This window comes from Durio zibethinus, chromosome 4 (assembly GCF_047325235.1).
Source record: "Durio zibethinus cultivar Kanyao isolate XHJ-2024 chromosome 4, ASM4732523v1, whole genome shotgun sequence".
In the NCBI taxonomy this organism is placed as follows: Eukaryota; Viridiplantae; Streptophyta; class Magnoliopsida; order Malvales; family Malvaceae; genus Durio; species Durio zibethinus.
Window position 1 is genome coordinate 34,253,240 of NC_143165.1, and position 60,948 is coordinate 34,314,187.

The following is a 60,948-nucleotide window of genomic DNA, read 5'->3' on the forward strand; positions in this document are numbered from 1 at the left end:
AAAGATAAAACAAAAAAAAAAAATTTTTTAGTTAAATTTTACTTTTAAAAATTGTTGTCAATTAATTTTATTTTTTTTTTGTTTTTATTTAAGGTAAAACCAAAACATGAGACATGGCAACAACATCAAGGAGTAGGGAGCGAATTGTGGGAGTGAAAGTTAAGAAAACCAGTGAAAACAAAGAAGAAAAAAATAAATTGTGCTGAAAGTTCACATTTATTATAAAGGATGTGCTATTAGAATTTTGAATTATTTGAAACGTTTTGAAGGTTAAGAAATTTTTTTTTCAAATTTAATATTTGGTATTTTTTAAAGCATATGCATGTTTTATTTTTAAATCAATCAATAATAATTAAATAAATACTACAATTACAATTATAAAATAGTTAATTCTCTAATCAATTATTTGATACATTTATATTTGATTAAATATAATATCCAGTAATTGATGTATTTCATGTGTAAATATTCAAAACAAATATAATTAAGAAAACTAAATTGATTATATTTATGTTTTTATTATTAACATTAAATCACTCTAAATTCAATTCGTATTAAAAGTATTAAAATTTTTAAAATTTTTTAATTTGACAAATTAAATCAATCAATATATAATTAATAAATTAATAAATATTACAATTACAATTATAAAATAGTTGATTCTCTAATTAATTCAATTATTTGAAACGTTTTGAAGGACCAATGAAAACAAAGAAGAAAAAAAAATAAATTGTGTTGAAAGTTCACATAAAGGATGTGCTATTAGGATTTTCAATTATTTGAAACGTTTTGAAGGTTAGGGAAATTTATTATCAAATTTAATATTTGGTTTTTTTAAAAACATATGCATGATTATTTTTACTAATTTGGTTGGGGATTAAAGAAGTTAAAACGGACATGAATGGTGGCAGAGTGAGAATAAAGGGATAAAAGTCTTATCTGTTGAATGTTTTGGAGAAAGTTAAGAGAAGAAATCTCATATAAATATATAAAAACCAAAGCTTTTGGTAAAAATGAAAAAAATTTTATGTGGATGATTTAAAATATTGACATGTGAACAGTCTTAAAAATCATAACATGAAATCTAATAAATGCATTTTATTTTATTTAATATATTTTTAATTTAAAAATAATTCAAAAAACTAAATCAATTATATTTATATTTTTATTATTAACCTTAAATCACTTTCAACACAATTAATATTAAAAGTATTAAAATTTTAAAAATTTATTAATTTGATAAACTAAATCAATCAATATATAATTAAATAAATACTACAATTACAAATATAAAATAGTTGATTCTCTAATCAATTATTTAATAAATTTATACTTGATTAAATATAGCATCCAGTAATTGATATTTAAATATATAAACCAAATATAATTCAAAAAATTAAATTAATTAAATTTATGTTTTTTATTATTGATTTTAAATCACTCTTAATTCAATTCATATTAAAAGTATTAAAATTTTTAAAATTTCTTAATTTAATAAATTAAATCAATCAATATACAATTAATAAATTCAAAAATTCAAAAATTACAATTATAAAATAGTTAATTCTCTAATTAATTATTTGATAAATTTATATTTGATTAAATACAGTATCCATTTGAGTAATTGATATATTTCATGATGTATTTCATGTGTAAATATATAAAGTAAATATATCAAATTAATTCTCCATAATTAAATTAATGGAATAAAATATTTTATTAATTTATATTTAATTGATACATTTATATTTCATTAAATATGATTTCCTTTGATAAAATATTAATGGACGTTGATTTTATTTGTTTTCATTTGGAACATTTTATAATTTTATTATTTGATATTAATGTATATTGATTTAATTAAAATTTAATTTATTTTTTATCATTATTAAATATAATAAATTTAATTTACTTTATTGTTCTAAATTAAAGGATCTCTAAATGTTAATGGCTGAATAAAATATTTCAATATCAATTAATTTATCATTGTTAGACTATTATTCACTCATAATTTTTATTTTTTGATTAAATTTTACTTTTAAAATTTTATGTCAATTAAAGTAATTTTTTTTTTTTTATTTAAGGGTAAAACCAAAACATGTGACATGAGCAACAGCATCAGGGAGTAAGGGAGCAAATTGAGGAAGTGAGAGTTGAGAAAACCAGTGAAAACAAAGAAAAATAAATTGTGCTAAAAGTTCACATATATTGTGAAAGATACGCTATCAAGATTTTCAATTATTTGAAACGTTTTGAAGGTTAGGAAAATTTATTATCAAATTTAATATTTGGTTTCTTTAAAACATATGCACGTTTATTTTTGCTAATTTGGTTAGGGATTGAAGAAGTTAAAACTGATATGAATGGTAATAGTGTGAGAATAAAGGGGTAAAAGGGTAAAAGGTTGATCTATTAAATGCCTTGGAGAAAGTTAAAAAAAGAAATCTTATATAATATTATAAAGCCAAAGGTTTTGGCAAAAATTGAAAAAATCTTACGTGGACGATTTAAAATATTGATATGTAAACGGTTTTAAAAATTGTTATGTGACATCTAATAAATATATTTTGTATTATTTAATAAATTTTTAACTTAAAAATAATTCAAAAAATTAAATTAATTATATTTTTATTTTTATTATTAATCTTTAATCATTCTCAATTCAATTTATATTAAAACTATTAAAATTTTTAAAATTTTTTAATTTGAAAAATTAAATCAATCAATATATAATTATTAAATTAATAAATACTATAATTATAATTATAAAATAATTAATTTTCTAATTAATTATTTGCTACATTTATATTTGATTAAATATAATATTCATTCGAGTAATTGATGTATTTTATGATGTATTTCATGTGTAAATATATAAAGCAAATATATCAAATTAATTCTTCATAATTAAATTAATGGAATAAAATATTTTAGTAATTTATATTTGATTGTTACATTTATATTTTATTCAATATGATTTCATTTGATAAAATATTAATGCACTGATTTTATTTGTTTTTATTTGTAATATTTTATAATTTTATTATTTAATATTAATGCACATTGATTTAATTAAATTTTGAATTATTTTATTGCCATTATTAAATACAATAAATTTATTTTATTTTATTATTTTAAATTAAAGAATCTTTAAATGTTAATGGCAGAATAAAATATTTTAATATCAATTAACTTGTCATTATTAGATCTTTATTCACTCACAATTTTTATTTTTGGATAAAACTAAAAGAAAAATATTTATTTTTGGATTAAATTTTACTTTTAAAATTGTATGTCAGTATTTTTTTTTTTTTGTTTAAGGGTAAAACCAAAACGTTGGACATGGGCAACAGCATCAGAGAGTAGGGGAGCAAATTGTGGGATTGAAAGTTGAGAAAACGAGTGAAAACAAATAAGAAAAAGAAAATTAAATTGTGCTAAAAGTTCACATATATTGTGCTATCAGAATTTTCAATTATTTGAAACGTTTTGAAAGTTAGGGAAATTTATTATCAAACTTAATATTTGTTTTTTTTTTTAAGTATACGCTTGTTTATTTTTGTTAATTTGGTTAAAAATTGAATAATTTAAAACGGATACGAATGGTGACAGGGTGAGAATAAAGGGGCAAAATGTTGATCTATTGAATGTTTTAGAGAAAGTTAAGAAAAGAAATCTTATATAAATATATAAAAGTCAAAGTTTACGGTAAAAATGAAAAAAATTCTATGTGAACGACTTAAAATGTTGACATGTGAATGGTTTTAAAAATCATCACATGACATTTAATAAATATTTTTATTTTATTTTATACTTTTTTAATTTAAAAATAATTCAAAAAACTAAATTGATTATATTTATATTTTTATTATTAACTTTAAATCGCTTTCAATTAAATTCATATTAAAAGTATTAAAATTTTAAAATTTTATTAATTTGACAAATTAAATCAATCAATATATAATTAAATAAATACTACAATTACAATTATAAAATAGTTTTTTTTCTAATCAATTATTTGATACATTTATATTTGATTAAATATAGTATCTAGTAATTGATGTATTTCATGTGTAAATATATAAAGCAAATATAATTAAAAAACTAAATTGATTATATTTGTGTTTTTATTATTAATTTTAAATCACTCTCAATTCAATTCATATTAAAAGTATTAAAATTTTTAAAGTTTCTTAATTTGAAAAATGAATTAAATCAATATATAATTAATAAATTAATATATACTATAATTACAATTATAAAATAATTAATTCTCTAATTAATTATTTGATACGTTTATATTTTATTAAATATAGTATCCATTTTAAGTAATTGATGTATTTCATGACGTATTTTATGTGTAAATATATAAAGCAAATATATCAAATTAATTTTTCATAATTAAATTAATGGAATAAAATATTTTATTAATTTACATTTGATTGATATATTTATATTTCATTAAATATAATTTCATTTGCTTTTAATTTGATAAAATATTAATGGACGTTGATTTTATTTGTTTTCATTTGTAACATTTTATAATTTCATTATTTGATATTACTGCACGTTGATTTAATTAAAATATATTTTATTTTATTATCATTATTAAATATAATAAATTTATTTTATTTTATTATTCTAAATTAAGAGATTTCTAAATGTTAAAGACAAAATAAAATATTTTAATATCAATCAATTTGCAATTGTTAGATCATTATTCATTTATAATTTTTATTATTTCAATATTAACTTTAATTATTTAAAATTATCTTATTAATTGACTATATTTATATTTTTATTATTGATTTTAAATCACTCTCAATTCAATTCATATTAAAAGTATTAAAATTTTAAAAATCTCTTTATTTGACAAATTAAATCAATCAATATATAATTAATAATTTAATAAATACTATAATTACAATTACAAAATAATTAATTCACTAATCAATTATTTGATATATTTATATTTGATTAAATATAATACCCATTTGAGTAATTAATATATTTCGTGTGTAAATATAGAAAGCAAATATATCAAATTTATTCTCAATAACTGAATTAATGAAATAAAATATTTTAGTAATTTATATTTGATTGATAGATTTATATTTCATTAAAAATAATTTCATTTGATTTCATTTGGTAAAATATTAATACACATTTGATTTCATTTGTAACATTTTATAATTTTAAAATTTAGATATTAATGCACATTGATTTAATTAAAATTTAATTTGTTTTATTATCATTATTAAATATAATAAATTTAATTTGTTTTATTGTTCTGAATTAAGATATCTCTAAATATTAATAGTACAATAAAATATTTCAATATCAATCAATTTGTTATTGTTAGACCATTATTCACTTATAATTTTTATTATTTCAATTTTAATTTTTATAATTTAAAATTATCTTATTAATTAACCTACAATACACCTTTTGTATAAGTAATTATGGGTTAAGCATATTGTATCTTTAAACATTTTTTACTAATTTTATATTTTTTTATCACTACTCAACTTTATTTCAATTTTATCTCTAAATTTCTCTCTAATTTTCTCTTTGCTTCGTTTCTTGGTCTATGCTACTCAAATGTTATTTTCTTTTTATACTTATATTTTATATTTCTTTAACTATGATATTAGCTTTCTTTTTCTTTTTCTTTTTGTTGATGATTAATTTAAAGATGATTGGGTATATACAAAAAAAGTCTTCCACCAGTAAAGTCATTATGATGAAAGTTTATACCATTTTTAGTTGATACTATATGTCATGTTGGTGTAACAAGAAACTATTTGAAATTGATGAGAAATTTCAATGTTATTCCTGTAATATTTATGTCCCTAATCCAACTCCAAGGTAATTAGTAGTTATATTTTTTATATTTGATACATTAAAAAATTACTATTCTATTATGATAATAAAAGTATTTTAAATTATTATATTATATTTATAATTGTAAAAATTTGTATTTTTTATAGGTACAAATTGAATATTAAAGCATATGATAATTATAGAAAGACAATGTTCATACGGTTCAATACAAAAGATAATAATTTAATTAATAGAGATATTGATGATCTTTATGAAATATCTGTTAAGGTATTGAGTTAAAATTTATTTGACTATTATTTAATATTCAAATTAATTGAATGATATATTTATACTTATGATTTAAAAAAATGAAGATTATAAAATCTAAAAGATATTTAAAGATTTTAGAGGTAAATTTTGTGTTTGAAACAAGATCAATTGGGTATAATCTCGAGATAAGTAGTACAAAACTTATAGTGAATAAGGTGTATGATTTTGATCATAAGCTTGAATGTAAAAATTATTGGAAGAGATTTGTATTAGCTTATTAAAATGATTATATTGATTATAAAATTATATAGTCCAGATTATAACTCAACTGTTGTCAAATTACAGATTACTATTTTATCTACCTCTTCAGCTCTATCTGTGAAATCTATTGGCTTATCAAGTAAAATGACACATGTTTCAAGATAGCAAAAAATATTGGAGAATCAATTGTTGCATCTTCGTTTTAATAACAACTTATGGAAGAATCTCCGATGAAAAAATTTTATATACGAGATTGATTTTAAGGATGAAATTTTTAATTTCTTGAAACTGAAAACATTATTGTCTTTTGTTTAGAGATTATTTGGATTTAATAAATTATAGTTTGAGTTTTCTTTATAACTTATGATAATTGTATAGTATATTTAATATGTAATTAATTATTTTATTATATTAAAATATATAAATTTAAATAAAAATAATTATATAAGGTATAAGTTATTCATAAATTTCATAACTTATATTATCATTTTAACATTTTTATATTTATTATAATTTATTGATATATAAATATATTTTTATGTATAGCACGAATTTAAAATTAGTAAAGTATAAATGCTAAACTTATTTTTCCCAAACCTAAACCTAAAGCTAATGATAAAAATGAGTTACAAAAGAAACAAGAGGTGGGTTACATCAATCTCACTTTTGATATATATAAATATATATAAATATATATAAATATATATATATATATATATATTATGAAGTTGTTCATTTGAAAAATAGTTGGATTGTATATAAATTAGGTAAATATGATAATTTATGTATATGTATTATATTTATTTTACATCAAACATTGTAAAATATAAAAACTAATGTGTTACAATTTGAGTTGATATCATAAACATAAATTATTTTTTTTTTATTTTTACTAAATTTATATATAATTTTTGTTAAAATTTTAAATTATATCATTTTTATTTTTTGTATTGTGTCATTGTGTTATATCTCCAATTATCCGTCATGTCTACTTATATAGCAAACCCTATCATGTATTGTTTTTAATTTTGAGTTTATGCCTTTTAAGATACATAGAAAGTATATGAACTCATGTTTTTTCAAATACATATATACTGAGAATTTTATTTGAGCATTTATTCGTTAATTGATTTTTTTTTATTGTTCAAAATTTGAGTCTCATCCTTTAATATTAATGTATAAAAAAATATATTGGGAATACATTTTTCATATATTGTGCATTTTTTTATGTGATTATTAATTTTTATTTTTATTTATACAGATTTCAATTAAAGTAGTTGTACTTAAAATGTACATGCATTGTGAAGATTGTGCAAATGATATTAAAAAAAGTATAGAGAGAATGAAAGGTAAACTCTCCTTTTTCTTTGGGTTTACATTTTTAATTAAATTCCCTTCATTTTGTGAAAAAAAAAAAAAAGGATTACTGATAATTACAAAAGACTATTAACTGTATGTAATTATTTTTTGTTTATTAGGAATTTTAAATGTTGAACCGGATATGAAGAAGGCGACCGTTACTAATAGAGGAAATTTAGACCCACCAAAACTTGTTGAAACCATAACCAAACAATTGGGAAACTATGCAGAAATTGTGGCAGAGGGATCAAAAGATACAGGAAATGGAAATAGAAAGGGCAACAAAAAGGGGAAAGAAGAAATCATTTTTCATTATTCTCCACAACATTCCCCACAACATATTTATCCTACTCAAATTTTTAGTGACGAAAAATTTTCTCGTGCTCGTTGATGTAAACAACCTTGGTGAATCTTATAATAAATGAACTTGTATGTGAACATATATATATATATATATATATCTTAATTTTATAATTTATATTCAAATCAATTTTTATGTTGATGAAAAATGTGACTTATATTATTGACTTTAACTTGTTAGATCTATGATTAATTGGTATTTTTAGGATTATTATGTGATTTAATTATTGAATTATATTATTTTTATGATTTGAAATTTATTAAAAAATTTATAATTAATTATTCAAAATTTATTTTTGTCAAATATTTTATCTACATGTTAATTCTATTAATGGTAAGTTGATGTGATAAAAAACAATCAATAACATCATGATATAGTTATATAATATATTTTTATCGACTAATATTTATCATATAAGCATTTTTTTATTAATAATATCGGTAAATGGGGTAAAACACTTGATAAAAATAAAATTGAAATATGCAATGGCAAAATTTTTTTAAAAATATTAAATCATTAAAAATAATATAATTGTAAAATCATATTACATATTAATTTTTCTATAAATGTGAACAACGAATAGGTTTCTTTAATATATATTAAAAAAAAGTTGTTTGCGATCTAATAAACAACAATTACTTTTTTTAAATTGAATATTATTCTAATTTATTTTGATTAAATAAAGATAACTTTAATCGTTATTATACTAGTAAATGTAATTAAATTTAAAAATAAGTTATAGAAAAACTTAAACTTAAAATTATTAAGTATTTTTTTGAACTTCTTTTTTATTAAATTATTGTTTAAAATTTAATTTTCCATGACATCACAAAGTATTATGATCAAAATTGATTAAATTTAATTATTTTCCTTTTTTTGTCAGTTACACATAGAAATCAATGTTGGCTTGTAATAAATAACGAATATCGCACGAATTAATCGTCACTATTTCCAACCAAAAAAAAAGAAAACGAAATTCTCCTCCCTTACCCTTTGCACCGGAAAATTCCAGGCCCACCCACCACCACTTCTCCCAACCCCATAACTACTAACTAAGATCTCTCTACATTTGAAAAAAAAAAAATCATTTCAATTCCGACAAAGCTGTACAAATATAGATTTATACAATCAGTGTTTCCTCTCTTTCTCTCCGATGTTTCTTGGATATTGGATTCTGATTTTGAAAGTTTGGATCTTAAAAGCGACGTCGTCGCAAGCGGGATCGCGGACGGTACTTCGAGAGATTGGTAAAAACAACGGCGGCGGTAGTGATCCGAAGAACTGCGTCGTCGAATTGAACGTCACGAATTTTGATGGAGTTCTCAAGGACAGTCCTGCCACTTAGGCCATAGTCGAATTCTGCGCTCACTGGTTAGTACTCTTTTAGTAAGTATGCACTCTTAGTTGCGCAACAGTTTTAAACCTTGAGCTTTATGCACAAAAAATATTCACAATTTTCATAGTTTTGTTGTAACACTGTTGACCGTGGAAGAAAAAGTTCTTTTTTTTTTTAATTTGTGAATTTCTTACTTGATGAAAACTTTAATCTGCCGGAAATTAATCTGTGATCAAATGTGGTTGCCGCGGTGAGGATTGGAACTTCTAATTTAAGTTAATAAACAAATATACCTAGCTTTAAGTGTAGGGATGGATATATAGAACCTTTATCAGTTTCCTTGGTATATAATTGGATGCATTGGTATTATATTCTATAATTGCTGGAATTTAAGAATTAGAGGGATAACTTTTTAGGAAATTGAATTTCTTTTTTAGTTCACTGTCCAAAATTGTCCAAAATTGATCTTTTTTATTTATTTGCATAACAAACTTCCGTGATATTATTACTTGTAATGGCAATTTTCCTCCCCTAAACTACGTGCGTATTCGGAATTAGACACTTTCTGATAAACATAGATATGAGGTTATGGCCAATTCATCCAACCGTTGGCAAAACTTGAGAAAAATTGAACACCACTTTGTTAATAGGTAGCTGTTTCTGAACTGTACATAATGAAATGTAATTCAAAATAGATCAAAAAATAAGCCTTTGAAGCCACAGACAAAAATACTTGATTAACTCTTTTTCAGTGTGACATTTTGTTGTTTCCAAATGGCCTGTCGCATACTCTTCATGTCTAACTTTTTGGAGTTGCCATATCAAAGCCAATTGTTCTTCATGGATTCTTTTACCAGACCTGTTGGAGTTGGTTAGTTGCAATGTAGGAAAAGAGTTAGCAAACCAATTAATTATCACTGTTGTTCACATTTTACAGCCAGAATGATGTATTTTGTTGATTTACTAACCAACATATCCTGTTACTATCAATATAATTCGTTGCCTTGTTTGCTTAATTATATGTAGTTTATAATTGCAAAAGCTTTTCATTTTTAATAAGAATGGCATCTTTCTGCTCATGAGCAAGTGTGCTTGCATGCAGTGCACTTACCTGTTTCCATAAAACTATCATGCTACCTAGTTTAAGTGTTATATAGCTAGCAGCTGAGTTCCATGCTTCATGCCAGTTATGATGTTATATGACATTCCTCTCTTCTGTGTGATTATTACTGTTCAGGTGCCCTGCTTGCAGAAATTACAAGGTATTGTATGGTATATTTTGCACTTACCATTTTTCAAATCTTCACCTTCTCATGATTTTTGCGGCTTCACCTACAATTTGCAGCCCCATTATTAAAAAGTTGCTAGGCTTTTCAATGGACCTGATGCCATGCATCCTGGTATCATATTGATGACTAGTGTAGACTGTGCATTAAAGGTATTTATTTTGTCTTCTAGATACTTGCAAAGTGCAGCCTCATGGAAATAGTGCTGTAAAAATACATGTTTCTTCGATAGCATATATTTGCTTCACTAGCACAATTCTGGGATTTAAGTTGCAGTTGAAAAGTTTGTGTACATGCGGAATTTTAACAATCAAGTTGTAATTTCTTATGTTTAATAGCTAGAACAATCATTTTGAACTTTGAATAGCATCTGTCATGGGATTGATGGACAATTACATTTGATAGTGATTATTCAATGGTTGTATTTAGGTATTGCTCCATTCAAGCATTTCTTAACACTGCCAAACCAAAAGGTGTCTATTAATACTTCTTTAGTTATTTGAGAATATATATCAAAATTAATTTGCGTGAGCTTAAAGATCAGTTCAGTGCTTTTTCCCCCTCTTTTGTAGATTGAGCATATTTTGTTGGATAATGAACTTAGTAAGCTGTCAATATCTAAATCAAAATCTTTACCATCCCTTCCCACCCTCCTCAGGGGCATAAGTTTTCTTTGCCCAGTTTTAATGGTACCTTAGGTATTCTTCCTTAGAAAGGAAGTTAAGTATACCTAAGTTGATAAAAGGGCCTAATAATTGTAAAAAGGAAAAAAAGAAGAAAAAAAAATACAATAATCTCCAAAATTCAAATTGTTTGTCAGGTTTGAGACATTGAATCCCAATTTATTCTCGTCGCATAACTAATCACTAGCCTTGTCCACAAGGTCTCTAGAAATTTCAAATTGGTGCCTTTTCCACAAGTTATCTAGAAGTTTCAAATTGGTGTGAACCAAAGGTTCTCTAGACATGGAGTGGGTTTGTTGAATGTTCCTGAAATTTCCAAGAAATGAAAATTGTTAGAAACTGAAACTTCTTTTAAAATGATTTGTGGATTGTTATTTGTTAGGAAAATCTTATATATTTCAAACCCAATTTTCTGTGTTATTTTTGTTGATAAGAAGCATGTAGAATTAGAAATTTGGGAGCAAGCGAATCTAATATTGTCCGGGTCAGATTCTGGAAGTTAAAATGTATGTAATGGAGACAATAATTGCTTTATGATGTCATTGATGGGATCATGGGGGCAATAATAAAGAGAACATTTATATATTAGCACTTTAATGTTTTCTGTCATTTTGGCCTTCTCCAGTTGCAGTGTAAAGTTTTTACTATGAAAATTAATAAAGTTAGCACTGTTAATATCATTATCTATCTCATTATTCTTGTGAGTTTTGTAGAGTTGGAATATAGCCATGTAATGTGGCTGTTCTTTTTAGTCCATGTATTAGATTTACTATTTAGCCTTGTTCTGTTAACCAACCTCTATATAAAGTATTGCATTCCTTTTGGAGCACCTCTTTCTGGCTCTTGTTTACAGTTGTTGAAAAATCTGTTTTTTTAATTATACTTTGGTTCTTTGACTTCTTTGCCAGCTCAGATAAACACCAAACTTTGTGATAAGTTTTCTGTTAGTCACTGTCCTGTGCTGTTTTGTGGTCCTCCTACAAAGTTTTCTGCTGGCTGGGAACCCAATCAAGCAAAAAGTAAAATACGTGTAATTGATGACGGACAGACAGCAGAATGCTTGCTTAATTGGATCAATAAGCAAATAGGAAGGTATGAGGTATCTTCATCCACCGCTTATTTGAAGTACAATATCTTTATAATCCGAACTAGTGATATCTTGAAATTATAGAATTGTAAAATAAATTCAATTATGGGGGCCTTACTATCCATTATTGTGAAAGAGGACATGTTTTTTGCAAAAATTGTTCCCGTTTACTTATACATTTGGGAATTGCTCAATAATCTGTTTGGTAAAAAAATGTTATTTATATAATAATCTTATAATTATTGACACCAAATGCAGGAAGATGTTTTGATAGTTAATAGAATATAAGATTAATTTTAAAATTCATGATTGCATGTGGGAGGCATCATATTGACGTAACATATAGGAGAATGATTTATTCTTCGGATTCAATTGAAGCTTATGCTTAAGTCCATAGAACTATGTCGGCATATTATTACAAATCCTTGAGACAGGCTGTGATTGAATAGTTTAATGCATTGCCAGAAGTTTATTGTGTGCCAAAGTGTGTATGAGTAGGAAGGGCAACAAGTTAAGTTTCTATGGTGTTTGGTTTTGTAACACATTGCTTGACTCAAATCTGTAACTGATTTCCGAAAAATTAAGAATTATAATTTATGGGAAAAAATGCAAAATGACAGTTGAAGGTTTTACCGTCGCACCTGATGGTATCAATCATTATGTTAGTCCCTACAAAACCTGGGTGGGGACAGGATTTGAACTTTGGACCTTTTGAAGGTAGGGTATGGCAACCATTGGCAGTGAGTTGGTTCTGGAGTGTAAAGAAATTTGCTTCTGTTCTCTCAATGTACTTATAAAAAATTGGTGCTTGATTGATCTTCTACTGATAAGTTAACGCCAAAGATTTGCACTTATCTATGAAATTTTGACCGTCAGCTCTGGTCATTTGATTTCTACTGCTTGTACCCCCGTTCAGCTCATATGGCTTGGATGATGAAAATTTTGAAAACGGGCATCTTGCATCCCATATATCAGATCCTGGACAGGTATTTTGTGCATTTCCAATTTTCTTCTTGAATAATGCATGTTTGAGGTTTTCAATTTGCTTGGCATTTTAACTTCTTTGTTGTTTGGCTTCTGAAAGATTGCTCGAGCCATATATGATGTGGAGGAGGCGACCACAACTGCCTTTGACATTATTTTAGAGCACAAAGGTGGGGATCCTGTATCTTGTGTAGATTTTCCTCTCTATCTCACGTGTGTGTGTGTGTATGTATACAAGGCTGGGAATGTTTTTTTATTTCAAAAGTTGCTAAATATGATGTCCGGCAGATGATTGAATCAGAAACTCGAGCTTCACTCATAAAATTCCTTCAGCTTTTAGTGGCTCAGCATCCTTCTAGGAGTTAAAGATCCAAATTTTCAGTATGTTCATTGGCTTGGCTTTTTATGGTGTTTCCTTAGTTGTGTCATTAGTATATTTGTATTAGGTGTCGAAAGGGAAGTGCAGAAGCTCATTCTAATAAAGCGTAAGGCCGTAATGTGTTGGATAATGTTCTGGCGTATTAGAAGCTCATGAACATTTGAATTGTTGTGTGTGTAATATAATTTGTGTTTCTTTTACAGTTAAAATTCAATGGAAATGTCATACTGTTGACTGTGAAACCAAAAAAAAAATTGCCACCATAAGTAAAAGGCTCAGTGTGCTTGTACGCTTTTATTATGCATAATAATTCATATATTATTGTTAGAGATCTTCTGAATATCATCCTTCTTAATTTAATTATTCACTTTTAATCTTGTAGTAAATATCATATATTTCAATAAACGAACCATATAATAAGAAAAAAAAAAAACAAATAAAAAAATAGAAGAAATGAAAATTTAAATAAATATATATACGTATACGCACACATATATAAATGGTAATGTCTATAGTATGTATGTCAATGTATATATATATTTCAATTAATAAAACATATAATAAAAAAATCAAATAAAAATATAAAAGAAATGAAAATCCAAATAAATATATATATATATACACATATTTAAATGACAATGCGTATAGCATGCATATAAATATATCTTATAGAAATATATAAAATCTACTATATTTTCAATTGATAAATATGAAGAAAAATACATATGTATATATGTAATATATATATGTACGTATATACATCTTATAAAATATATAGAACCTAACACTGTTCCAATTAATAAATATTAAAAAAAAAAGAACTAAATTTGGTCATAAAAAATGAAAAGAAGATGAGGGAGGATCTTATACATACATAACCCCTATCTGTATGCTTAGGAAAATGTTTCACAATTTAAAGTATTTAGTTGATGTATAAATGCCAATAGAAAAAAATCTAATTTCATCTTCAAAGACAAAAAATTCAAAGAATAAAAGGAAAAAATTGCACGGATGGTGATGAATTTATAGATGACACGTAAACAAATGTATTGGAGGTTTATGAAGAGTTACTTCCAACAAACAAAGAATAATTAAAAATCTAAAGTGTTTCTACCAAAATTTAACACTCTAAATCAATTATCAAAACATCTTGATGCCTAAAACACTCCTTTTTCTATTAATAAGGTGTTCAAAATTTTTAATATTTATTACAATAATTTAAATAAAAAGTAAAAATCGGAAATAATGAGATTAATTTATAGATTACAATAAAAATTGCTATTTAATAATTTAATAAAATTCTTTAACAACATATATTAGGTAAGAATATTAGAGTGTACTAATTTTAAGATATGAAAATATGTTTATGAATAATTAATTTTTTATTTTATTTATATTATTGATGAAATTAATTATAATTTATTCGTTTAATGTAAGACTAATAGATATTTAAAAGGGAAAAATATAATTAATTTAGTTTAAGTAATTATTTTTTAAGTAATAAAATTATTTTAAATAAATGAAATATACTTATTATAATACATATGTCGATCTTTTAAATTTATTTACATGTCTAAAATATTATCCATATAATTTTTTTTGTCAATAAATTTGATTTTTATATATTTATATAAGATATAAGATTGTAATTAAATTTTAAAAAATAAGTTCTAGAAAAACTTAAACTTAAAATTATCAAATATTTTTTGAACTTCATTTTTATTAAATTATTTTTAATTTAATTTTACACGACATCACAAAATACTATGATCAAAATTGATTAAATTTAATTATTTTCCTTTTTTTTTTTCCGGTTACACACAGAAATTAATCTTGGCTTGTAATAAACAACGATTATCGCACACGGCATTAATCGTCACTATTTAAAAAAAAAAAATTGTAATTTTCACTCTTACCCTATGCACCGGAAATTTCCAGACCCACCCACCACCACTTCTCCTGACCCCCTAACTCCTAACTAAGATCTCCATACATTTTTTTTTTTTTCAGTTCAATTCCTTGAAGCTGTACAAATATATATTTATACAATCAGTTTTTCCTCTTTTCCTTTCCGATGTCTCTTGTATATTGGATTCTGATTTTGAACGTTTGGATCTTAAAAGCGACGTCGTTGCAAGCGGGATCGCGGACGGTACTTCGAGTAATTGGTAATAACAACGGCGGCGGTAGTGATCCGAAGGACTATGCCCTCGAATTGAACGTCACGAATTTTGATGGAGTTCTCAAGGAAACTCCCGCCACTTACGCCATAGTCGAATTCTTCGCTCACTGGTTAGTACTCTTTTAATAAGTATCCGCTCTTGGATGCGGAACTGTTTTTAAATCTTGAGCTTCACAAGTTTCATAGTTTTGTTGTTAACACTGTTGATCATGGAAGAAAAAGTTCCTTTTTTTTTTTTAATTTGTGAATTTCTTACTTGATGAAAACTTTAATCTGCCGGAAATTAATTGTAATCAAATTTGGTTGCCGTGGTGTGGATCGGAATTTCTAATTTAAGTTAATAAACAAATATACCTAACTCTAAGTGTAGGATGGACATATTGAACCTTTATGAGTTTCCTTGGCATATAATTGAATGCATAAGTATTATATTCTGTAATTGCTGTAATTAAGAATTAGAGGGATAACTCTTTAGGAAATTGAATTTCTTTTTTAGTTCACTGTCCAAAATTGATCCTTTTATTTATTTGCATAACAAACTTCCTTGATATTATTTACTTGTAATGGTAATTTCCCCCCCCTAAACTACCTGCGTATTAGAAATTAGACACTTTCTGATAAACATTGATATGATGGTATGGCCAAGCCATCCAACTATTGGCAAAGCTTGAGAAAAATTGAACACCACCTTGTTGACAGGTAGCTGTTTCTGAAGCTGTAACTGATGAAATGGAATGCAAAATAGATCCGCAAAAATGCCTTTGAAACTACAGACAAAAATACTTGATTAACTCTTTTTCAGTGTGACATTTTGTTGTTTCCAAATGGCCTGTAGCATATTCTCCGTGTCTAACCTTTTGGAGTTGCCATATCAAAGCCAATTGTTCTTCATGGATTCTTTTACCAGACTCTTGGAGTTGGTTAGTTGCAATGTAGGAAAAGAGTTAGCAAACCAATTAATTATTGCTATTGTTCACATTTTACAGCCAGAATGATGTATGGTGTTGATTTACTAACCAACATATCCTGTTACCATCAATATAATTCGTTGCCTCATTTGCTTAATTATATGTAGTTTATAATTGCAAAAGCTTTTTCTTTTTCATAAGAATGGCATCTTTCTGTGCATGAGCATATGTGCTTGTATGCAGTGCGCTTGCCTGTTTCCGTAAAACTACCTTGCTACCTAGGTTGTGTTACGTAGCTAGTAGCTGATTTCCATGGTTCATGCCAGTTATGATGTTATATGACATTCCGCTCTTCCTTGTGATTATTACTTTTCAGGTGCCCTGCTTGCAGAAATTACAAGGTATTGTATGGTATATTTTGCATTTACCATTTTTCATATCTTCACTTTCTTATGATTTTTGCTGCTTTGCCTACAATTTGCAGCCCCATTATGAAAAAGTTGCTAGGCTTTTTAATGGACCTGATTCCGTGCATCCTGGTATCATATTGATGGCTAGAGTAGACTGTGCATCAAAGGTATTTATTTTGTCTTCTAGAGACTTGCAAAGTGCAGCCTCATGGAAATAGTGCTGTAAAAATACCTGTTTCTTCAATAGCATATATTTGCCTCACTAGAATAATTCTGGGATTTAAGATGCAGTTGAAAAGCTTGTGTACATGCAGAATTTTAACTATCAAGTTGTAAATTTTTTTGTTTAATGGGTAGAACAAGCATTTTGAACTTTAAATAGCATCTGTCATGGGACTGATGGACAATTACATTTGATAGTGATTATTCAGTGGTTGTATTTTGTTATTGCTCCATTCAAGCATTTCTTAACACTGCCAAACATCGAAAGGTATCTATTAATACTTCTTTAGTTATTTGAGAATATATATCAAAATTAATTTGTGTGAGCTTAAAAATAAGTTCAGTGCTCTTTTCCCCCTCATTTGTAGATTGAGCATATTCTGTTGGATAATGAACTTAGTAAGCTGTCAATATCTAAATCAAAATCTTTACTATCCCTTCCTCACCCTCCTTAGTGGCATAAGTTTTCTTTGCCCAGTTTTAATGGTACCTTTGGCGTTCTTCCTTAGAAGTGAAGTTAAGCATACTCAAGTTGATATAGGGGCCTCATAATTGTAAAGAGGAAAAAAAGAAGAAGAAATTCCATAAACTCCGAAATTCAAATTGTTTGTCAGGCTCTTTTAGTTTGAGACATTGAGTCCCGATTTATTCTCATTGCATAACTAATCACTAACCTTGTCCACAAGGTATCTAGAAGTTTCATATTGGTGTGAACTGAAGGTTCTCTGTACATGGAGTGGTTTGTCGAATGTTCCTGAAAATTTCCAAGAAATGAAAATCGTTGGAAATTGAGACTTCTTTTAAAATGATTTGTGGATTGTTATTTGTTAGGAAGATCTTATATATTTCAAACACAATTTTCTGTGTTATTTTTGTTGATAAGAAGCACAGAGAATTAGAAATTCGGGACCAAGTGAATCTAATATTGTGCAGATCAGATCCTGGAAGTACATAATTGAGACAATAATTGCTTAGATGTTACCTCTTTAATGTTTTCTGTCATTCTGGCCTTCTCCAGTTGCTGTGTAAAGTTTTAAATATGAAAATTAAGTAAAAGCAGCATTGTTAATATCATTATCTATTTAATTATTTTTGTTTTGTGAGTGATTTTTCAGAGTTGGAATATAGCCATGTAATGTGGCTATTCATTTTAGTCCATGCATTAGATTTACTACTTATTTAGCCTTGTTCTGTTAACTAACCTCCATATAAAATATTGCATTCCTTTTTGGCGCACCTCCTTCTGGCTCTTGTTTAAGGTTGTTGAAAAATCTGTTTTGTTAATTTTACTTTGGTTCTTTGACTTCTTTGGCAGCACAGATAAACACCAAACTTTGTGATAAGTTTTCTGTCGGTCACTATCCTATGCTGTTTTGGGGTCCTCCTACAAAGTTTTCTGCTGGCTGGGAGCCCAAGCAAGCAAAAAGTAAATTACGTGTAATTGATGATGGACGGACAGCTGAACGCTTGCTTAATTGGATCAATAAGCAAATAGGAAGGTATGAGGTATCTTCATCCACCACTTATTTGATATACAACATCTTTATAATCCGAACTAGTGATCATTTGAAATTATTGAGTTGTAAAATAAATTCAATTATGAGGGCTTTACTATCCATTATTGTGAAAGAGACTATGTTTTTTACAAAAAAATTTCCCATTTACTTATACATTTGGGAATTGCTCAATAATCTGTCTGGTAAAAGAATGTTATTTATATAATAATATAATTTTTGACACCAAATGCAGGAAGACGTTTTGATAGTTAATAGAATATAAGATTAATTATAAAATTCGTGGTTGCATGTGGCATGCATCAAACTGACGTAACATATAGGAGAATGATTTATTCTTCAGATTCAATTGAAGCTTATGCTAAGTCTGTAGAACTATGTTGGCATATTATTACAAATCCTTGAGACAAACTATGATTGAATAGTTTAATGCGTTGCCAGAAATTTATTGTGTGCCAAAGTGTGTATGAGTAGGAAGGGCAGCAAGTTCAGTTTCTATGGTGTTTGGTTTTGTAACACAGACATTGACTCAAATCTATACCTGATTTCTGAAAAATTCAGAATTATAATTTATGGGAAAAAATGCAAAGTGACAGTTGAAGGTTTCACTGTCACACCTGATGGCATCAATCATTATGCTAGTCTTACAAAACCGGGGTGGGGACTGGATTGGAACTTTGAACCTTTTGAAGGTAGGGTATGGCAACCATTGGCGGTGGGGGAGGTTCTGGAGTGTAAAGAAATCTGCTTCTGTTCTCACAATGTACTTATAAAAAATGGGTGCTTGATTGATCTTCTAATAATAAGTTAATGCCGAAGATTTGCACTTATCTATGAAATTTTGACCACCAGCTCTAGTCATTTGATTTCTACTGCTTGTACACCCTTTCAGTTCATATGGCTTGGATGATGAAAAATTTGAAAATGAGCATCTTCCATCCAATATATCAGATCCTGGACAGGTATTTTCATGCATTTCCAATTTTCTTCTTGAATAATGCATGTTTTAGGTTTTCAATTTGCTTGGCATTTTAACTTCTTTGTTATTTGGCTTTTGAAAGATTGCTCGAGCCATATATGATGTGGAGGAGGCAACCACAACTGCCTTTGACATCATTTTAGAACACAAGGTGGGGATTCTCTATCTTGTGTAGATTTTCCTCTTTTTTTCACGTGTGTATGTATACATATACGAGGCTGGGAATTTTTTTATCTTCAAAAGTTGCTAAATATGATGTCCTGCAGATGATTAAATCAGAAACTCGAGCTTCACTCATAAAATTCCTTCAGCTTTTAGTGGCTCATCATCCTTCCAGGAGGTAAAGATCCAACTTTTCAGTATGTACCTTGGCTTGGCTTTGTATGGTGTTTCCTTAATTGTATTGTTACTATATTTGTATTAGGTGTCGAAAGGGAAGTGCAGAAGTACTCGTGAACTTCGATGACTTGTGCCCATTAGATATGTGGTCATCTGATGGACATGATGCTGCCACCAATACCATGAAAGGGGTGCTACATAATTTCCAGATTTGTGGAAAGGAAGTTCCTCGTGGATATTGGGTAGGTACTAAATGGAAATTTTGGTTTGTTATAATAGTTTCTTTCTGTGCATATATTTGAAAATGGTAATATTATGCAGTACCATGTAGGCAGAGTTAAATGCCTTTTATTTGCTTTACATGAATTTTTTGATGGCTGACTTGGAGCTAGTTAACTTGCTTGCTGTGACCTGGAATCCCTAATATTAAGCTAGATGATTGTTAGTTACCAATAAGTGGTTGCTACACCCATTTCATGTGATTCATTGCCTCCCCATTTATCTACTCAAAAAGAGCATATTATGAATGATTTCTCAGCTGGGAGATTGTCAATTGATTGCTTCCTTTTTGTTTTTGTCCAAGATAAAATATATTCTTTTGATAATATTATTTGGAGTTTCTCTTTTTAATAGTTGCTTTTTGCCATTTGGATGTTCTATTTTGCAGATGTTTTGTCGTGGCAGCAAGAACGATACCAGGGGCTTTAGGTAATGATTTAAAAATCCTTAATTTTTATCTCATGCTTTTTTTAAAGAAAATTTTCAACCTTTCCAATCGGTGGTTCCTCAAAATCTCTTTGGGCATTGCTTTTGGTATAAAAAAGATGTTTTACGTCTCTGTGAACCCATCAAGCAGTATCTTTCTTCCCATAGGGTCTGTGCATAGGAGATAGCAGAGTAGGGTTTTATAATCTTGGGTGTTGATCGGTGAACAATCAACAAATATTTTTAAATCCTTCATTGATCAATTACATTGTCGTAGTTCCTTCTAGAGGGGAAAAAAAAAAAAACCTCATCGTATACCGTAAGGAAATTATATTCCTACAAAAATATAGTTGTGGGTGTTGGTCCAGAGATAGGAGGATCTATGGGATTAAAGAGAGAAAGGAAGAAACAAAGAAGAAAGAGAGGAGTAGGTTGTCAGTGATCCAATTCACTCGTTGAAGCTCATGAACAAGCTCGGTTTAAACTAATTTATGTTAAGCTTTTTTTTTTGTTTAGCCATAGAATAACAACAAATTAAGATACTTTGCAATGGGGCATGAGGTTGTTTATGCAAAACTGAATTTAGGGTGTGGGATGTAGTGAGTAAAAATATAAATGTTAAATTTGAATATGGGGTGTTTTTAGAAATGGAGTGTCAAAAGTGTTTTCTGAGGTTTATTTAGATTTCCCTAAAAAATTAATTAAATAACTCATAAAATCAAAATTTAATACCACAATACACTTAGTCTTCGAATTATGCTTTACTTTCAAAAATGGCTAAATATCATGCATTTGGGGACAGCTTTTATAAGATAACCTTGTCATGAAAATTGTTTTACTCTGTCAAACTAGCCCTCTCTCATAGTTACTTTTTCCAATAATTTGATAACTAAGAATATTTCTTTTTCAACAATTATAAGCCTTGCATACAAGTCAATTATAATAGAGCGTCCTTCAGTTGTAATTGATCTGCAAGGTGCCAATAGTTATTCATATTTGTTTGCAGTTGTGGATTGTGGGTTTTGATGCATTCACTCTCTGTGAGGATTGAGGATGGAGAGAGCCAGTTTGCATTTACATCTATATGTGATTTTATTCACAACTTCTTTATCTGCGAGGAGTGCCGTCAACATTTTTATGAGATGTGTTCAAGGTAAATTTGACTCCAAAGCAAGTTATTTACTTAAATATGTAAGTTCATTTCATCTAACTGCAAATATCTAATTTACAGTGTTACTAGTCCTTTCAAGAAAGCCCGTGACTTTGCCCTTTGGTTGTGGAGTGCGCATAATGAAGTTAACGAGAGATTAATGAAGGAAGAAGCATCTCTAAAAACTGGAGATCCCAAGTTCCCAAAGATGATTTGGCCTCCAAAGCAGCTTTGTCCTTCATGTTATCGCTCCCAAGTTCCCAAAGATAAAGGAAGCAGTCAGATCGATTGGGACCGGGATGAAGTGTTCAAGTTTTTAGTCAGTTATTATGGAAATGAACTTGTATCTTTGTACAAAGAAAAGAGTCTTCTTGCTGATGATGGGACCAATGGAACTCTGGATGATTTGGTGGCCTCAACAAACGCAGTTGTGGTGCCTGTGGGGGCTGCACTGGCTATTGGTCTTGCTAGCTGTGCATTCGGAGCACTTGCTTGCTACTGGCGTTCTCAGCAGAAGAATCGGAAGTATTACCACCAACTATACTCTTTAAAGAACACATGATACTTACGCGGATATGAGTACTTTCAAATAGGATTAAAAAGCGTTGGAGTGAAAAGGGATGAAAAAAGGGTGGGAGGAAAGATGTGGAGAGAGAGGTTTTGATAATTAGGATGTATGTTTCTTATTTGACTTCCTTCCACCATTTATCAGGCGAAGGAGAAGATGGAATTAAGATTACTAAAACAACAAAAAATCACACACAACCTTTAAGATGCCCAGTCGGATGACCTCAAGCTCCAAGTAGAACTCCAGAGTACAGCCCTATACCAACTTGAGCTCCTATTCTAATCAGTTGTCTATGAAGCTCATCATGAAATTTAGTTTTGGTTTCGATAGATTTAGCATAAGGTTGATTTTGAGAAAGAAATGTCTTACATCTATGTTCATAACTTCCATTCGCATGTGGCATGCTGCATTGAATACTTTGAATGACTTTTGTGAATTGTCTGATTCAACTGTCGATCAACTCCTTCAATCGACCTGATTTTGTTCTTGGGATGATAAATAGTAAAGAATGAAAAGCTTTTTTTTTTTTTTTGTGTAAAGTAAAGAACTATACGAAGTCGAATGTGGGGATATTGTATAAACCCCTTTATTAAAGATTGGCCTTAATATATTTGCGCATTCCATATTAGCAAATAACACAAATAACAGAGAAAATAAAATTTGCTTGAAAAAAAAAGAAGTAAATAACAAATTTATAATTCTTTGATCAACGGGTAGAAATAGATAAATGAAAAGCCATAGCTCGCATAAGCCGTTAGATCTAAAAAGCGGTCCTTCACCGACGGGGCGCGCTAACAAAAAACCGACCCGGTTCTCATTCCCACGAATCAAGCGCGTAATGAGCGGCGATCACATCATCCCTGTTTCACACCGCTACTCAGTTCGCTGCTTTTCATGATTGATGATTTGCGGGTTCCACCCACCGCGGCGTACTCTAACCTGGACTTATTTATCGTGGGGATGGATGACTAACTTGTCACCAGGTGGGCTCCCCCCTGCTTTACTCTAATCACGTGCCACATTTATCTCACGCTCTCTGCAGTTATAGTAAATTCTCTACACACGGAATCTACACGCATATGCTGGAGTCACTTTCTACACCGTTGGATCTCACCAGTATCCCATTGAAATGATGGAGGATCCCAATGTTCAAAGGAATTGATTGATTTAGTGTAACAGATTCGTAGGAAAATGATGGTACAGTGCACCTAAACACAGAACATCATTCGACAAAGATTGTGTTTAAAACATTAAGGGTTTATTTTAATCAATCAAAATTAATTAAAAAAAAGGATATGTATTTTGTATTTCTAATTTTCTATTCCCATTGCTCAACACAAGTACCCAAATTTAAGAGTAAATAATAATATATTCATGATTATTGTATAATTTGAAATTAATAAAATAAAAATTAAATTTAAAAAATATGAACGAAAATAAAATAACTTGATAGTGTATCCGCTTATAAAAGGAACGGCATTTTAAGCAACGAGAAAAATGAGGATTTTCAGTTACAGCATTAGGGGAAATTAGAAAAATATAAAGAGCTGAGTCTGCATAAAGTAAAAGTACTAAAGGACAAAACAGTGGGTGGAAAGTAAAGCAGAAAATAAAAGAAGGAAAGACCATTTGCAGATTTGCTATTGGTTTTATATTTTTATTCTTTGCTTAATCCACTAAAATGGATATTTGCCTCATTCTTTCATTGTTTATAAAAATACTATAAGCTAAGCTCGGCAACTGCTCAGCTTAAATGTTTAAAGCAAAGGTACTAAGGTTGGTTTATTAATACCACTCCCACCCGCCTTTTCGGTCTCCTTCTTCCAATCCCATGTGACTCTGTCTCTCTTTTCTCTCTTTGTCTCCAATCAATCCCCCCTTAAAAATCTTTCTTTCTTTTCTTTTACTTCTTTGATTATATTACTGCATCAAATCATGAAGCAGACACGTTAATAGTTTCTTCTGTTGCTTTTCACTCCACTGCTGACTTTGGTTCTAGTTTTGTGATCCTGGGGTGTCCCTAGGATTTGGCTTTTTGGATTTGCCAAATCTTTGAGGATAGAATGAGTTTCGTGTGAAGTTTTCCTTGAAACTGCAAATGAAGAAGATCATTTTGTTTAGATGCTTCATTTTCTTGCTCATTGTAGGCTTTGGTTGTTTGAGCTCAGTTCCAGCTTTGCCTCAAAATGGATCAATCAGAGATCATGTCAAGTTTATTATTGGTTGGTGTTATAATTCTGTTTTGGTTTCTAGCATAATGTGACGTAACTGTTTAAGTTTTCATTGCTTTTATACTTTTTTCCCCTTTTATCTGGGTCTCTTGTCTTATGTGGTGGTAATGTGATCTGATATTCTTTTTTACGTTTGGTTGCCGAGGAAAAAAGAACAGAACAGGGAAGAAAAAGGGAATTTTGAGTACTGGGATTATGTCTTTTTTGGGTTTCGAGAAAGATACGATTTTTTTTCTTTTGCTAAACTATAAGCCAATTTGAAGTACTGGTCTGAGTTCAGTGCTGGTTACGAAAAATCTAATCTTTATTTTCTCTTTTGCTTTTTCTCAACGCCTCCTGTGATCTTAACCTATGTAATTAAGCCAAAGTAAAGGCTTTTGTTGCTATTAACTATCTCAAATTGTTTCATATGTAGTGTCTGTTTGTTGTGTGTGCAGGAGGGGTGAATTTAGGTCCATGGAAGAATGAAATATCTGAGTTGGCACAAGCACCGGCACCTACAAGTGATGAGCCTCCAAGCACGCTGGTGTTGGCAGCAAAAAGGACTAATAGGCCGGACATTCTTCGCCATTTCAAGCATTATCTCGGTGGGTGGGATATTACCAACCGGCATTATTGGGTGGTAAAGTCTTCGCTCTGTCTTGCATTCTTGTTAGTCTTTTGATTGATCTGTTGAATCTGATTGCTTTAGAGATGGTTCATTCTAGGTATTATTGGACAGTAAATATCATATTTGAGTTTATAAAGACTATATGTTTATGCTGAGATTAGAATCTATGTCAAATGAGATTAGACCGTAAACATATGTAGAAATAGTGACAGGGAAACTGATAATGGTTGGAACAGTTATTGTTGTTGGGAAGAAAGTGTCATATATTCAAGAAAGAAAAGAAGGAAGAAAAATGCTAGAAAAATTAATGTTCTCCATGATCCTGACTCTTCTGGTATTTGTCTGACAAGAGTCAGAAGCTTTTTTATTGATCTTTTAGAAGAAGAAATATAGTGTGGTTGTTCATTTTTCAATGAACTGGGGTAGGAGGATTATGGCTATTAGAAAGTAAATATCGCAGAACAATTAGAAAATTTTCTTAGAGGAACAATGTTCACTGGCAAACAACAGCTTTGTTATATATGCCCCACTCGCTAAGCCTTAAAAGCTGCAATTTGCATGCGAATTCTAAAGATAATTTGTGTCTGCAGTCTGTTGGATTTACAGGTGCTGCTGGATTCATTTTTGCTGTCCTGTGGTTTGTTTCTTTTGGCTTGGTTCTTGCGGTATATCATTGCTGTGGGTGGAGAATAAACATCAAAGGAAAAAGATCGGATCAATCCCAAACGATTTGTCTTATAATGCTCATATTGTTCACAAGTGCCGCAGCGTAATAATCCAAACTTAGGAGCTTTTCCATCTTATTTACTTAGTATTATTCTCTTTTGCAAAATTTTATTGCACACTTATATATGCATCTTCTAATGGAATATATGAATTTTTCTATGCACATTTTCTTTCTCCAAACTAATCCATTGACTTCTTTTGTACTAGCTTTTTTAACTGCAAATCTTTTACGAACAGGACTGGATGTATTCTTCTTTCTATTGGGCAAGATGAATTTCATGATGAAGTGTTGCATACTTTGAAATATGTTGTAAACCAGTCAGACTACACTGTGCAAATCCTAAAAAATGTTACACAGTATCTATCTCTAGCAAAAACCATCAACGTGGCCCAGGTGTTCCTTCCTTCTGATGTCATGACTGACATCGACAAGTTGAACATAGATCTAAACAGAGCTGCAGATACACTTACAGAGAAGACCAATGAAAATGCTGTCAAAATAAGAAGAGTCTTCAATGCTGTGTATGGTCCCCTGAACCACTTAATATTATCTCATTACTTTAGAATTAGCAGGCAAATCAAAATATTAATACTTAGACGTCCAATTTCAAATATATTTTCAGGCGATTAGCACTTATCACGGTGGCAGTGGTGATGTTAATTTTGGCTCTGCTTGGTCTTTGTAAGTATCACTAGAAGATATTGCTGACTCATATCTAATATGTTTCTTTATCATTTACCTATCTGACATTTGTGCCTTATTTTTGTGCAGTATTGTCGATTCTAGGGCACCAACATGCCATTCACATGTAAGTTCTTTTGGTGCCTATGTAGTCTTAGAAAAATGTTCTCAATATTCCATCTATACTTTTACATTACAAATTATAAATGAAAAAGGTAATAACTAAATTTTGTTTTACGATTTTCTGTATATTGGAAAATTATTAAAATTGGTTCTCCAACTTTTTACTACATTGGAATCCTTTGTTTTCCAATTTTTCAAATTTAGTTATTTACCTTATCTTATTGATCTCATTTAGAGTGTAAATGGAAATGGAAAATGGAAATCATGTTCTGAAACTAAACAGCTGCTTGGTCTTTGGTTGGTGATTTCTCTTCTGTCAATTATACTACAACTTTAAATCCCTTTCTGACACTTAACAACAAATTGTTGCAGATTCATAGTCAGTGGATGGTTACTAGTAGCTGTTACATTCATTCTTTATGGAGTTTTTGTAATCATGAACAAGTAAGATGTTAGATCTTAAAGTGGAGAGATTTCTAAAATTTTCCTACATATTTGGTTGCTTATAAAAACCTAAAATCCAGTATGGCATCCATCATACCATTTGCATGTCTATAGAATGCTAGCGTTTAATGCAAGATGCATCAACACCTTTGCATTCAATACTTCAAAGTTGCTTGCTGAAACAATATTTGAAATTGTATCAATTTTGATGCCTGTAGTTTGTTTGAACAAATTGAATGCCCATGGGGATGTCATTGTCTGACGGATGTTTGATCGTTTTTGTGTGTTTCAGTGCAATTTCTGACACTTGTTTGGCAATGGAAGAATGGGTGGAAAATCCCCATGCTGAGACTGCTCTTAGCAACATCCTTCCTTGTGTTGATCAGAGAACAACAAACCATACGCTCACTCAGAGTAAACAAGTCATCTATAGTATAGTAAATGTTGTCAATAGATATATTTACTCCGTTGCCAACTCAGATCCTTCCCCAGATGACAATCGTTATTATAATCAGTCTGGGCCTCCAATGCCTCCTCTATGCTACCCATTTGACTCTCAGCTACAAGATCGCCAGTGTGGGTCTTATGAGGTGTCTATGGTAAATGCTTCTCTGGTATGTCTATCAAAGATAATTTGGGTTTTTTTTTTTCAGAATTTATTTCCCATAAACATTTCTAGATAAACTTTCATCCTTCCAAAGTGAATAAACAGTCCTTGAATATCTAATAGCTATTTTTGCATGTGCTGTACTGCTTGATCTACCTTCAAGCCTTAGTTGATATATCCATTTTCAGCCCTCTAAATATCTATGATTTATGCATTCAATATTGTGTTGTCATCAGCTTTGGTCAAGGTTATAATCTAAATGAATTTCATTGCTCTTTATTTTTGTTCTTAAAGATGTTCTGATAGAAATGAGTTTTAACCCTCCCCCCCCCCCCCCCCCCCCCCCACACACACACACACCATAATTATGGTTTCAGAAAGAAGTGAATTATGGGTTTGGTGTGTTTGTGTTAGTAGCCACATACCTAAGACCATGCAGTGTCCGAGAATAGTACGATTTTATTTGTTGTGACAACTAAACTTCTTGGGATATTGGGAAAACATAAAAATAGTAAAATCATTTAGGGCTAAAGCATGAACTTGCAATCAGGCATTTGACGAAAGATGAAAAATTCAACTAAAACAACTCAATAAGGGTTAAGGCATAATCTTTCAGGTAGCATTTACAAATGAAGTATCACTTTTCTGCCCTTAGTGATGATGATAAACACTTCATTGCAAATCATGTACTAAAAATTAGAAGGCTTTTCTATTCTTGTGCATGAAAAATTCGACTCAACTCAATTAAATTTTAAAATTTTCAGGTTTGGCAGAACTACACATGCATGGTATCAGCATCTGGGCTATGCACCACCACAGGAAGGATAACGCCTGACCGATTCACACAGCTGGTGGCAGCAGTTAATGAGAGCTATGCTCTCGAGCACTATACACCACCCTTACTTTGCCTGCAAAATTGTGATTTTGTCAGGGATACGTTCCAAAACATCACCTCAAATTACTGCCATCCATTGGAGCTTTACCTTAAGATGGTAAATGCAGGGTTGGGCTTAGTCTCAGTAGGAGTCTTGCTCTGTTTAGTTCTCTGGATACTCTATGCAAACCGCCCCCGAAGGGAGGAAGTGTTTGTGAAGCTATCCTTGCCAATAAAATGTTTGAGTTGCAAGAACAATTTCAGCACAAACAGCAACAATAATACAACACCGTCAAACATGACAAATGGAGTCTAAGTTATAGCAAGAAATTAGGTTTCAGTCTTTCACTTTCCATTGTATCGCAATTCGCATGCCAGGAAAAGAAAAAAAAAAAAAAAAAACCAAGGTGGGGCAAAGCTCCATTTTGAGTTGGGAGGGTCATATATCATTTCTGTCAATTGTCTTGTTATATGTTTATGGTAAATGCTGTTTACATTGGATGTGCTACTTGTATGCCATCATTTGTCTTGGTTCTTAAGAAAAGCTGGAAAAAAAATTACAGAAGTTGTCACTCATAATGCAGAGTGCAGTAAATAAAAATGAACTGGTAATTGGTGGAAGGAATCAACCATCGATCCCATTCCATGAAATCTTATTCTGTACTGATTTACAATGTTTTGAGTCTATGAGATGTAATATCCAATTCAAACCATTTTCCTCAGTTCCAAGTATTTTGGTAAGACAAGAATTTGCTGCAATAAACAACCAATGCATCAACTCCAAGAACAACATAAAAGGAAGCCATTGATATCAAAAGAAAAAGGTTCAATTTCCTGCAACAGAAATCTCAATAGCTTGACATATCCCTTGAATTACATCAAATTAACCGTCCATATAGCTTCTAAATTAGGCATCTCAAGTACCAATCCTTTTTCTAATTAAGAAACTCAAAAAATAGACCAAGAAATACATGTGTGTATATATATATATATATATATGTATGTATGTATGTATGTATATATATTTCTCGATCGTCAACTAGAAAAGTCAGTTCCAGAAATATCCCGCAATAAGTCGTTGAGAAAAACAAAAGAAAACCATTGATAGCACAAAAATTCACCATGATCCAGTTCAATATCTGATGGAGGTTCAAGCAATCTCCGGGGCCTCTTTGACACTACAAGCACTTCTCCATGAACAACAATTGATTCACAGCAACACCAATCTGGAGAAGTAACGGCCACTTGATTGATCATCATGTTATTCGCAGATTAAGTGACATTGATCTTAAACCCTCCCAAGTTCATCCCCAGAACCGCACCATCATTGAAAGCAACCAAATCATGCCAGAAGAAGATGGAAGGATACTCACTGAAATTCCCAATGTAACCCTTCATTTTCATAGCATCATCAAGAGGAGCAAAGAGAGTCAAAGCTGCGGTTGGGGCCTTAAACCCCAGTAGCTGCAAATTGAGAAATGAGGCCATAACAGAGTATCCTCTTGACCTTAAAACCAAACTAGCCTCATTAAATGAATAAACATCACCATTCATTGATGGGGCATAGCTAGGATTAGGCGTTGAAACCTGGAAACTCGGGTCGAAAAACTCTTGGATTCCAAAGATAATCAAAGACCCATCATCGAATATAGAGGAGTCGTCGATCCTGACACGGTTAAGAGAAACGACATCATCGGGAGGAGATGAGGTGAGGATGATGGAGTGGTTGGGGAGGAGATTGGGGATGGTGGAGACCGTGAGGGTTTCAAGGAATTGGAGCAGAGAAAGTGGGGGCTGTCTCGAGAGTGGAAGCCACGGAAAGGAAGTCGGAGTCGGAGAGGATTTCGGCGGCGTGGAGGAAGGTTTGGGAGGGGAGAGGGGAGGAAAGTGAAAAGAGAGAAAGGAGGATGAGAAATCTTGATGCCATTTTGGAGTGTGAATTTGTCGATTGCAGAGGGTGAGTAGGGGAAAGGTTGTTAATTTTGGCGGGAAGGCTTTAGACACGTGGAAGAATGTGATTGGGAATGAGAAATTCGTTAACCCGAGTTGTTAACTGTTATGCGGATTGTCGAAAATGCACTTCCCTTATTTTGTCGGCTATTATATATATATATATATATTAGTATAAATTAATATTTTTAAAAAAATTATATTTAATATTTTAAAATTTATAATATATATAAAATATTATATTTGATTAATTTTGTTATTAAAAAATAAATATTTAAAAAAAAATTATATATTTTTACTTTGCATTATTTTATTTACAATAATATTTATACACTTAAAATTTATATCAAATAAAAATAAATTACACATTTTCCTTAAAAGAACAAAAATATGTATTATCAAATGATGAATTAAATAATAACAAAAATATAAGCATACTTACACTTTTATAATCTTATTCAAATTACTATACAATATATGAAAAATATTAAGAAATGTGAGAAAAATTAAAAAAATATTAATTTTCATAAAAACAATACCTTGAAAAAAGAAATATACAAACAATAAAAAATAAATTACTATAATAATAGAATTTCAAAAAGTTGCAATCAAAAAATAAAAAAATGATATAACACATTACATTTATTACATTTATAATCTTTAATTTATATAATAACTCTTGGATGACAGTTAGGATTAAATAAATATTTTTTAAATTAATTTTTTAAAATTAAAAAGATATAATAAGTGATAAAAATTAAATCAAATTTTTTATCCATTTTTTAAATAAAAAATTGATAATCTTATATAAATATATAAAAGTAAAAAATTTTAATAAAAAATAAAATTTTCTAATGTGGATGGTCTAATATTTTAACATGTGGACAATCTTTAGCTACCGCCATGTGTCCTGCATTTATTCTCATCATGTATATAAATTTATTTGATTTCATATAAATTTATTTTAATATATTAATTATATTTATTTATTTAATTTTAATTGACTTACTTTTTATTTCTAATAAAATATTCGAAATTATAGATATAGTATTTAAAAAAAAACATGTTGAAACTTAAATGAATCCATTATAATTGATTTCCATAAATTTATGCCATTTTTTTTTTTTTTTTGCATTAAGGTAAAGACTCCCTATTTCCAATTATATGAAAAAAAAACTATTATACATAGGATATCTTGATGTAATCTAGCTTAGAAGGCCATTCTCTAATTACATTAGCTTTAAAATCAAGGTAAACCTATCAAACTCTTCCACAATTACAATTCGGTTTTTTTTTTAATAATTTATATTTCAAATTATGAGTGTTTGGTTAGTTTCAATTTGTACCATTATCATGAAAGAAAACTGATTTTTTACAATTTTTACCTTTATTTTTTGTTTTTTTTTTGGTAAATTCTCAAGTCTCAAACATGAAATTTTAATTTAATTATTTAAAATTGCAATAGTTATTTTTTTCAAACCTAGTTTCTCTCACCAACTCTGCAAATGGTTTGTTTGTATTTTTATTTTTTTTTTGCTTAAAAGTGTAAATATCACCAGTACTATTATCATGATACCGTTGCCATTTGTTTAAAATGTTCTCTTATGAAAATATATATTTGTAATATGATAGACATACACTGCTTTATTTAGTTAATATACTTATTTTGTTTTTATTTTAAGAGCTTTTTTTATTAGTTAATTTTATTTCGGTTTTAATTTTTAGACAAATTATTTTCAATATTTTTATTTAAAAATATTTAGCTTTTTCATTTCTTTTTTTTTATCATAGGTTATTACTAGAATTTAAATGGATGATATAAATTGCAAGAGTATGGGTGAAGAAATTATGAAAGATGATAATCAAAGAAAGATCTTCAATGACACTATATACAACATGGATGATATAAACCACAACAGTACCAGTGAAGAAATCACAAGGATTGATGATCCAAAAAAGATTGTCAACAACACTACATCTAATGTGCCCAAGAAGATTGAAAAGAAACCAACACTTCAAAAGAGGAAATTTAAAGTTATTAGGGATTTTTCATTTTTCTGTGGAATAAATACTCTGAAATTTTCAAAAGAATCAAGTTTGGCATAATACAAAATTTTCTATCTTTGATATTCACTTTTCAACATTTTAAGCTTTGACCATCACTTACTTACTACACTTTAACTTTTAATTTCATGGTTTGATTTATTTAATTTCACATTCCATATTAATTTTTACTTTTATTTCTTATTATACTCTTCAATATGATATAACAAATCAAAAATTTGTGATTGTTAATGTGTTACTTGAATGAAAAATCAATGCTTATAGAACCACATCATGGCAGATACAATGTTAATCCAAAAATTTTCAATGTTACTCATAAAAATTGCAATTTATAATTTTCAATTTGCATATATATGAACAAATCAAGTAGTCAACTATACATGTTTTAATTTTTACCAAAAAATATGAATTAATTATATATAATTTTAAAATAAGAATCGTTTATGTTAGACAATTATGATAGTCAATAGTTCATAGCAAAAAGTTGCTTTGAATATTATTTTTTAAAATTAATGAAAGGTCATTCATCTATGGGTATAAGTGAACAAAGCTTTTGACAAACCATTCGTAAATATGTTTGTTTATGTTTGTTTATTAAGCTTAACAAATAATCTTGAATACTATTTGTGCATTCATTTATTAAACGAATCGAATATGAACAACTGTTTATTTGTTTCTTTATGTTCACGAACAAACTCGTTTACAATTCGCTTAAAACTAGTTTGTTTGTTGTTCGCCTGCTGTTCATTTGCTATTTGTTTATAATAATACTAATAAATTAAATTTTTATTCCTTTATCCTAATCATATTTTAAGGTTCGTTTATGTTCATTTAATGTTTGTTTGGTTATAATTTGTTTATTGTTTATGAATTATTCATTTATATATGTTCGTAAATATGTTCGTTTAATATTTACGAATGAACTCGTTTAACTTAATTGAACGAACACGAACAACTTATTATTTAAACGAACGAACATGAACAAATAAAGTAAATTTCTTAACAAACACAAACACTTTTAAAAATAAATAAACAAATACAAACATACATTCATTCATTCATTCATGTTTGGTTCATTTACAGCTCTACATTCATCACATTGTATTCTTTATTTATCTACATTCATCACATTGTATTCTTTATTTATGTATTAAAAAATGTTATTGATAAGGTTATAATAACATATGAGTATGATTTAAGGTGAGTAATAATAAAATAGATTTTGATTGCAAATTGGTTACAAGACACGTGACAAATAGTTAAAACTATGTACATGTCAACAAGGTAGGCTATCTATGTAGGATAATTTTAAAATTTTTTATCATAATTCACTTAATACACTTTTAATTCTAATTAAAAATTAAAAATTTATTATATTTAAAAATTCACTTTTAAAGCACTATATAACTATGTTACTATATCTTAACAATTTTAATCCTAATCAATTTCCATATTTTCACCCAAAAAATTTATAGAAGAATCTCCAATGAAAAAAAAAAATGGTAAACGAGATTCATTTTGAGATGGCAAAAATTTCAATTTCTTGAAATCAAAGACATGATTGATTTTTGTTTAGACATTACTTGGATTTAATAAATTACAATTTGAGTTTTCTTTCAATTTGATGATAATTATATAAGTATATAAAATATATAATTTATTTATTTTATTATATTAAAATATACAAAATCTAAATAAAAAATTAAATATATAAAGTTTGAATTGATCATATACTTAAAAACTTATATTATCAATTAAAAATTTTATATTATATATAAATTTATTAATATATGAATATATATTGATGTGTATCATACAAGTTTAGAACTAGTTAGAATTAAGATGCTTATATGTTTTATTACTTAGAGGTTTAATATGGGAAAACTATTTAAATTTCGATATCTTATGTAAATTTTTGAAAAGATATTTTTGTTTGATACAAATTAAGATAAAAATATATAGTGAGTTTTTGAAATATTTGAAAATTTTTAATTTTTATAATTTTAAAACATATTGAAAGACTTTCATAATTAAATAATTTACTAAATAAAGTTATCTAATAAAGTTAAAATTATTAAGATAAAATTTATATTTCAAAATTTTAATTTAAATAAAAATCTCTAGATTATTTTGATTTACAATTATAATTTGAATAATTTTGATATTTATATAAATTTAAGATTATTTAATTTATAATTAACTATACTCTTTAATTAAAAAAATCTTACATGACACCTAAAAAAATTATTCACATAAATATTTATATGAATTGTAATAAATATATATATATATATATATATATATATATATATATAGCCGTCAAAATATTTCAACCTAAACGCTGCAAAGGCGGAAGGAGCACGGAAAGTGAAATCAATATGGAATATTACCAAAGTTGCGTATCCGCTGAAGATCGACTCACTTTCCTAAGTAGATTGCCTTGGCCTAGAGTCGTAGGATTAACATTCCTCATAATCTCAAATAAAACCAAGAAAATAAATACATCTTTATTTATGATGGACCATTCGCAAATATCACATCATATGCCCACCACAATTTCTTTTCCCCCGATTTATTTAGTAAACATTTTATTTATTTTAAATAATATAATTTGAAAATTGCATTTAAGATGTTGGAGATCACATCAAATCTAGGGAAATAAATAAATAAAGCGAACAAGAACAATGGAGACCCAGAAATTCATCTAATGGTAGAGAATATGCGGAGATTCGTAATGAAAGCATGTCCCATGCCTTTGTTTGCCATTGTTATTAATGTCTTGTTAAAACAAACAGCATCGTTGATTTATTTAAAAAAAAAAAACATATTCCGTTGATTCGTTTCATATGGGTCCCATCCAAACGGACAAGAAGACTATCTATGACTGAACGACGGCGTGAGTGACTCTTGAGCCCCCTTCTCAGGGATTTGCTTTGCCACACACCGTTCGATTCACTATAACGGTATCCGACAAAACTTTAAAAAACCAAACAAAGCCCACTCATTTCTCGTCTATAAAAATCGAACAAAGCCCAGTCACTTTCTATGCAACCGAACAATCCCTTATCCCTTGTCCAGCCTACGCCTCTCCCCTCTTTCGGAAAACCCTATTTTCTTCTTCTTCTTGTTCTTCTTCTTCCCATTCCCTCCTATCTCTTTCTCTCCGATTCACCACAGAAACAATTCTCTTATCTCTTTCCGTTTGGTTTTTTCTTTCCCTTTTCTTTTTCCTTCATATAATTACGCTACTTATTTGATTCAAATATTTAAATCTCTGAAGGAAAATAAAAGAGAAAGAAAAAACCCAACCTTTTATTTTTCCTTTCTCTAGCAATAGTAATCCTTTGGTTTCCGTTGATTTAGGTTTGTCATCACGATTTTTTTTTCTAACAGCTATTCAAAAAAGAAAAATGGCAATTGCTTGGTCTGAAAAAGCGTCCTCCATGGAGGCTTTGTCTTTGTCTTCACCTATGTCTCCACCCGTCATCCTAACCCAAGACGAATTGAAAAAAATTGCCGCTTATAAGGCCGTTGAATTCGTTGAATCAGGCATGGTTTTGGGTCTAGGCACAGGTTCCACAGCCAAACACGCCGTAGATCGAATCGGCGAGTTGTTTCGTCAAGGCAAGCTCAATAACATCATAGGAATTCCCACCTCGAAGAAAACACAAGAACAAGCTCTTTCTTTAGGTATCCCACTTTCAGATCTCGACAACCATCCCACCATCGATTTAGCAATCGACGGTGCTGATGAAGTGGACCCACATCTTAATCTGGTCAAAGGCAGAGGTGGGTCCCTTCTAAGAGAGAAAATGGTTGAAGGAGCTTGTAAGAAATTTGTTGTTATTGTTGATGAATCCAAGTTGGTCAAGTATTTGGGAGGGAGTGGTTTGGCTCTGCCTGTTGAAGTTGTTCCATTTTGTTGGAAATTCACTGCAAATAAACTCCAAAACCTGTTTGAATCTTCGGGCTGCGTCGCCAAGCTGAGGAATGATTGTAAAGGGGAGCCATTTGTAACGGATAATGGGAATTATATTGTGGATTTGTATTTGAAGAAAGATATTGGGGATTTGCAGGTTGCAAGTGATGCAATTCTGAGGATTGCTGGTGTTGTTGAACATGGCATGTTTCTTGATATGGCTACTACTGTAATTGTTGCAGGTGAGCTTGGTATCACCATCAAGAACAAGTAGAAACTGAGAAAATTATTCTAACTCTTCAATATTTAAGGCATTACTATTGTAACTGGGATGCATTTTTGGATTCCTTTTTGGCATCTACTGATTGATGAGGAGAGTTGTCTTCTCAAGTTTGGTTGTTTTCTTTGGAGGCAATTTTAAGGGAAGAAAGGATTAGGAATGTTTTAGGATTTTGAGAGCAGTTGAACTATGAGAATGATGTATGTCAACTGCTATGATAATTTTAATCATAAAATCTGATTATTGCAGTTTTGATGGTATTAATATGCATCTCATTTGGAATTTCTGACCGAGTCAAATTGATATTTGAGACGAATCAATAAAACATGTAAATGACATAACTATCATGAAAATTTTGAAATTTTTTATTCAAGCTAAGCTTGGATTCCGTAACACCTTCAATTGAATTTAAGAATATAAAATTTTTATTAAAAAAAAATTTTAATTACAATTATAATAATTTTTTTAATAGTAATTACAATAATCTTTATTGTTTTTTTTAATCTCATCAAAATTAATTTCATCCATTCAAATAAAATCTCAATTAAATTTTATTTTACCTTAGTGAGTTCATTTTAATATTTTTTTAAAAAATAATATTCAAGAAATTTAGAATTCATTTTAAGTTTTTTTTAAAAAATAATATTCAACAAATTTAAATTCTAAGATATGCAATTTTTTTTTAATATGAATGTATTGGCATCAAAACGAAAAGTATAAAAATTTTATTTTTTAAAACTCAAATTATTTTTTATTAAAATTGAGTCAATGTATTGTTTATATTATTTTTTATCATATCATTATATTATATTTTAAATTAAATTATCAAAGTTTTGATTAGTAAAACGAAATAACGAATCAATAAAACACTACTACTCGATATGACATAGCTAATATATTTAATAAGAGACCAACAAGCAAATTAAACAAAATTAACATAAAATTATATGAAATTTACACAAGACAAGACTTGAAGCTTAGTAAAGGTTTCAAGACGTCCTCGTTACCATAATTTATGCCAACTAAGACTTTGAGCATATAGCATAATGTATTAGTAACATTAGATTGTGCTAATCTTTAGACAGCAGATGTCAAAGATATCTGTAACTGTAGCACAGATATGGTTCATTTGGATGTCATAAAGATCCATTACAGGCAAGATTTTACATGGGAAAGGATACACGCACAGTAACCATTGAGGTAAATGTGATGTCTTATAGAATCATCTCATTAGCTCAGAAAATGCATGAAACCCTCCTTTATTGCAAAGTTTATCTCCTTTACTTAGCACCTGTATGACATAAATCAATAAATAGTAGCACTTCTTATAACAACATCATTAATACCTAAATAATTACAAACCTTCTAGGATGAATGGTCCGATTTTGTCAACTGGAGGTGATTCAACTTGCTGGTTTTGTTCAACTTGTTTGAGCGAAGGAGTCTGTTCAGTTTCTAGTAAAGGCTTTAGCCGTGGTTCAATCTGCCCAGATGCAGGTGCCTTAAGCTGAAGGTATTTGGGTTTGTTTTTCTCAAGGAGGAGGTAGGTGGTACAATACCAAAACAACAAAATTCTACTTTGAGCTATAACTGTATCTCCAATCTGACTTCCTCCAAAGGAGAGTCGCTCAAGTGCCTGTAATTAAGAAAGAAGAAGTTAATCCTAGCATAGACTAGAATTGACTAAAAGGAAATCTCATTAAAATACTTAACCCTAATATTATCATCTAAATTAGCCCTTCTGACAATTTTCTGTCACTCTCCAGGCATGTTAGTCCTAATAATAAATAGTAAGCACATTGTTGCTAAAAAAACTATTTTAGCACATTACATTGAGGAAAGCATTTAGCATTTTCGCTTTCTTTGCAGATAAAACTGTTCTCACTGATCTATGAACCGGGAGGTCTCTTTTACTTGGAATGTTTGACCATCCTTTAATACAAGTTGCTGTAAGTTATAGAACCTGACCATGCATAGTATGGTTTGAGAAAATGAACTAGTGTATAATTTTAAGTTCGTTCACATACACTGAAACAAAGACATTTCATTATTAATAATGTTGATTTTCTCTTAGTCTAAAACAGAACGTTCCTGTTTATAATTCTATGTCATGTCAGTGCTAGACAGTCTTCATACAAATTCCAATTCAAATAGGGAATTATGATCCCTCCATACCTGTTCTCCAGTTTGAATGTCAAAGGAATGCTGATGGTCAAATTTAAGACCAGTAAATTCATTGATACAAAACCCTTGAAAAGCCCTGAAACCATGTAAACAAAGATGAGACTTATCTTCATGAAAGCACAAACAATAAAGATCTTGGTTTATCATCAAATAATGCAAAGCAGAGCTTAGTACTATTTAGTATTTACCATCTTATTAGAGAAGCACGGGGAATCCAACGGAAGATAATTGGTGTATTATCTGCATTTACATAATAGCCTCCAAACACAATAAAGACCGTCATAAGAGAGGGTCCCAAGGCCATCGCTGCTTCAGTAGTTGGAACCATGGCCCCCACTGTCAGACCCATTGCAGATGCAGCAAAAGACTCCACAGTCACAATTCCACAGAACTTTCCAAATCTAGAAAGTCAAACTACTAGATCAGTTCATTTAATCAGTATGATAGAATTAAACAAATTATCACCTAACAATTGATGCTTAGTGCCTCAATTGGTTTTATCAGAGATTTCAATCTTGGCAACCATAAAGCACATTCTTTGTGTTTACAATAGAAAGGTTACAAAAAAAGAGGCAGATAATCATATGTAAACATAGTCTAAACAACTACAATAATTCTTTTGACAAGGCACACCTCAGAACCAACTGGTTGCTTGCTTTTGTCACAGCAATGGTCTTCATAAGGATTCTATTAAAATAACAGGAATGACTTCAAAGTTGGAGCATGTTTGAAAAACTCCATCAAGATCCTTTTCATTGCTTGTACCAATGAAATAATTGCCATTACTCAAAAGAAGTGCAAGCTTACTCATTCTCAGTTCTTGGTGCGTGACCAAGCAAATTTGAAAATCAGTCATCACCAACAAAAGCTACACTTAAAAGGTCCTCTCCTATGGTAATGTATCAACTTGAATTTTTTATGCATCATTGACAAAAATATTAATGATTATTATTTATTGTTTCCTTTTTTATTCATCTTCTTCACAAAGTTACAAGTGTGGTAATCAATTACTAATGAAACATGACATTTGAAAATTTAATGCAACATATTTACATCTAGTGTAAAGAATATAAAGAGCTTCATTCTAACTATACACTATGAAGAACACCTGGATAAGGTAGGATGAAGACGAGCCATGGGGTACAGCAAAGCACCAAATATTAGAGGAAATGCTGCTCCCACAGGTATCTCAGCTATCAATTTGGAAAACAGATAGGGTCCCAGTGCATAAGATCCCTTTGCACGTTCCCTGTCTACAATTGCATGTTCCTTGGGAAATACACCAACAGTCTTTGTGAGAGCTGCCATTGCTGTGTTTATGGCAGCAACCTAACAGAGGGCACATGATTACCAACAGTGTTAAGGAACTTTAATACGCTCAACACCTATGTCACTTAAGAATCACATGAATATCGCTAATTGTTCAAGTCTAGTTGCTGTTCAAGAATGACAGATAACTAAAAATGCTGCCTTTTTGCATATGAAAAGATCATATACTTCATAGAATAACAAAGAACTAATTTTCAGGAAGGGTATGGTTCATTGGCTGCAGGATAGAGAGTGGTCTCAAGAGGGTCCTTGAGCTATGGCACCATAATGAGAGGATGAAGGCTCCTGGGCAATGTCAACATAAAGTTAGAAATTAACCAAATTTTTGCATTAGTCGAACCACCCACCAGAATTGAAGAACAAACAACTAATATATCCATCATCTGAGAATCATAATAACCTAAAATGCCTTTTGTACGTGAGTGTAAAGTTCAATTTCTGGCATGAGAAAAATCCTCCACAACACCTTCCACTGCACCTAATTCCCTCCACCAACCTCCCCCACCAAAAGCACTTGAACTAGTTCACTGCAGTCTACTTTCTTACCAAACATACGAATCAAACCCTAAAGTAGATCAAAGGAACTTCATATACAGCAAAAATTGCAAGGTTGCAGTTTTAACACAAAAGAAAGAAAGGATTTCAAGGAAACTGAAGGTTTCATACCTGAAGCAATCCCATTCTGTCTTGTATGGATGTTTGAGATCTTCCCATTCTCCAAAAAATAGACCCAAATATTATAGCTGATGCAACTGACATTCTAGTTCTAACTTTATTTGTTGGTCCATCACGAGAAGCCTAGTATAACAAAAGGAACACAAGTTATGGTCATTCTGAATACACGCACACACATGCACACACACATGCATGCATGCACACGCACACACATGCACACACACATGCATGCACACGCGCACACGCACACACGCACGCACACACACACACAATGCAAAAGAAAGAAAGAAGAAAGACAAATAATTTCAACACGCACACACGCACGCACACACACACAATGCAAAAGAAAGAAAGAAGAAAGAAAAATAATTTCAAGACTTCTCTGAAAAAACTCACAAAAGAAACTAACACGTTATGCAATTCACTTTATTAATTTTAGGCATTTTTTTCATTGTTGCTCTAGCTCCAAGGAATGAATCAAACATTTGAAATTGGCTAAACAAACATCAATTATATCATTAAAATGCTTTGCCAGTCTGGGTAAAATAAAGCAGCTAAATATCAGAAAAATGGATTACCATAAAGTTAATCAACCAAAGAATGGACAGAAGCATTATCCCCCAATCCTATGATGTCCTTAAAGATAGCAATAAAAGTAAATAGCCTAAAATTTATAGTAAATAGTTGAAAAACGAACTTGCATCCATGCACGCTTTAGAAGCAACCAAAATTGTCTCCACCAACCCCCTTTCCTCTTAGCAACAATCTTCTTGCTGAACTTCATGTCATGCCTTGAACCAGTCTTTATGGTAAGTGGAGTGGCATAAAGAACTGCTGATGACTGTTTTGAGAATGCCTCAACAAGGGCATCGATTCTTTTCTGAGAAGAGTAGACACTGTCAGCAGAACTGTAGTCAATGGATATAAGATCAGCCAAAAATTCAGCAGGATTTGCATGATCTGGGCACTGATACCTGTTGATTAACCAATATTCAAACATAAGTCTCATCATTTCAGACTCTGCTACATTGTTTTTATATAATTTCCATCTAGATGCAGTGTTCGGAATATAGTCCTTGTTTATGAAAGCAAGCAAAAGCTGAAGAAAAATCAAGTTCACGGTTCTCAAAGTTTTTCAAATGCGATATCAATGATATATATATATATATATATATATATATATATATATATATATATATAGAGAGAGAGAGAGAGAGAGAGCACAAGAAAAAGAAGAAGGAGAAGAAGAATGCTTCAAGATTGAAAGTAAATGGCATTTGTCCGTGAAATTCAAAACTGCTTACAAACTTGTGAATGTATAGATCATCCAAATTCACACACAAAAACAGCAGAACCATGGCTAGTCCACAAAATAACATACAAACCAATGCATCAGTATGAGGTTTGCATATTAGCGAATATAAGTAAATCATGAGGCTACAGCAATATCATTTATTTTATACTACTAAGTTTTATGCTGATAGATGTGGACACAAGCAGCTATATTTCAAGCGTAATACAAGAGTGCTAGTTTTACATTAGACATCTCATCCACCATACCAGTATATTGATGTCAGGAGTTCTAGCAGGTACACTTTATGGATTTTTTTAGTCCTAAACTTGACCATGTGCCCTTTTAAAGGCTAACTAACATATTTTTAAACAACTAAGTTATTACATATCCCAGGTTTGGCATGCCACTTCCAGTCACAAGTTACAAAGACAAAAAGTCAGTCAATCAGTATACAAATAATTTTAACTGAAAATGAACATGCAAAGAGCCATAGCACACAGGCAGACAATGCATTTGCACAATTAACAGAAGCAAAGTTTGATTACAACCCAAATCTGGAGAAGTATTCCAGTGGATCATCACGTGCAGGGCCACCATAAACAAGTGCACCCTCAGTTAGCAACACAATGTCATCAAATTTATCATACACTGAACCTCTAGGCTGATGTATGGAGCAAATTACAGTATGACCATCTTGCACAAGTTGGCGCAGAGTTTCCATTACTTTCTCAGCTTGGAAAGCATCAAGTCCTGAATGCACCAGAAGAATCGGAAAATCAAAATCAACTCTGGAAAAAATTTCTATGACCAGCTAATAATTCTCGTAGGGAGGAGAAAAAGTATATAGTCTGCTTAACCCCATCTACAGTTAAGATAAACCTATCTGGATAGGCAGTTCTGATCAATGTGGTCGTCCTAGGCAGGTGACGCAGAATAATTAAGCCTAGCAAGAGGAAACTTTGATTTCGATGGTCTTAAATACGTAACTTTGACTTCTATTGAATACCCAGGGGCTGGTGAAATTAATATCTGAGAGGTATAGGCACCTTTAGATCAAATTATATTTCAGGCGTCTGCTTAAAAGTTCTCTCTTCATCAATTTTTGGGATCCAATACATCTATTGTTGGTTCTGAAACAGTCCAATATGTAAATGATTAGTTTTTCAATGCATAACATACCATGAATACCACATGAAGGGGTGCTTTTGCAGTTTCTGCATAACTCATGCTCTTAACCGTAATCTATCCAATGGGCTACAAGCCTATAATTCAATCTGCAGGCAACATTCATTGTGGAGGTTGTCTATATTTGTCACTTGCATCTAAATAGTGCCTCATGACCCATAATACAGGTAATTAAGGATGATGCAGTGCAGCCTTAATTTCTCAAATGTTCAACCAGAGAGTGTAGAAGCACCGGTCAACCTTGTTCATTACCATAGCTAATCTCTGATAAAGCATGCATCCAAATCAAATACTCAACATGTTGTTCATTTCTACTGTGCTTAAAAATGTTATTTAGCTACTTCTAGCTGCAGTTTTATCTTTCTGTAATCATGTCAGGCATATTCGATTAAATTCTCTTAACAAACAGGATCTGACGGTTCAAAAGCACTTCCTTGTTTTTTAATGATGATTAATCCTCACAGGCAAACCCTGAATACCTGCCCCAACCAACAAGACATTCTATTTATAGTGATGTTCTATGCAAGAGGTTATAACTGATTGATATGGGCATGATATGATATATGAAATCGAATTTTGTCTTGTTCGTGCACATTCCTACAACTGCCAGATATTCTATGAAGAACTTCCAAAGTATGGCACTCTTAGCTACATTTTGTTCTTTGCACCCCACATGCTGTATCAAGACTTCTTAGGTGTCTGACATAAATTACCAGAGGATAGGAATTCGAGAATTACTTAGGAGACAATTGGTCGACCATAGATATTATCATGATGGATGGGTTTTTGTTAAACATTACTACCTCAAAGAGTGAGATCAAAATGTAACATAGGAAAAACTTTGAGTTATCAGTAGCTATCTTATAAGAATTATATTACGTTTAATCATGCATACCAGTAGTGGGTTCATCGGCAAATATGACAGATGGGCTTGCAATCAGTTCACAACCTAATGATAAGCGTTTCTTTTCACCACCACTGATCCCGCGAACTTTTGCATCACCAATAACTGAATCAGCACAGCTGACCTTTTGAAGAAAGAATAAAAGGAACACCCAGAAAGAAAAACAGAATCAGGATAAACATGTTAACAATAATTGACCATAAATGGAGCAAACCTCTTTTTACCACTTTGTATTAACCTAAAAGCAAAGGTTGCATAATTAGTAATATAGGTTGTAGCAGTGTAGCTAATAGGTTCCAGTGAAACAACTAATTTATATATCACTCGATTATTATTATGTAAAGCAAATGACAGCTAAGAAAACGAAAGTAATCTGCTCCCGAGGTCAAGGCTCCAAAATAGAGAAGTCAAGTAATCCTTACCAAGCCTAGTTTAAATAAGAGATTGTTCACATATTCATCTCTCTCTTCAACAGAAGATATCTCTGGAAGCTGAAGTTCTGCAGCAAGAGATAACGTTTCTCGCACTGTCAACTGCGAGAAGAAAAGATCCTCCTGTCTCACATAAGCAAATCTACAACAACCAACAAACACTCTCAGAAAAGCCAATCACAACCACATAAAACTACACTTCGAATGGTTTTAAATTTGATAATGGCATTACTTGTAAGCTTTATTTGAACTAGGCTTCCCATTGAACTCCAAAAGGCCTGACAACTGTAATCGTGGAGATGCCAAAATCTGACCTGCCAGAACGTTTAACAGCGTGGTTTTTCCTGATCCTGACGGCCCCATTATGGCGAGTAATCTTCCAGGTTTTGCCTCTCCACTCACATTTTTAAGCAGAAACCGAACCTATCATAAAATAAATACATCTTTTATCCTATTTAAAAGACAATTAACAGTCCTATCATTTTCAATTTCAATTTTAACTTAAAAAGCTCATTATCTTTTTAATTTTCTTGCATATTCTCGCGCATTTTCTCAGCAACCAGACAGAAATGCAACAATAAATAAAATATTCTAAAAAAAGGAGACAGAAATTATTATTTACTTACTGATTTTGAGTGTTTATCAGAGAGGGAACAGGTGATGTTCCTCCATGTTATAGTGACAGGAAAAACTTTACCAGCGGGCGGCGAAACATCATCCCCGGTTACGGAGGAGTCGTCGTCGTTTTCTTCACCGTTTTCATTTTCCGGCAAGAGAGCTGGGCCGGGCCCGGAGAACAAGCGTAGCAAGAGTGCAGCGGCCATGGCGGCCAAAATCTGGCCTACACCGTTCCCACCAATACCGGACACCACATGGCCTACCTTCCTGGCGCCAAACACCATATTCTTTTATATTAATTTTTAAATTATTTATATTTTCTTTTCTCTTCTCGTTCGTCTCGCCCTTCTGAACCAGCAGAGGAGCTTCCTTAGATAATGAGCTACAGAGAAACCAAAAGAGTCTTAAACGGAGTCTGATGTCGTTTTATCCGATATATCATGTCGTTCTTAGGGGTAATTTTTTGTTAGCTTTACTTCTGCCCCGAGGAGATCAGGTTTTATTTCACTTTGTGACTACAACTACAATTTACGGTTATTTGCGATTGAACGATATCGCTACGGCTGAAGGACACGTGTCCTTTTGATGATAAGGCTATTTTTTTATTTGGGCAAAAACACGTTATCTTTTGATAAATTAAATTAATAATAGATCATGTAAACAAAAAAAAAAAAAATTTCTTTTGTTTTCAATATATTTGCATATTAATTCTAGAAAATCATGACTTATAATTGATAATTGAATAATTGATTCAATATTGATCGAATTCAACATTTGATTATTTCGATATCAATGAAAATATCTTCTTTACTTGATTTCAATTCTTCAATATTATTCCAATGCATAAGGTATTTAAATTATGTTTTTTAAAAAATAAATTAATAAGTATAAAGTTTATTGCCAATCAGATATAAAGTAAAAAATATGATTTTTCAGTTAAAAAGTAAGGTTTTGTAATCCAAATTAAAAAAATTATACAAAAGGTGCTTTTATTATAAAAAAATATTTTGAGATATAAATTATTATATTATCTACTATTTTAATATTTTATATATATTTAAATATTTTAATTACTCAAATATTTTTTTATAACAATATTAAATAATTAAAATTTTTAATTACAATTTTAAATCCATTTTTTTCAACAACGATAAATATTAAGGTGACCTAAACCAAAGAAGTTGGATAATTTCAACAAAACTTTGTTGAGCAATGGCAGATGTAATACAAATCTGAGTGGGCCTTGGCTCCAAAATGTTTGAAACCCCTTAAATATTATATACATTTGTATTAAATACATTTAAATTGATCTTTTAATATAAAATATTAATTTTATTATTTTTGTGTTTTATAAATTAAATTTATACATTATAATTTAAGATATATTCAAATCATATTTATATTTATTTATTCATTATATCCAATAATTATTACTTGTAAATTTTTAAATTTATATTTATTATTAACTCATTTTCTTTGTATACTTTTTTTTTTAATTTTTAGTTTAGATTTGTATCATATGTTGTAATTATTTTTTTCAACAAAAAAAATTATATTTGAATTACCTTACAAAATGATAAAAAAAAAACACTAAATTTTTAGTCTCAAAACTTCATCTTCATTTTTTTATAAGTATATTTAATTTTCTTGCTTTGATAAAACATTTAATAATTGATTTATTCATACTTTTTTATTTCACTTTTAAATTATCAAAAAGTTAAAAATTTCTATGTAATTTGTAATTCAAAAGTCAATTATATATCATGTTATTATTAAAAATATAATATTATCATAATAATATTTTTATTTTATAATTTTATGTTCTTATCATATATTTATTAATATATTATTTGTCCATATATATTAATAAAAAATAAAAAATATATTATTAATTAATTTTTTAAAAATTATATGTCAAAAATCATTGCCAATATTTTATAATAAAATCTTGCAAGCAACAGGAGTTAGTTGGCGAATTTGATGCAATTCAAGTATTCAACGAACCGCATTGACTTCTACGAGCCAGGAGGACGATTATTAAGGACGATTACGGCCCTCTCTATCCTTCCTAATTTACCCTAACCTCCTATGTCAGTGACAAAGATACTTAGGAATTCCGACATCAATCCTCAAAAACAACATCAATAGGTTGAATAAAAAATCCATATTTTAGTTAGTTTAAATTTTGGTCCGATTATTAAAACACTGGCAATCTATGATTGATTCCTTTTATACTCCTCCTAATCCTCGGCCCAACCTGTGATGAAGATACTTATTCTAAAAAAAAATTATTATTTTCATTCACTAAAGCTCTATCATCGAGTCGCGAGTGCTAAATTGACTGAACCTTTGAAAGTTTGATTAATAAAGTAACAAATATGATGTAATGAGAATTTTTTAATTAATACATAAAAAGAAATTTAATTAAAACAAAATTCATCAAAATCATGTGACCCATTTTGACAATTCCTTTAAAACTTTGACATTCCAAAAACTTTACCAACTTCAAATAAAAACGCTCGCCTAAACTTTTCTACCTTCAAAAAATTATGACATTAATTCGCTTTGGCAACCATGCACTAGTATTTGTTTCTTTATTTAAAATCTTGAATTATAATAAAATTTTTAATGTATTATTTAAAATTTTATAATATGATATTTAAATTATAAATACATTAAATAATATGATACTTAAAAAATTATTTACTTATCATATATCATTATTTAAAATAAATATATTTGAGATGAATAAAAAATAAAATAATTTAAAATAATCAAAATTTAATTCAATATGATTTTATAAGAATCAATATTTTTTAAATCAAATTTAGAATAAATTTTTATTTAAAAAAAATCAAATTAGATAAAATGCCATTTTAAGCTAAATTCATCCCAACCCAACTCAAAATATTTATTAAAATACTCCTAAATTTATTTCTAATACCTCTTATACCCTTTAATTATATATGCCACTTAAAAAATAAGTATTTTTCACTCTTTCCTTCCCCACCTTTCATCTCTTGGAGCAATCACTGATTTTACCTTTTCCTCAAGCCATTTTGATTTCTTTTTGTTCACCGACAACGACCCTTGCCTAGCATCTACCACAACCACAGAGTTTGCTGCCTCGGCATTCAAAGTCTCATACTCCAACCGATGCCTTCTCTTTCCTTCCTCGTATCCTTTTCATCTTTGCCTGATATTTTTTTTTTTCCTTTTTTATTTCATGCATTGTTTCAGCATTAAAAAATATCACATTATTTACAGATTTATAAATTAAAAATTAAATTATAAATTCTTAAAATTTAAATATTATATTATAATTTAAGTACCGACATCAATCCAAACTAAAATTAATAGGTCAATTCCATCACATCACTACACGTAACACGATGCAAGATGGAACAAAATTTTTTTCAATTTTGGAATGATGAGCAAAAGGAGAAAATTTCTATTTTAAGTTTTGACCCTTGTCCTTTTTTTTTTTTTGTGTAATTAGCAAATTTTGATTTTTATGTGTGAAAACAACAGTTAAAAATTCTTCAAGATCGAATATTTCCCCACCTTATAGGTTGAGCGCGTGATGTCCACTTCTGCATCTTATATTATATGACTGAATCTTCTGCCGATGTGCTAGTGGAGGCTAAATGCTCATTGTTTCTCAATATTTGAGGATTCTTAAATCAAGATTTAATTTTTTAATTTTAACAAATAAAATCTAATATATTCAAGAAATAAATAAAAAAATTATTTAAGTCATTTTTATATAAAAAAAAATCTTAAATAACCCTCGACATATATGATAAAATAATCATTTAAGGTGTTTTTTATATAAAAATATCTTAAATAATCATTTAATAAAAATATATTATAAATCATTTAATTTTTTATAAAATAATTATTTAATATATTTTTATACAAAAACTTCTTAAGTAATCTTTGACATATATTATAATGGTATCATTTAAAATATTTTTTGTATAAAAATATCTTAAATGATCATTTAATAAAAATTATATTATAAATCATTTTAAAATTTTGTTAATAGTAAAAATCTATAATTGAGTTATAATCACTTACAAATATATTTTTTTAAAAAATAATAATAATTTCATAATTTTTTATTTAAATTAAATTTAAAAATAAAATAATTTTTGTCATTGAAATCTTAAAATATAATAAAAAAGATACATTTTTTATTTTGAAATTTTTTGTACTATTAATGGTGCATGAAATACACTTGTCAAATTTTATTTATTTATCTTTAATTGTTATATCTCAAATACATTAAATCTTATTTATTAAAATTAAAAGTTAAAGTTTGATTCGAGCAACTTCAAATGTGAGGGACGAAATATTTAGCCGCTAGTGATTTACGAGGTGTGTCCTTGACGGAAGCGCGTTATGTCACGCACAAGTCAAGCTCGTGAATATTCAGGTAGAAAAATTAGCAACACGCGCAATGACAAAAGCAAAAGTTAGTTTACTGCATAACTTTTCTTGGATCAAATTATTAAAAAAAAAAAAATCAGATGGAATTATAAACGGCAAAGGAAATCCAAGAAGTGATGGAACTTCAATCTACTCTCCACCTAAACCAAATCTAATATGAAACAGAACACAATAAAAAAACCCTAACCCTAGTTAGCTGTTCAACTCCATGCATTTCATTTCATTATCAAATAAACACAGAATCATTTTCATTGTCATTACAAAGTGAAAATTCAGGAGAAAAAAAAAAGATTTACTGTGTTGATCTAGATTTTATCATCAATGGTGTTCAGTCTTCTGAAAGAAAAGATCCCCAAATACCCATTTCCTGAAATCTTCAAAATCCAAATTCAACCCAAATTTTTTATCATCGATAAACCCATATGCTCAAAATTTACCTAAAAAAAGTTACAAATTTTGAAGGGCTTAAAGCACTATTGTTATGGGAGCTGAAAAGAAATGGCTTTTCACTCTTTTTTCCGCTACATTTCTCTCCATTCTCCTCCTCTTACTTTACTCAATCTCATCTTTCAGCTCCCCTAGACCTTTCCCTTCACTGGTACAACATGGCCTTCATTATCCTCCTGCTTTTGGGTACTATATATTTGGTGGAAAAGGTGATAAAGACCGGATCTTTAGGCTACTGCTTGCTATCTATCATCCCAGGAATCGATATTTGTTGCAACTCGGAGCAGATGCTTCTGATGAAGAAAGGTATAGGTTGGCGGTGGCTTTGAAATCTGTGCCTGCTATTAGGAGCTTTGGAAATGTGGATGTTATAGGGAAGCCTGATCGGTTTTCTTATATGGGTTCCACGCATATTGCTGCCACGTTGCATGCTGCTGCTGTTTTGATGAAGGTTGATCGTGGCTGGGATTGGTTTATTGCTTTGAGTGCTTCGGATTATCCCTTGGTTACTCAAGACGGTAAGTGGTTTCGGTTCGTTGATTTTTGGTTTTTGGATTTATGTTGTTTTCTTTTGTAAGGAGTATCTACGAGAATTCAGGTTTTGATTCGGAGAAAAAGTATGATTTTGGATATACAAGTTCTTGATTTATTAGAAATCACTTGAAATTTGGATGAATTTGCATTGGTTTTGTATGTGACGTGCGGTTTCATAAGAAATGGGATTTTAGATTTTCTATTAAGGTGTTTTTCATGATCAATGGCATTGGTTAAAGGCTCCGAATTGGATTTAGGTTGCTGTTTGCTGGGAAATCAGTGTAATCAGTATATAAATTAAATTGTTTACCTCCACAGAAAGTTTTCTTCCATTTGCTATTTTGCTTAGATTCATTCTGCCAAATTTTGGTGCTACATTTCCAATCTTAAAATCTTTCCTGCTGTCTAAAAATCTGGATATGATTCGGGAATGTTGTACATGATTCAAAGAAAATTCTTGATTTTAATCATGTTTCTGACTAATTTCTAGTTCTATCTATAATATCATGATTCCAAGAAGAATGTGATGTTACTTGTTATCAATATCGTAGTTTACTTAAACTGTAGGTGTTAGTACTGACTAAAGAAAGGTTTCTGGATGGAAGTTTGGGTCGGCTGTGACGAGTAATCTATTTTTTGGGGCAGTTTTAAGAATGCAGAAATGGAACTAACAATGATTTTGGTGATAAATCTATCAATTAGATGAGAACTGTTGTTAGAATTGTTTTTTAAAAGACATAATCTGGTCCTGAGAATAGATTAGATTGGAAAGCATCTAGTAAAACCCTGCCTCTATGAAATGAAGATTCTCTTGAAGCTATTATCTGTTGTAATCGAATTTGCCATTACATGACAGTGAGGGTATCAAATTGAGACACTGGATAGTAGAAAGTATGTCTTAGGATGACTGACATATTTTTTTTCTTAATGAGAGTCTCGAGCAGATTTATGTTGATGATTCATGAGGTTCCAATCCTACAGTTTCCTTTTTGGGTCGAGATCTGCAGAGTAGTGAAGGGAAGCAACTTTTGGACCAAATTTCTGCCTGTTAAAATATTTGTTACATTGATAGAATAGTGATTTGCTTAATTTTTTGATGGTTCTGGTCCAGCACTCCTGACGTTTCAATTTCTAGGCCTGTTTTTGACATGGCCAGAAATAGTTGTTTGTACATCAGTTCTGAAATTATTGGTAGTTTTATATATGAAGCTAGATCCTTAAGGTAATACCCTTTGGCATTTAGACACGGGGCCACTTTCCTTTTGCTGTTAGAACCAGAGGTTGCAGAAAATCTTGTCATTTGCTTTACTGGCTAGAAACAAGTGATATCTTTTCTTTTTACAGAAACCTTTCTAGTGATAGATTGTATCTGTTTTCATTAATGGCCTACTTCAGGATGAAAAAAAGTTAACATTTTCTTAAAGAAAACTGAATATTATCTTTACAAAAGGAAATAATAAAAAAGAATGGAATAAAGCTTCTGCAGCTGTCTGTACTATGACCAATTGGTTGGTTTTTAAGTATTACTAGGTTTAGTAGTTAGAGGGAAAGAAAGGGGCTTACTATCCTTTGTTACTTTGGTCAGAAGAATTCTTGTAATGAAGATATATTCATTTGTGGAGCTGAAACTGTTATAAATCTATGGTGTTCTTTACTTATTTTATTATGCTTGGGTGCAGAGTCTGGACAAAGTAAAACTTTTGCAACTAGGCGACTCAGGTCTATGAATACAGTTATTTATGATACCATCTATCACTTTTGACTTAAATTTTGATTTTTCCTAATGCTTATAAATAATCATGTTGAAACCAATATTTGAATATTGATTTAAACTTCTGAAATACTTTTTGCTTATTGCTACTTCATTGTTGATAGGATATATCGAAAAATGTGAATTGGTTTTCCGTTACAGAGAAGCTTTAGACAGAATGTAATGGAAAATTCTAAAATTAGTTCTTGATGCAACTAGGCTATAAAGCCCTGTATCCAATAGCCCTCCCTTTATTTTATTCTCTCAAGCTCAACACTTAAAATACTTTTAGAGGAAAGGTGCCAACCAATCCATGGGTCATTGGTGCCAAACTTTGATGTCATATTGGATAAAATCTCAGATGCCTCCCGCATTTCTTCTTTGAGATTTCGATGGCAGGTTTTTCTCCTGCTTGTCCTATACCTCTTTTTCCTTCATCATGTTACTTTGTAATTTCACTTGTTCTTCTGTTGTATCACCATGCTGTTCTTCGTAATTGTACTAACTTTTTTTTTTTGTTTTATTTCATATTTCAGATTTGTCCCACGTGTTCTCCTCTGTTAGGAGGGACCTCAATTTCATTGATCATACTAGTGATCTTGGGTGGAAAGAGTAGGCAAACCCTTTTCATGAAATGTATAGATTCTTTTGCTGTACAGTTGTAATTAAATGTAAATCATATTGTTTCAATTTTTTTATGCAGAGGTCAACGGATCCAGCCTATTGTAGTTGATCCCGGGCTTTACCTAGCTAGGAGGACCCAAATCTTTCATGCGACAGAGAAACGTCAAATGCCTGATGCTTTTAAAATATTCACAGGCAAAGTCTACGATCGATATTTTCGATGTCCATTGCTATTCATAAAAATTTATTTATGACTTTTTTCTCTGGAGAGACTACACTCATTACAGTCTGGTATTGCATTGCAGGTTCCCCATGGGTTGTCTTAAGCAGATCCTTTCTGGAATTTTGCCTTTTTGGGTGGGATAATCTTCCCCGAACCCTTCTGATGTATTTCAACAATGTTATGTTATCTGAAGAAAGCTATTTCCATTCTGTCATTTGCAATTCACTGGAGTTCAAGAATACTACTGTAAACAGTGATTTAAGATATATGATCTGGGACAGTCCTCCAAAGATGGATCCCCACTTTCTCAACATTTCGGATTATGATCAAATGGCTCAAAGTGGAGCAGCATTTGCAAGGCAGTTTAGAAAAAATGATCCTGTGTTGGACATGGTTGATGAAAAAATCCTCAAGCGTGGGCGATACCAAGCTGCCCCAGGGGCATGGTGCACTGGCCGGAAGAGCTGGTTGATGGATCCCTGCTCACAATGGGGTGATGTAAATGTCTTGAAGCCTGGTCCTCAGGCAAAGAAGTTTGAGGAAACTATAACGAACCTTCTTGATGACTGGAATTCACAGTCTAATCAATGCACATGAAGGGGTACTAAGAGGTGAATATTTCAGAGGCTCAGTTGCCCTTGCATCTAAATTTCATGAAAGATTCAAAAGAGCACCATCAGATGAGATATATTCTTTGGTCTGTCTGCCTAATTTTTGGGGTTTCGTCTTATCACCCTACCATATTTTTTTATATGAGATGCGAGAATTGAGGTGGAACAAGTGAATTCACTTAAGGTTTTGCTCTGCGTTGTTGGCTTCAGGGTTAGTATTTAATGGTCAAGCCACCCAGAAGTCTACAATGATTCAGAGGATTGCCATTTGCTTGCTGTTGTTTGTTCTAACCCACCTTTCATTTGGCACGTTGATGTTGGAAGCATTCATTCATTAAAATCTGTTGTATTGTTATCATAGTTCCATCTCGTGCATACCAGCAATAGGACGATTTTATAGCAAGAAATTGTAAGAAAACAGGCTGAGAAAATCTCTTCTTTTGCTTAGCTATGTTCATCCCTCGACCTTTTTCTCGCATAATGAACCCTGAGAGAACTTGATTTCTTTTCTATATAGAGGAAGAATATGCTAAAGAATTTGCAACATATAGGCATATTAAGGAAGTCAGTGGTGTGGTCATTAACTCGTTATACAATCCTTTTAGAATCTGATTAGACTAATTAATTTGAAGCATATACAAACATGAATTAAAATATGAATTTAATAAAAAATATTTTGAGTTTGTTGTTTTCACTTGAATTATAATTTATTAATTATAATACAATAATTTTTTTTATCAAATTATGATATGATAATTTTAAAATTTTTATTAAATAAACATATCAACAAATTAACTATCCATGTAGACAGGAGCTGTCAAATATGCTATCCAAAATTTTCTTTACACCATATCAAGTTTCCTTCAAAAATAGTTTCCTTCAAAAATACTCACATAACAAATATCAAATTTATCTTTTAATAAATTATAATTTTTTCATCTTTTTCATCTTTCTTTTTTCTTCCTTCTTCTTCTCTTTCATCCTTCTTTCTCTTATACCCAATCGAATTTTGGTTTTTTATGTTTTTGGGAATCTATTTTTTAAAAATTATAATATATTTTCGAAAATCAATTTTTGAAATTTATATTATATTTTTGAAAATGAAGTCTTTTGAAATTAAATTTTCAATAATTTTAAAAACTTCTTAGAAATGAATTTTTGATAATCTCAAAGTTTTCTCATAAACAAAAATTGATTCCGAAAGCTTTTAAAACTTTTCATAAATGTATTTTTGAAAACTTCAAAGATTTTTTGAAAATTTATTTTCGAAAAATTCAAATTATATAAAATTTATTTTATAAATCTTAATATATTTTCATATGCATTTAAAAAAAATTAAACGAAATAAATTTTGAAATGTTACTCGTTATCAATGGAAGACTAAAAAAATATACGCAATTTGGGATTAATTGGTTTGAGATTGAATAAATAAGAAGAAAAAAATGTGGAAAGATGAGGTATATTTAATGGAAATAAAAAATTTAAATTTAGAATGTATATAATCGTGAGGTGTATAAAGTAAAAATAGGGGTAAATAGAATTCCCCAGGCAGACGAGGCACGTATAAATCTTCTACTGCAACGCCTCTGGGAACAACAAAATCAAACGATGCATGGTGAAAACTAGGAAAAGAAAATTTCTGGATTTATCTCAAAAATCAAAATGGGTCTACTTCGATTTCTGAACTTGTTGTCAAAAACCCCGAGAAAACGCAATCTTCCAGTTCTTTGCATAAGATCACTTGCCACTCACTCTCAGAAATCCATCAAACATCAAAATTTCAAGCTCAACTCGCTTCCAGGGCACAAAACCTGGTTTGGGTATCCACCAACTCTTTATCGCATCATCTACAGATCGATCCACGAGGATTTATCGCCGAAAAAATTGTCTGTTGAGCCGTATGAAAAGAACCCAGCAGAAGCCAAACTCGAACAAGACGCTGCCAAAATTTGCATACTCCTCTCGAACCACTCTGATTCTCGTGTCGATGAATTGCTCGAATACGCTTCAATTGAAGTGTCCCCTTCACTTGTTGTAGAGGTTTTGAAGAGGCTAAGCAATGCGGGTGTCATTGCAATGTCATTTTTTACATGGGCAGAGAAGCAAAAAGGGTTTAAATATAATACCGAAAGCTACAATGCGCTGATTGAAGCTTTGGGTAAGATTAAGCAGTTCAAATTGATATGGAATTTGGTGAATGACATGAAGAGTAGAAAATTGTTAAACAAAGATACTTTTGCATTGATTTCGCGGCGGTACGCAAGAGCCCGGAAGGTTGAAGAGGCTATAGAGGCTTTTGAGAGGATGGAGGAATATGGTTTCAAGCTTGAAACATCGGATTTTAATAGATTGATTGATACTTTGTCTAAGTCTAGAAACGTTGAGAAAGCAAACAAAGTGTTCGATAAAATGAAAAGGAGAAGGTTTGTCCCTGACATTAAGTCCTACACCATTTTGTTGGAAGGATGGGGAAAAGAACACAACTTGTTGAGGTTAAATGAGGTTTATCGAGAGATGAAAGATGAGGGTTTCGAGCCAGATGTTGTAACTTATGGTATTTTGATCAGTGCGTATTGTAGGGCAAAGAAGTATGATGCAGCGATTGAGTTGTTTCATGAGATGGAGACAAAGAATTGTAAGCCCAGTCCTCATATTTTTTGCACTTTGATTAATGGGTTGGGCTCTGACAAGAGGTTAAGTGAAGCTCGTCAGTTTTTTGAACGTTCCAAGAGTTATGGTTTTGCTCCTGAAGCACCTACTTATAATTCTCTTGTAGGGGCTTATTGTTGGTCAATGCAAGTGAATGATGCATTCCGGGTGGTTGATGAGATGAGAAAAAATTCTGTCGGTCCAAATTCAAGAACTTATGATATAATTCTTCATCACTTGATAAAGGCTCGAAGGACAAATGATGCTTACTTAGTTTTCCAGAAAATGTCCAGGGAGCCGGGCTGTGAGCCTACTGTGAGTACTTATGAAATTATAGCAAGGATGTTTTGCAATGAGGAGCGAGTGGATATGGCAACGCAGGTTTGGGGTCAGATGAAGGCCAAGGGAGTGCTTCCGGGAATGCATATGTTCTCTGATTTGATTAACAGCTTGTGTCACGAGAACAGGTTAGATGATGCTTGCAAGTATTTTCAGGAAATGTTGGATGCAGGTATTCGACCTCCAGCCAATATGTTTAGTAATCTGAAACAGGCTCTACTTGATGAGGGGAAGAAAGATACGGCTTTAGATTTGGCTCGGAAGATTGACAAACTGAGGAAAATTCCTTTAGTTGTTGGTGGAGGCTAATAGTGAGAGAGAATGTAGGCTGTCTGATGGTGCTCTTCAGGCTCATATGAGATCCCGCCACTGTCACCATCTTTACCGAATGACAGTATCTAGACCCTCTATTTGATATCTGATAGACATAACATGAATCAGGATGTGTGACTTTATGGCAATTTCTTTTATCCTTACCTTGGCTATTTACATTATGAAAATTTTTGCAGTTTCAAAACTGTAGATTTGGAATCAATTAGAGGGGCAGCAATAACTGGGAAGACAGAGTATTGTCTTATGTGCCACTTCCCTGTTGCCTCTTCAATATTGAATTCTTCCAATGGGGTGAGATTTGGCTCTTTGTAGGCTACTATATCCACCATCCTTGGTTTTCGTCCTTTTTTTTGCTTTACATTATAACCCTTCACTATTTCCTTTAGATATTTCATTCTATTAGTCTGTATGTCTATTTATGAGCTTTTAAGAATGAAAAAGATTGATATTGTTTAACTTTACTCATAATTGAACTAATATGACTAAACTATATCTTGTGTGCAACGTTAGAAGTGTGCATATTCCCCTCTTTGTTTGGCTTACTTGGGAAATACAGATAAAGGGTTCATAGTGAGCAAGGAGATTAGCATGGCCCCTGCACAAGGATGACACACACAAATGGAGAAATGGACGAAGTAGAAAGGCGGTTGGATTGCCTCTTTTTCTCAATCAAGCGAGTAACTTGTCCAAATAATAACAAAAAAAAAAAACAAAAAAATAAAAAAGAAAGGGTATTCAGTATCATGTAGCTTGTTGTGTGATGGGGTGCTCAAGAAATTTGATGGGCCAACTGGCTTGCAACCCTAACTTGGACATGTTTGGACTATTTTTGAGAAACTTGTTACTGGTCTTGGACCTCTCAAAACGGATAGGCTTGAGCGTTGAAAGACATTCTCTTGGTGGCTTAGTTAATTATTTTGTAGATTAGGTTATTCAATATTCATATCTAATTTTAGATAAAAATTGTGTTATAATTTATGTTGATATAAAAATATGAAATATAATTTTTTTATTTTATTAAATTTATATATAATTATTATTATAATTTTAAGATGTATTATTTTTATATCTTATTTTTATATCGTGTTCATATTATATCATCGTCTCATGATTAAATTATCGAATATGTCATTTGTGATGAACATTGGACCGAAATGAAAACAAAAACATGGCAGCTTTACCGGCCTAAAAGTAAAGAATATGGCTTCTTTTACTGCAAATCTTTCTTTGTTTTTCCTTTGTAAAAAATCTGGCTCCACTGCGAATTTGAAAACAGGTCAAATGGCATATGCTAAAACCTAAATACTAATCTTCTTGTAATACTTGTGGTAGACTATAAGAGTTGGATTTAATTAAATTGATATTTTTCAAAAATAATATTAGACTTAATTTAAGTTCAATAATTTCGAATTGATTTCTTAGTTTTCATATATTTTAAATTATTTTGAGTTGGAATAATTTCAAATTCAAATCAAAATGAACCCGAGTTGGATTTTGATATTAAGTTAATTTAAACTTAAATTATTAATTTTTTTAACAAATTAAATTGATCGGGATCAAATTTGAGTTTGTTTTAATCTTTCGAATTTAGATTAGTTTTGCCTACTTTATTAACAAAAACATTAACAATAATTTTGCTATATATATAAAACTTATATAAGGGAAACACCTGCTTTGAATCCTCCAAATTGTAGTTCCTAGCTGAATTATTGTTCATGATTTACATGTTTAATTATTTGTATATATTTTAATCATATAAACATCCTAACCTATCTCACAGCCTAGTGACGCCAGGTCGGCAAGGTTTGCAAACGTGACAGGCTTAATTAACATAGTCTCCAAATTTGGTTTTGCCGTTGCTAGCTGTATTTTACTCCAATCTTATGACCAAATTTATGAGTTTGTAGGAAAAAATTTATCACGTGTCAACCAAACAATCCAAAACAAATTGTTTTTAATATAAATACCTATTACAAGAGATCAATTTCTTATAATAAATAGGCTAAAATACTAAAAAAAAAAAAAAAAAACCTTATTCTATTTTTCTTAAATAAGTTCTTATACTTTTATTGTATTTAAATAAATTTTTATTTCGAACAAAAGATTAATTTACATTAAGAGTTTATTTAAATACAAATTAAAAGTTAAGAATTTATTTGGACATAAATTAAAGGTTAGAGATTTATTTAAATGCAAATTAAAAATTAGAATATGTTTGGATGTAATAAAAATATAGGAATTTACCAATTAAAGGAATTTTTTGTTATTTTAACAAATTAAATATGATTTTGGAACTTGCACTTGATATTGGGCAACCTTGATGGAAATATAATATTCAGAAAAAAAAAAAGTGATATCATCATAATTCATAAATTAGCAAATAAGCATATCAGTGAAGGTTTCTTGTGTGATTTAAAGTTGATCTTTTTGTTGAGTCCTGAATTACTTGAAATTGAGAACCACTATTTATTATTATTTTGCACATTTACTTGTGACCATAGTTTTTACAATCCGCAGCAGAAGAAGCAGAATGATATGAAGAAATTAAGACGTTTACCAAAACTTCAACCAACTCCGCCAAGTTGGCATTGTCTTTCTATATGATCATGATTCTTGAATCATCTCCTGCAATTTGCGTGACCTAAAGGTTTTCTATTTCAATCTTGGCACTTGGCAGTACTTTGTAATTTAAGTTTAACTCTTTGCCAAGTAATTTCATGACTTTTCATAATCAAATGTATACCTCTACAAGAAATAAGATTAGATCAAAACATACTCTGCATAGCTTGAAATACTTGTATTTATCAGATATGGAAGGAAACGAATTGTTGGCTATTTAAGCATATGGCAGAAACAACAATACAGGTGATTGATCGAATTAAGGACACTCTCAAGAACCGATTACATGAGTTAATTATCAGATTGCTGCAAACATAATTAATAAAGAACTATGTGATGCTTGGAACCTTAATATTTCTATTTTAGAATAAGTTGCTATAAGAACTGATATCCATTGATACCTTGTAAAGATTGTTGGATTGTTGCATTGC

The 60,948-nt window shown here is 30.2% G+C and overlaps 6 protein-coding genes and 1 pseudogene across 10 annotated transcripts; 6 read left to right on the forward strand and 1 right to left on the reverse strand.

Annotated features, from left to right (window-relative positions):
- Nucleotides 1-8,997: 8,997 nt before the first annotated feature.
- Nucleotides 8,998-14,107, forward strand: LOC111288519 (sulfhydryl oxidase 2-like; annotated as a pseudogene). Its single transcript, XR_016341779.1, has 7 exons — nt 8,998-9,445; nt 10,648-10,672; nt 10,756-10,848; nt 12,293-12,471; nt 13,383-13,452; nt 13,551-13,620; nt 13,739-14,107. The product of XR_016341779.1 is annotated as a sulfhydryl oxidase 2-like (transcript).
- Nucleotides 14,108-15,743: 1,636 nt separating this feature from the next.
- Nucleotides 15,744-23,332, forward strand: LOC111287150 (sulfhydryl oxidase 2-like). Its single transcript, XM_022877439.2, has 11 exons — nt 15,744-16,121; nt 17,296-17,320; nt 17,404-17,496; nt 18,872-19,050; nt 19,958-20,027; nt 20,127-20,195; nt 20,311-20,384; nt 20,469-20,625; nt 21,051-21,091; nt 22,095-22,241; nt 22,320-23,332. Exons 1-11 carry the CDS (start codon nt 15,904-15,906, stop codon nt 22,798-22,800), a joined length of 1,554 nt encoding a protein of 517 aa, XP_022733174.2. The 5' UTR covers nt 15,744-15,903; the 3' UTR covers nt 22,801-23,332.
- Nucleotides 23,333-24,448: 1,116 nt separating this feature from the next.
- On the forward strand, nt 24,449-29,754 carry LOC111288253 (uncharacterized). Of its 3 annotated transcripts, none has more exons than XM_022879065.2 (9): nt 24,449-25,028; nt 25,475-25,659; nt 26,238-26,416; nt 26,611-26,895; nt 26,997-27,055; nt 27,146-27,182; nt 27,551-27,622; nt 27,915-28,236; nt 28,994-29,754. In XM_022879065.2, the coding sequence occupies exons 1-9, from the start codon at nt 24,905-24,907 to the stop codon at nt 29,417-29,419; spliced, it is 1,689 nt and encodes a 562-aa protein (XP_022734800.1). In that variant the 5' UTR covers nt 24,449-24,904; the 3' UTR covers nt 29,420-29,754. The 3 variants fall into 3 exon arrangements, with proteins under 3 accessions (XP_022734800.1, XP_022734801.1, XP_022734802.1); XM_022879066.2 differs by having other exon boundaries at nt 24,624-25,028; nt 27,915-28,221; nt 28,994-29,611; XM_022879067.2 differs by lacking the exon at nt 27,551-27,622 and having other exon boundaries at nt 24,624-25,028.
- Nucleotides 29,755-36,132: 6,378 nt separating this feature from the next.
- On the forward strand, nt 36,133-37,564 carry LOC111287329 (putative ribose-5-phosphate isomerase 2). Its single transcript, XM_022877812.2, has one exon. The coding sequence runs from the start codon at nt 36,528-36,530 to the stop codon at nt 37,308-37,310; it is 783 nt and encodes a 260-aa protein (XP_022733547.2). The 5' UTR covers nt 36,133-36,527; the 3' UTR covers nt 37,311-37,564.
- Nucleotides 37,565-38,238: 674 nt separating this feature from the next.
- LOC111287401 (ABC transporter G family member 7) lies at nt 38,239-46,337 on the reverse strand. 2 transcript variants are annotated; one of them, XM_022877941.2, is made up of 12 exons: nt 45,945-46,337; nt 45,551-45,741; nt 45,310-45,460; nt 44,879-45,011; nt 43,347-43,548; nt 42,202-42,478; nt 41,496-41,627; nt 40,609-40,829; nt 39,689-39,901; nt 39,492-39,576; nt 38,679-38,952; nt 38,239-38,607 (listed from the first exon to the last, which is right to left on the reverse strand). In XM_022877941.2, exons 1-12 carry the CDS (start codon nt 46,218-46,220, stop codon nt 38,597-38,599), a joined length of 2,166 nt encoding a protein of 721 aa, XP_022733676.2. In that variant the 5' UTR covers nt 46,221-46,337; the 3' UTR covers nt 38,239-38,596. The 2 variants fall into 2 exon arrangements, with proteins under 2 accessions (XP_022733676.2, XP_089616131.1); XM_089760005.1 differs by lacking the exon at nt 38,239-38,607 and having other exon boundaries at nt 38,671-38,952; nt 45,945-46,319.
- Nucleotides 46,338-50,438: 4,101 nt separating this feature from the next.
- On the forward strand, nt 50,439-55,028 carry LOC111287870 (beta-glucuronosyltransferase GlcAT14A-like). Its single transcript, XM_022878543.2, has 4 exons — nt 50,439-51,353; nt 53,656-53,731; nt 53,823-53,938; nt 54,049-55,028. Exons 1-4 carry the CDS (start codon nt 50,870-50,872, stop codon nt 54,561-54,563), a joined length of 1,191 nt encoding a protein of 396 aa, XP_022734278.1. The 5' UTR covers nt 50,439-50,869; the 3' UTR covers nt 54,564-55,028.
- A 1,037-nt stretch (nt 55,029-56,065) lies between these two features.
- On the forward strand, nt 56,066-58,366 carry LOC111288204 (uncharacterized). The gene has a single exon (XM_022878989.2). The coding sequence runs from the start codon at nt 56,240-56,242 to the stop codon at nt 57,872-57,874; it is 1,635 nt and encodes a 544-aa protein (XP_022734724.2). The 5' UTR covers nt 56,066-56,239; the 3' UTR covers nt 57,875-58,366.
- Nucleotides 58,367-60,948: the final 2,582 nt, after the last annotated feature.

Excerpts from the sequence above, each read along its gene's own strand:
- LOC111287150 (XM_022877439.2), top strand. The coding sequence starts at position 15,904 with ATGTCTCTTGTATATTGGATTCTGATTTTGAACGTTTGGATCTTAAAA. Across the intron at positions 20,196-20,310 it reads ACATCATTTTAGAACACAAG|ATGATTAAATCAGAAACTCG; the intron begins GTGGGGATTCTC and ends GATGTCCTGCAG. Across the intron at positions 22,242-22,319 it reads TTTTATGAGATGTGTTCAAG|TGTTACTAGTCCTTTCAAGA; the intron begins GTAAATTTGACT and ends TCTAATTTACAG.
- LOC111288253 (XM_022879065.2), top strand. The coding sequence starts at position 24,905 with ATGAAGAAGATCATTTTGTTTAGATGCTTCATTTTCTTGCTCATTGTA. Across the intron at positions 25,660-26,237 it reads CCAACCGGCATTATTGGGTG|TCTGTTGGATTTACAGGTGC; the intron begins GTAAAGTCTTCG and ends TTGTGTCTGCAG. Across the intron at positions 26,896-26,996 it reads AGAAGAGTCTTCAATGCTGT|GCGATTAGCACTTATCACGG; the intron begins GTATGGTCCCCT and ends ATATATTTTCAG.
- LOC111287329 (XM_022877812.2), top strand. The coding sequence starts at position 36,528 with ATGGCAATTGCTTGGTCTGAAAAAGCGTCCTCCATGGAGGCTTTGTCT.
- LOC111287401 (XM_022877941.2), bottom strand. The coding sequence starts at position 46,220 with ATGGTGTTTGGCGCCAGGAAGGTAGGCCATGTGGTGTCCGGTATTGGT. Across the intron at positions 45,742-45,944 it reads CTGATAAACACTCAAAATCA|GTTCGGTTTCTGCTTAAAAA; the intron begins GTAAGTAAATAA and ends ATTTTATGATAG. Across the intron at positions 38,953-39,491 it reads ACATTCAAACTGGAGAACAG|GCACTTGAGCGACTCTCCTT; the intron begins GTATGGAGGGAT and ends TCTTAATTACAG.
- LOC111287870 (XM_022878543.2), top strand. The coding sequence starts at position 50,870 with ATGGGAGCTGAAAAGAAATGGCTTTTCACTCTTTTTTCCGCTACATTT. Across the intron at positions 51,354-53,655 it reads TCCCTTGGTTACTCAAGACG|ATTTGTCCCACGTGTTCTCC; the intron begins GTAAGTGGTTTC and ends TTCATATTTCAG. Across the intron at positions 53,939-54,048 it reads TGCTTTTAAAATATTCACAG|GTTCCCCATGGGTTGTCTTA; the intron begins GCAAAGTCTACG and ends ATTGCATTGCAG.
- LOC111288204 (XM_022878989.2), top strand. The coding sequence starts at position 56,240 with ATGGGTCTACTTCGATTTCTGAACTTGTTGTCAAAAACCCCGAGAAAA.